The following is a 72,089-nucleotide window of genomic DNA, read 5'->3' on the forward strand; positions in this document are numbered from 1 at the left end:
CTGTGGCGGTAGTTGATCAAGGGTTGGACTCGATGATCTCTGAGGTCCCTTCCAACCCAGCCTATTCTATGATTCTATGATTCTATGATTCTATGATTCTATGATTCTATGATTCTATGATTCTATGATTCTATTCTCCACCTCTCCACCTCCAGTACAGATTTACCAAAATATTTTGCACTCCTTGTACTCTTTGAAAGTACAATTCTAACACAACAGTTTCTGAAGACATTGAGAGATGATGGGGCACTGGCCAAAGGCTAAACAGACACATATTTCTTCAAAGTCTGGCTGATTTGATCAAATTACAGCAGCATTTCTTCTTATTATTTCATGTTTCATCTAAATTTATCACAAAATTGTTTTGTCTCCTGCTTTTAAGTAGCTTCTGTTTTCTCCCTCTTTATTTTTTTTTTCCTACCTGTATAAGTTGTAGCTTTGCTTCGCTCTTTCTGATTTATCATGCTTGATTTTCCTTCTTCTTTGTCCCCTGTTTTTGATTAAGTCATTAGGATTTGTATTTCCACTCTTCAGTGTAGCAGTTCTTGTAGAATTACTCCTCTTGTGCAAATCTAAATACTGTTATCACAAATAACAATTCATATTGCTCTTCCTACTGTCACTGTGCTTACTGATAATAATAATAATTTTAAAAATCAGTTTAGTTCCCACTGATCATTTGCTAATGGGAACTCCTTAAACAGGAATTGGAAGATTTGTCAGTGTTGGAGTATAAAAGAAAAAATTTTCTTAAGAGGTTTTTTACTTACCCTAGAGATGGGTTTTCTTGTCAGATTTAGCTTTATAAGTATTGCTTCCGAAACTGAGGAAGTGTTCTTTAAAATTCTCTAAACTGAAAACATGTGTAGCTTTATCTGCTTAAACTTGAATTGATGTGAAAACCTAAAATTTATCCTAACTTTAACATCTGATTGTCAAGCAGTTTAGTTTCACTATCTGCAAATTCAGGTGCATAATGCAATATGACCTTATCCCGGTGGAAAATTTTGCAAATAAAAGCTAGATGAGGAAGACCCTTGAAAAGCAATTTAATTTTTATCATAGGGAACTGTTGGATTGATATGGATCTTTAGGTAGAGACCTGATTTCTGCAATAATTTTTGAAGATATCAGTTTTTTCCACCATATTTTCTTCCTTAGTTTAAATTTTTAAGCTCATATCAAGACATCTTGTGTTCACTCCGTGTTTTTGTCAGGGCAGCTGCTGCTTCTAAAGATGTGGGTTAGGGACCCAGAAGGGAACCAGAAGGGAAAAAACTTCTAAAAAGACAGAGCCCACAGCTTTCTCAAGAGCATCAATAAGGTCCTTGGCACTGCTGATTCCTGGGATAATGGATCAAGGCAGGAGAGTTGACGTAAGAAGTTTAGATGTTGACTGACCACGCAGACTTATTTTAGCTTCTGAAGCAGGAGCAGAAATGAAGAACCCACTACAGAACAACAAATGTATTACATTTTCATGTTCTGTTTCATGGCTATTTGGTGGCTTTAAGATTTGCACAGTTGTGCTCAAGCCTAGTGTGAAACTTGGTAGTGTCAAAAGCCAAGGTGCACACAAACTGCATGTACCTTTGGGGTCAAACAGGAACTGCAAGAACCATTTCTTTCACAGGTGAGATTTGCCTTGAATCATCATTAAGTATCATACCATAAGTTGCTAAGGAAGTAATTTGGCTGTGTCTGCAGGAATCAAGTTCTCTACCTACTTGTTCACTGAATAATGATCACCCCCTTTTCTTCACTAGGTTTTTCATTTGCAAGTTCTTCAGGTACATGGAGACTAATTTTAAAATTCAGTTTGAATCAAAGGCTAAAGCTTAAACTTGTCAAAACCTTCTTCTCTCTACTGGTTCAATCACTTCTAAATTTTCCAATTAATTTCATTTTTTTCTTGCTGCCTTGTTCTGACTCAATAGCAATCTTTTTATCAGGTTGTTTCCTCTGTTTAAATCCTAGTGTGCAAAACACTTTCTTTAGGAAATCTTCCAGTTAAGTTTTTGGGTTTTTTTCAAACTCCTACTGTTGGTTATACTGTAGTGGGAGGAGCCATTCTTGCTCCTGAAGCTCGACGAGCTGCTGGTCTCTTCCAGGACTCCAGCCACCACACAGCACTTCCAGGGTAGAAGTGTAGCAGGAAGAGCCTTTCTTTCTCCAGAGGCTCGACGAGCTGCTGGCCTCTCCACGCCTCGCACCAGAGTGAACTTCCTCTGTGGGTGTGTGTCCCACCTTTATTGGCCCCCTGGTAATAGGGGGCCTGTCCTAACCAGGCACAGGTGGACTCCCTCACTGGCAATTCGAGGCACCTGGTTGACAATGTCTCTCTACAGTTATACTGTGCTTTGATTCATGGTCAGCTCTCTAGCTTTGTCTATCTAAAATATTTCCTTACACATTCTGAGAGGCATGGTTAACATACTGGTGCCTTCTTCTCCTTCTCCACTCTCAGATTTCTCCAGTAATACATCTACAAATGATTTCTGACACACCCGACAACACTCTTCAACAACTTAGTATTCTCTCATTATACAAAACCTTCCAATCATGAAAATCATACTGGCTCTTCTGTTCATGGAAATACAATTACAGATTTTCTTTAGACAAAATGTTGGTAATTGATGTTCCCCAAAGTAATCAGAACACATGGCACATTGCAACATTCCCAGCTATTTGTTTTCATGCTGATCACAGCTTTAGCTTCATCATTGGCAATTAGTGAGTAATGTGAATTTTTATTTGCATAACTGTATGGGATATGGTAATCCTTCAACTGGATATCCTTGTCATTAGTAGATACATGTTTCTATGGATGAAGAAGAATTTTCTTTTTTTATATATTATGCACTGTTTAATATGTGCTGTGTTCTTGCCTAAAAATGTTATTTGTGTACCTGGCAGAAGAAACTATATTTTTTTCCTTAAGTAGACAATCAATAAATGAAAAGAATATATAATTAATAAAATAATAAAATTACAGTAAACTAGTCAAAATACACAATAGGTGAACAGCTGAGAGCTGAAATGTGTTAAAAAACTGTTGTCTGAACAATTATCTTTGAGAAATTCTTTATCAAAATAAAAAAATAATTCAACAGATAAGTCATAGAAAGAACTGACTTTACCAGATTATTTCTTCACAGAAAATAGTTCATCAATGAAATTTATTGTTGGCAAACGCTTGATAATGCACATTGAAATAATCTGAACATCTCACATGTTCTTGGATTTGAAATTAGCTCTAAGCATTATGGAAAAAAAAAGAAGAAACAACAACAAAAACAAAATAAGCAAAACTAAAACAAATGTAGTACTACTTCAGATGGCTTCATGAAACAGCTACTCAGAATACAGCATAAGTAGCAAGTACATAAATATTAGTATGTGAAAGAATTAATAGGAAATGAATAATGGGAAGATAACATTACTGTACAAATTTCTTGTAAGATATCACTTGACATTTTTCATTCAGCTTCATTGCCCTATCTCAGAAAAGATATTGCTTGAAGGTGAAGGGTAGAGAAAGGATTGACAAAATATTATGCATATCACAAAATGGAAACATGGTGATTTCCACAGAGAAAGAGGTTTAATAGACTGAATGTGTTCAGTTCAGTTAAGAGATGACTGAAAGTGGCCATTTCAGGAACCAAGAAAAGCTCCCCATGAACATATAGAACATGTAGGTAAGGAATCTGGCACCTACTGTTCTCATTTTTCAAGAAGGAGGAGTTCAATAAAGAAAGCTATAGGGTGAATTTGATCATTAGAAATACTTTTTACACAGCTTATGGCTGAGGTGAAGACCCCACTGACACAAAGTCAGAATAAACTTAGTGTTTATGAAAGGCAATTGACCTTTGTATTGACATGTGGGCTAAACAAACAGGAGAAATATAGCTCTCATCCTTTAGTCTATATGCAAATTCCAATTGAGAAGAAATAATAAGATATTTCTCCAATGGATAAGTGATTGAAGCTTTAGTGACTCCATTTCTTCTGTGCTCTCCTGAAGATTTCAACTACTACTCTTGCTCAGTCTATTTAGCTCTAGAAAAACATGGCAGAAATAAAATACATAAGTACCTCCAAGAAGGAAAGGATGGTCTCAGGAAGAGGTTGATTTCAGTGAACTTCCTTCAAACTAATAGCAAGCCATGGATTGCTATACAGGACCTGAGGAAACTACATTTCTTGTAGTAAAAAAAAATAAAAATATTATGTTCACAACAAAACCTTGTATTATACAATGTAAATCTAGAAAATGGGCTCAACCATTTTTAGTCATCTCTACTGTGCAAAAAAATGCAAGATAGGTCTAGTGTGTCTTTGGTGACACAGCCAAAATCCTGGTAACATTAAAAATACATAAACTTTTCAATCTCAAAAGTTAGCTTACCACCTAAAGGCAGTTAATTATTTCCCATTTAGCAAGGGAATTCCACATTCAGTATCTCATGGGGTATTTTTCAAATCTGGTCTGGTATATAGATTCCCATTACAGAGATAGCCGAAGTGTTAATTTTTCATACTGTTTAATGGAATGCACTTTTGAGAGCCATTGGACCTCAGGATCCTGCTCCAGTTTCTGGAAACTGTGTCTGGATGTATAAAGTATTTGATCTCTCAGAGACTGAGTTCAAATAGCATCCCAACTTGATGTGCAGTTTGCTAGCTCTATGCTAATAAGAAAGTACAATTTAGCACCAAGTCACAAAATTATTTGAGGGAGACAAATGTAACAAGAAAGAGCACATTTATTATATCTTTCCCAAAAAGTCCTGTTAATTACTGCCTTTAATAAGTAACCTCAGCCTTTACACATTCTCCTTGAAAAGGCCTGGATGAGATGTCTAACATTGGCAGTCATCTTTTCCAACTTCTTTCATTTGCATGTTTTTTTTTCAAATGAGCTGGGCCTTTTTATATTAGCACTATGACAACCTTTCCACTATATCCATTACTTTGACAGGAAGAAAATTTTGATTTGACTTTGAAAGGCAATAACTTTCTTTTTTTCATTTTTTTCCCTTTTTGTCTTCACTCCTGAATTTATTCTAACATGCAAATATCTATTGCCAATTGTAGGCTCTCCAGATGATGGTTTAGTTATAATTCATAGACACCTAAAAGACTATTAAATGTGACATGAAACTAATGTGCATATACTTTGCTTTCAGTTCACAGATACCTAATATCTAAAATAATTAAATTCTCTCAAGAAGGTGATAGGGAGACCACCTCTTAAAATTGCTAAGCCCCTGAATGGGGACTTTTTGTCTCTCAATTTACAGATCTCTGAGTATTCTTTGAGTAGATCCCCATAGTGCCCCTTTCCAAACTTAACCCAAGACCACTGATGTCTGCATGAGTATTTCCCTTTAATACAGCAAGCACCGACTGTGTCACAGTTCAGAGGAGCAATGCAAGAGGGGGAGCACAGCTTCAGTTTTAGCTCACTCTCTGACAAGGAAGTTATAGACCCTCTTCTAAACTCTGGGAGTTCTCCAAAGGGAACTGAGACCACTTTGTTCAGCTTTTCTTCATGAGGTAAAATTCTCATTTTAAAACAGCAGTGCTACTGACTGATAAAGCAGCTTTCCAAAATGCAGTCAGTATTTATGGTCATCCCAAAATACCAGGGAACTGTGGAGTTTAATGCTGCCTAGTTAAATGGTAGCCTTCATATATAAAAAGACTGTTAGATAGGTCCTTTTGTTTATTGCCTTGTTTAATCTTTTCAAATAAATTTAAAAATGGCAGAAATTATTCTCAGTTGTTTCCTCTGACTTACATCTGACATAATGGGGAAATGAAATACATATTCATTGACAAACAAAATGCACATTCAGGTGTTTATTTCTAAGTTTTTTTCCTAATACAAAAGATACCCAACACTAGCATTGAAACTCAAAAAGAACCCTCTAACTTCAGAATGATTTTAAGGCTTTTCCATTTATTTTTCTAACTGCAAAACCACCTTTTTCTTATTACCTTTTGCCTAAAGTCTCATTCTCTTCTGGAGGTACACAGCTTATTTTCTTCTCCATATTATTTAAGGAAAAAAGTGTTTGCTCTTTTACAGCATAAACAACAACTGTATTAAACAGTCTCGCTGCATTTACCTTGACCAGATTGTTAAACAGCTAAACAAGCATGGAAGTAGAAAACAAGTGAATCAAATTGATCAAAAATCTTGTGATTTCTTCTTTCTCATTTAAAATAATTTCCACAACACTTGATATAATTAGAAGTTCTGACTGTAGCAAAACCTCCAGATTTTGAAAATAGTAATTATTTCATACTTTGCAAAAATAACAAAAAATTTATTTGGCTATACCTTTCAACAGATCTAATTGCTTATATTTATTCTTTTTTGGAGTCTGGGAACAATTTTTTATATTCCAAATATTTTTCTGGTCATTGTTTTCCCACTACTAATGAGTGATTCTTAATAAATAAATTTTTGAAATAGATACCATTATCAGTATAAAATATTCCTGCATCAGAGACTAGAAATTCTATGCATTTTGCATAGACACTTTCTTCAAAATCCAGCTGAGGGGTGAAAGAAAAGGAAGTCTGGACTCTTTTAGGTGTTGTTTTCTTGATGCCCAAAACAGAAACACAAAATTACTACTCACAGTGAAATCACTGTTTAACAGTAAATCACAATATAATTTGCAGTAATTCCTTTTGTTAAAGACTCTCTGCTGCTGAAGTTTTCTCTAAAAACTGGAGATTTTCATGAGCATGTTCTCAGCATCACCTTTCCTGGGAAGTGTTCTGAGATTAGCCAGGGATGGAGACAGGTGGGAAGGAAGATGGAGAGAGAGCTGTAATCAAACTTATGTTCAGTCTTGTGCCTTTCCTCACCAGAATTCCTGTCTCTGCCCAGCAAAACTCCAAAAGTGCCCATATTCTACAAAGGGATTCCTTGAGAGGAGAACGTTAAGGAGACAACTACTTGGATATATTCAGTCCCTTCATTTTGGAGGATATTAAAGAAGAAAACTAAAATTCCCTAATGGCATCCATTGGGCCATGACACTAGGAGAGAAATAACTATCATAAAATCATTTCACTCATAATCATAAATTGAATTAATAAGATTCTACAGTACATTAATTTTACATTCACCCATGCACCATCATCCACTGCTTGCTTATTAGCATGGGGTAACAAACTGGTTTAATGGTACCTCATAAGCCAAAACTATTGTGGGAAGAAAACAAAGAGCTCCAGGACACTGGGAAGCATCTGATGCATTTGCACCAGCATAGAACTTGCCTAATTCTCCAACCCACTCAGAAAGTGGATCACACACCACATCTCAAAATGAAACATCCCTTTCTCTTCTCCCCTCCACTCCTTAAAGGTTTAGCTGTCAGTCTAATCTCTCCTGGCATCTCCTGGTGAAAAAAATCTCTCCTGGCATCAGGTTACCTGAGGAGTCTCAAAACAGGCATATTTCCATAGACATGGTTTAGTTTTGCATTATTGCAACTCTAACTGTGATTTGTTGCATATTCCCATACAACAGTACCAAAAAGTGGAAAGAAATGCAAGCAGATGTTAATTATGTCTCTGGAGTATCCACCACTGGAATCTATCATCCTTGTAATGCACCAAATACAGTTCAATTTAGGGATTAAAATCTTCAGGCTTTCTTCATTTGTGATGTCACATGGCTGCTCAATGACCTGTAAAAGCAGTGCCAAGGTTTAAAGCTGCTTCTTTGGGTAGGAATCTTTGTGTCTGAAGATTTTTGCTCTACAGATAATTCTAGAAAGATGTTAAAGAAAAAGCTTTTTTAGAGGGTAAATATCACAATGAAACCAAGTACCATGAGAAAAAGGGAAAACAATCCAGATGGGTGAACTAAGTCTGAAGAATTTTGCTTGATTAAAACAAACTCCTGACTACTTTTCTGGTTGTCTTATTTGATCATATCACGTGTCCAACACTGTCTTTCTTTCTCTTGTTATATTAGCCAGATCTTCCTTGTATCCTGTATATAACATATATATTCATTTATATAACATATATTTTTTTTTTAGACCTGTTAAGCTCACTCAATGGTTTTGCCAGACATGCTGTATGACTGCAGCCTAATTTCCCCATAGCACTAATATATCATTCATAAAATTACATTATTAAATAGATTGTGAAATGTCTTCCAGACAGCCTTCTGGTGTTTTGAACAAGGGCTGTGATCCTGTCTGGTCTCATAAGCTAGGTCAGGTGTGAGAAATACTCTAACAGGGCTTCCCGAAAGGACTTTGTCATCCATTCAGGTACCATGGGAAGTTTTATTGATCATAACCAGTGACAATCTTGTCCTTCTGAACCAAATGTCAAGAGGAGCCAGCACAACAGTCTCTCACAGGAGACAAAGGTGTGAATCAGGTCATAAAAGACCTGAAAAAAGTAACACTTTCATTGAAGAGTTGAAGGCAAGTTTCCATACATTGAGAAGCCATACAAAATATTTATGGCAGAAGTGACAGCTGTTAATGCTTACCCCTTTAACATTGAGATGTTCTGGATGCCTTGGTACTCCTCATGTCAAAATTCTTTTCATCAGAGAAAAACAGTGTAAAACTTGTGCACGATTTGCTGTTGCTCCAATTGATCATCATCAAAAAAGCTTTATGCATTACTGGGTTCAGTGCTCAGTTCACTGAGATTGCTCACATGGATGAAGGCACTTTCAATTGCTCTTCTTCCCTTGACTGGCTGAATGGTTTCCATATGCTGTGGGACACAGAGGAGGGAAAGGAAGACAGACAAGGATGGGCCAGAATAGCTTTTGAATTAACAAGCTTAGAACATGAATTTCCAGCTTTCCTTCTGATGCTGTGAAAAACTAAGATTCTTTTGCAAATAGTTTAAAATGTTTATTTACTTGCTTTATTCATCAATGACAAGTTTGTAAACTTATTCTCATGTATGTCATGTGGACCATATTATCCGTTTTGAGAGTGAAAAGCTATGTATCCTATTTACTGTTTTAATTTTTAGCTAGGGAGCCAATCACTTTTTTTCTATAGCAGAAAGGCAGAATTAATATTAATGTTTGCCTGGCAGACAAACTTTCTTTATCTTTGTAAGTGTTCTTACTTGCAGACCCAATTGAGGGGTATAAAATAAAATCATCTCATGTCACTGCCCAGGCATCTTGTGGGGGTTAAAAACAGAATAGTTGACGTTGTTGCATGGAAAATCACCTAATCTATTACATCTGCTGCACATGTATGATATGTACAGGTTAAAGTAAAGCTGCTTGATTCCACTTTCTCTGCTAATTTATGGTTCTTGCAGTTTATGCCACAGAGACCATTAGGGGACATGTTGGAAGGTATGGGATTAAAATGACCATCTCAGGCTTTTGTAAAGTCAGGGTACTATATTACTGCAAAATCCTACAGTTTTGCATAGATTTAGTCAGTTCCCATAAGGAGACTTTACAGAATAAGAATTGCACGTGGCATTCAGAGCACCATTGATCACAGCTCTTCCGCAACCTTCTGCCTAGGGGCATAAGTCACTTCAACAAAGCATCATTAAAAGCCTGTGGTTCCTACTGCACAGCAGTGCTGTACACTTCATGGTGACATCCTGGACTCAGTTAGTACAGATCATGACAGAACAGTAGCCAGTTACCCCTCATAATTGCTATCCCATTGAAATATTCTGCTCATAATCTCTTTTTTATTAACAAAGGATGTCAGGCTGGACATAGCCAGCCAATTATGGTCACCCTGAGAAAGTAACAGGACACAGGGCTGAAATCCAATTGCCTTTAAGCACTCAGAAATCACACGGATTCACTTCCTCGTACTCGAGGCTTACAGTTAGATTGGGATGGAGACTGTAGATAAAAATAAGGAAACCAATCAAATGTGAACACTTACTGTCCATTATAACGATGGATTCCATCTCACCTGTAGATAGTAACTCATCAGAAAGATGAGTTTGTGTCATTTCCCACAGAGCAGAAGCTAAAATGGCTGCAGGAGGTAAGAATCATTAAGATTGCAGCTCACCTTTTCTGAGGTATTTGTCTACTTCTTTCAAGGGTTACAGGATCCATGCTCACTTACAGCTGTTGCAAAAAAAAAATCCAGTCCTTCAACTACATCCTACCCCTGTCATGCTGAATCACCTCCTTAATAACCTGGCACTTGTGAGAAAGGAACAAGTGATTATATGCTTCACACAGGAAGGACAATGTTTTGGTAATGTTACTTGTATTTTCTTGGAAGACACTTTTGTACATCTTGTTTACTGAAAAGTAGCGATTTGGTAAATGCAAGATCTTGTTTGTAGAGAAGCTAAACTCTAAAAATTTGTGACCACTCAAAAGAATAGGTTTTTACCACAGGCGAGCTTTTCAGCAGCTGAAATTAAAAAAAAATAAAAAAAATAAAGCAAACAATAAGCCTAAAACAGGAGACACTGAGGAATATGGGAGTAATGTCTGTCAAGAGTGAAAAAACCATGTTCATTTTTACAGCAGATTGCACAACAAAATTATTATTAGGGAGAACACAGAGAGAATTCAGATATCATTTTAACTTTTATTGAAATATTTGTGCAGACCTATTTTTACACAAATAAATATTCAAAAGGGATGTTTCATTCATGGAGAGACAGCTCACAAACTCAGATTAATGCAGACTTGTGCAAAGAGGTGCCCACATATGAAGCAAAGCACATGACTGTCAAGAGTGCTTTCCTGAAAAGGTAAAGGGTGATTCTCAATGTTTATAATGAGGAACTTTAAAGGAGACTGGTTGCCAGACCTTTCTGAATTATTGCAAGCTATTTTGAAACTGAGTTCAGGCTACCTTCACTCTTGACTCATTCATCATTAAATTCCTGAATCTATCAAAAGCATATTTTTTAGGTAGTAACGTTGGTAGGGATTAAGAAACTTATTAAGAGGTTTGGGAAAAAACATTTTTTAATATGATAGCAAAAAACATTTACATGATCAGAAGAAAGAAGAGTAATAAATTGCTTTTATGATTCAGCAAGGCAGCACCTGGTATTTTGTATGATGACCAAGCAGCACTGTAAAATGTTCTCACTTCAGTTGAGCTTCTCAATTTGCATGGCTTAAGGCTTGAATGCCAACCAAAGTTAAAGTAGGTATATAATGTTTTTAGATGCCAAACATGGTGAAATTTTCATTAAATGAGAGGCTTCTCTTCACAATGCACCATGAGGAGCCCTGGCCCAGGTTTTTGCTGTGACATGGCCTGACCAAGAGCTCTCTGCTCATCACAGAGCACTCAGGAGGGAATAAATACCTCAGTCCTTGAACCCTCTAGAACTAATTGGTTGCTGCCTTTACCTTAAGATACTTAGACTAATTTCATGTCTTAAAGACTCTCTGAAGACCCACGGTTCAGGGATATTTGCCTTCCATGCTCCTGCAGGTGGGACACACCAGATTTGGCAGTCAGGAGCAGCATCTGAGTGAGGACTGAGTGAGTGCAGCATGAGGACTCTGAGCTGCAGTTTCAGCTGAAGTGCATGACTGCTCAGTGCGAACATTTTAGTAGAATTATGTGTTGTTTTTGTGGAGATTTTTTGAGAAATCTCTTTCTTAGACTCAGGTACATAGGATTAGTGTAAGTTCAGTTTCTTAGATGCAATCAGCAGCTGTTATTTCTAACTAGGTTTTCCTTGGAAATACACTCATGATGTATTTGGAGCTCGGAAGAGATGGTTTCCCCATCTTATCTATATCTTAGCCCAAGCTCATGCTAATAAAATTACTCAATAGAGCAAGCAGCTTCTGTAATCCTTTTTATCACTTTGCCATCCAGCCAGATGAGTCTTCCATCTCTTTTCCCTGGCCATGGAAGGGAAATGACATGAGGCCTGACAGCCTTTCTTCTCTCTAACCTAGGTACTCCCCATGGGTTCAGGTTTTGTATGGATCTCATGCACCCACTGCTTTTCAGTATGGTTCAGAGTCTGGTTGCATTCAGCTTGCTCTTATACAAAAGCAAACTTTTTGCAAGAGTGCTTCTATTAAGATATACAGCACTTAAATAAATTATCCTGTACCCTTAGTGCTGACCCTTTTGTGAATTTTCATTTAAAGCACAGCATAAAAACCAGTGCTAAAGCAAAACCCAGCAACGCAGTTAAAATGAAATTTGAAGATATATCTTGACATGTGTGCAGAGATCATCAGTTTCCCATAAATTAGACCATATTTCATCTTTTCACTGTCACCTGTAATGGTTTTGTGCAATTCGCAACAGAAGCATTTGAAAGTGAGGTGGATTTGCCTGTTTCAGAATAAATGCCTTGCTGCTCTTGCCTTAGTCTGCTTCTTCCCCACTTTATCACCTCTTTTTCAACAGCACTTGCATTTGAGAAGTAAAATGACTTGTCTGTTGAACCAGACAACATTTTTCAGGAAAATACATATTGTTTGCCAGAATGTTTAAATGCTCATGGGATTTTTTAACTGAAAAATGTAAAGTGAAGTAAGGCTTTACATGGACAAAGAACATCCTTATATGAGCACGCAACAAAGGAATAGAAATTATCAATCATGCCTAGGAAAACATTTTATTTCATGGGTTTGTACATAGAAAAAAATTCATAAAATTAAAAAATCAGTTTTAAGGATAAAGTTTGATGCTCGTAATCTTTTAAAGAAAAGCACAACATAACACCAGCAGAAATAGGCTCCAAGTATAGTTCAATTTTGTGAAGATTACAACAGAATTCAGTATTGTCCATGGAAAGTTCAAATATCCAAATTATAATGTTGTCCTGAATCTGGAATCAGTATTTTCCTTATTCTGGACATCTTTATATGCAGAAATTTTACAAAACAATTCTCTGTGGAAAGACATCATAAGTACACTGACAATAATTACTTTTTAAAGATTTACTAATTTCAGTAGAGGACAAATGGGAGAAACACTTTATTATGCTATAGGGACTCACTTTAGCTCTTCAGAAAAGCTCCATTTTAGTATTACAGCCTTTAAAGTGAACAGCACGTCATATACAGATGAATAACATCAGCATCCATCTACCTGGGGTAGCAACTGAAAACTAAATCAGTGTTGGGAGCAGAAGTAAAACAGAGCCCCATCCAGCAGCAGCCTGTACTTAACCCTGCTTTTGAAGCCACATTACCCAGCCTATACACACATTAATGGTTGCAGCCAGTCACCCAGCATCTGCACCATGCTCTTCTTTTCACCCACTGCTCATCCATTTTTACTTTGATGATCACAAGAATGCTTTCCCTACACCTCCCTTCCTGGTATGTCCCTGTTCCCATTGTGATGCTCCATAGGTCAGTGGTGGTCCAAAATGTTCCTTGTACAGGGGCCCTTTCTCCACTGTGATCTGACCACACACCTCCACACCTCACTGTCTTCTTTCTCTCTATGCATAATTGTAACTTGAGAGCCTATAGACTAAGAGCCTTTAAACAGAGCTTATAAATGGATAATTTTAAAAAAAAAAAATTAAAAAAGGAAAGAATCTGCTAGTTGAATTGTTGTGATTGTTTCTTGTCTTTTGTTTCCAGGCAAACTACCTTTGAAGGTAAGGATTATTGAAATCTTTGGATGCAGTGTTTGTTTTGCTTGTTCCATACAGTAAAGCAGACCATTAGTTTATTGAATTTCATCCATTCTGCTCAATAGTCCACAGGGTTTGTTTTTTATCTACATAATTCTCTTAACATCTCTGTGACAGTAACATAGAAGGAAACAGTGGTAATTCATCTGCAAGCTTATGATACAAAGTGAAAAGATTTCTATGATATGATTCTGAATCTGTTGGGAGCATTAAAATCTATCTTTCAGAAGTATTTCATTTGTTTCAATGGGGTTGACTGTTGCAAACTCCTCCATTCCAGAAAAAAGTTTTGTGTGTCATTTCAGATGACTGAAACAGAAAAGATGTTAATTCAGGTTTCTTATGTTTGTATATTTTTAGTTTAATACTCTCTTACATCCTTGATATAAAAGTAATTCAAGATTAAATTTTAAAAGATTTTAATTTTACATAATGAGGATGGTGATAATAATGATGATGATGATAGCAATAATAACTTCCTCTGTGAAGTCAGTAAGCAGCAAGTGACTTGGTTTTCAGCTGACTGTTAAATGAAATAATTTCTGTACATGTTGGAGGATCTGTAGTTCATTTCTTGATTTCTAAGTGCAATCCCAGGAGTGAGATTTACACCCAGTGCTTGAAATCCTGTTATCGGAAGCCTGGACCCAAATCTTTGGAAGGACTACCACTGTTTGGTTTCTCAGAGTGAAGGTTTGGCTGGGCAGGTAAAAAGCTGGAAAGCAAGGGCTGTGTCCCAGACTTTATTGCTCAGAGTTGTCCATGTCCATACTTTCAGAGATGGCTCTTTTTGGAGCTGACTGCATTTCTTCAGCATGGTACCTGGCCTTGGGCTTGACTGCATCTTATGCAGAATTCCTGAGATATCATAATGTTTTTTTGCTACTCTTGAAGATGAAAATACCCAAAGACACTTCAGGGTCATGCTGCAACTGCCAGAGTCGTGCTTCACTCTGCTTCACACCAAGGCTACAAATGTGAGTAAGATAGAGAGTATGTAAGGCTATTTAATAGTTGTGATAGTGTCAGTGACTAGGTAGGATAAACAGAGTTCTATTTTTTGTAGGTTTATCCCCACTGAGCTTTGGGAGCATGTCCCAGACATGGAGAAACAGTCCAAGAGAAGAAATCTCTTGGATTTCACCAGAGAGAGCATGGCTCTTTCCAGAAAAGGTTCTTGAAACAGATACAGGTAGAAGGCATGATTAATGAGGGAAGCAGAATGTGAAGTGATCTAAACTATCTACCACTGTAGACACAGAGCTCTGATAGAAATAAAGACCAGGCAGCAGATAAAAGAGAGGCAATTTTAAGGGATGACATGGATTACAGACCTGTGGTAGATCTATAATCTACATCTATTCCTGAATAGAATGGATTTGAAAGCTTGATGAAACAAAATCACATTCTTCAGATTCATAGACAGGGAAAATGGTGCTACGTAAAACATCCAGTTAGCATCAAGATAAATTTAAACAGGCTGATAAGACACTGCCTTACTTTGGTGAAAGTGCTCATCACAAAATTGTGATGACACTGCAGCACCTCTGTAATGCCAGACATTGCTCTTTTCCTCTTAACCACACAAAAATAAAGCAGTCCAGCAGAGCCTGCACCCATGTTAGGTTAGGAAGGAGAATCTTAACAAGCATTCTGCTCCCACAGTGTGCTGAAAATGATAAGGCTTGCTACTGAGCCTTTTAAAAATAGTTTGCAAAATAATGGTGTCACCCTGCCTGGAATTTGCTAATGATCCAATCTAAATTGCAATGTTATAAGTTAGAAATGGTAAGGCAATGGCACTTAGATTAATTTAAAAAGTAGAAAAGAAGAATCAGGAGGAATAACATGGTAATAAGTCTACAGCAATATAGTTGTGCTTGACAAGGAATATTGATTACTGGGGTGTTTCACATTTTTTATGCACTAATGCACTGAGCTCACATAGAAAAGTGACAGCCCTGAAGTAATTACATAGGAATTGTCAGTACATTCATTTGTGTTTGGGTTATTTTACTGCTCTGGCATTTCTATAAATTATAGCATGTCACCTTAGATGTACACAGAAGTTAAATCATTTATCCTCCACCTAATCATTAAAATAAAAGCAAAAGGGACCATTACAAGGATTTGGACAAAGGCCTCAGTAAAAATTTGCAATGTTATAAGTAGATTTGTTGCTGGTTTTTGTTTGGATTTTTTTTTTTTAAAGTGAATTAAAGATAGATTTAATTGTTCTCCTCTTGTCAAAGGTGAAGACAAAACAACTGCAGCTTTCTCCAGTGCCCATATTTCTGAGATCTAGGCACTCAAACCTAGACCATAATACGCTTAATTATTTTCCATAGGCCATTAGATATTCAGTTAATACTTGTAACTTGCATTCCTGTGTTGCAGTATGCTGTCTGACATGAAAACAGGTGATCTATGTCAGAAAGATTCATGAGATCCTGCAGTTCCTTGAGTTAGACCACTTGATTTGTCTAGTTGCCAGTCACATTTCAGAGCACACAAAGAGTACTATGAGCTTGTGCATGAGAGACTGAAACACTTTCCTGTTGGAAGAGTGCTCATACACTATTTGAATTTTATGAGTGTCCTTAGAACTAACTAAAAAAACAATTCAGATAATAATTAAGTAAAAGTCCAGTGTCTTTCTAGAGAATGAATCTTAGAATCATAGAATCATAGAATCATAGAATCCTAGGGGTTAGAAGGGACCTCGAAAGATCATCTAGTCCAACCCCCCCTGCCAGAGCAGGGCCACCTAGAGCACTTCGCATAGGAACGTGTCCAGGCGGGTTTTGAATGTCTCCAGTGAAGGAGACTCCACGACCCCCCTGGGCAGCCTGTTCCAGGGCTCTGTCACCCTTACAGTAAAAAAATTTTTTTGAATATTCAACTTGAACCTCCTATGCTCCAATTTACACCCATTACCCCTTGTCCTATCACTGGTCACTACTGAGAAAAGCCTAACTCCATCTCCCTGACACTCACCCCTTACATATTTGAAAACATTGATGAGGTCACCCCTCAGTCTCCTTTTCTCCAAACTAAAGAGACCCAGCTCCCTCAGCCTTTCCTCATAAGGGAGATGTTCCACTCCCTTAATCATCTTAGTAGCTCTGCGCTGGACTCTTTCAAGCACTTCCCTGTCCTTCTTGAACTGAGGGGCCCAGAACTGGACACAATACTCCAGGTGCGGCCTCACCAATGCAGAATAGAGGGGGAGGAGAACCTCTCTTGACCTACTAACCACACCCTTTCTAATGCACCCCAGGATGCCATTGGCCTTCTTGGCCACAAGGGCACATTGCTGGCTCATGGTCATCCTCTTGTCTACCAGGACCCCCAGGTCTCTTTCACCTACACTGCTCTCCAGCAGGTCAGCCCCCAACCTATACTGGGACATTGTGTTGTTCTTCCCCAAAATGCAAAACTCTACACTTCCCCTTGTTGAACTTCATCATGTTTCTCCCTGCCCAACTCTCCAGCCTGTCTAAGTCTCTCTGAATGGCAGCACGACCTTCCGGTGTGTCAGCTACTCCTCCCAGCTTAGTGTCATCAGCAAACTTGCTGAGGGTACACTCTATACCCTCATCCAAGTCGTTGATGAAGATATTGAACAACACCGGTCCCAGTACCGACCCCTGAGGGACTCCACTAGTCACACACCTCCAACCAGATTCAGCCCCATTGACTACAACTCTCTGACTCCTTCCTTTCAACCAGTTCCTGATCCACCTCACTACCTGATCACCAAACCCATACTTGGTCAACTTATCTACAAGGATGCTGTGAGAGACGGTGTCAAATGCTTTACTGAAATCAAGATAAACCACATCTACCGCTCTACCATCATCTATCCACCTAGTAATTTCCTCATAGAAGGCTATGAGGTTAGTCAAACATGATTTACCCTTGATAAAACCATGCTGACTGCTCTTGATGACTCCCATGTCCTTGATATGCCTGGAGATAGTGACAAGAACAAGTTGTTCCATCACCTTTCCAGGGATGGAGGTGAGGCTGACCGGTCTATAGTTACCCGGGTCTTCCTTCTTGCCCTTCTTGTAGACTGGGGTGACATTTGCTATTCTCCAGTCCTCAGGCACCTCTCCTGTTACCCATGACTTACTGAAGATGATGGAGAGTGGCCTAGCAATGACCTCCGCCAGCTCCCTCAGCACCCTTGGATGCATTCCATCTGGACCCATCGACTTATGGATGTCCAGATTACTCAGCTGATCCCTAACCCAATCCTCATCTACTACGTCAAATTCCTTATCTATCTTGACTACTTCTGGGGCTAAATGAATCTGGGGCTCATGTGGAAACCCTGCAGGAGTAAAGACAGAGGCAAAGAAGGCGTTCAGCACCTCTGCCTTCTTTATATCCTCTGTCACCAGGGCTCCCATCTCATCCCTTAGTGGGCCAATATTGCCTCTAGCGTTAGTTTTACTAGCTATGTATTTGAAAAAGCCCTTTCTATTATCCTTAACCTGACTTGCAAGGTTAAGTTCCAAGGAGGCCTTAGCTTTCCTAATTGCCTCCCTACATCCTCTGACGACAGTCCTGTATTCCTCCCAAGTGACCAGCCCCCCCTTCCATGATCTGTAGATTTTCCTTTTCCACTTAAGTTTTCCCAGCAGTTCCTTTTTTAACCATGCTGGTCTCCTAGCTCCCTTACTAGATTTCCTAACCATAGGGATGCTCTGATCCTGTGCTTGCAAATAGTGGTCCTTGAATATTGACCAGCTATCTTGAGCCCCTTTATTTTCTAACACCCTGTCCCATGGGATTTCTCTTAACAGTTGATTGAGGAGGCCAAAGTTTGCCCTGTGGAAGTCCAGGGTTTTGGTCCTACTGGGTATTCTGTTCCTTCCACACAGGATCCTGAACTCTACCATCTCATGATCACTGCAGCCAAGGCTGCCATTGACCACCACTTCTTCGACAAGGCCCTCCTTGTTGGTTAGTATAAGATCCAGCAGCGCTCCTCTTCTAGTCGGCTTGTCCACCATCTGCATTAAGAAGTTATCATCAATGCACTGGAGGAACCTCCTAGACTGTGAAAGGCTGGCTGTGTGAGTCAACCAGCAGATATCGGGGTAGTTAAAATCCCCCATGAGGACTAGGGACTGAAGTTGTGAGGCTGCTTTCAGCTGCCTGTAGAAGGCCTCATCAACCTCTTCGCCTTGATCAGGAGGTCTGTACTAGACCCCCACAACTGTGTCACCCACACCAGCCTGCCCCTTAATTCTTACCCACAGACTTTCAACTTGCCCCTCATCAGCCCCTGCACAAAACTCAACACATTCTAGTTGCTCTCTCACATAAAGAGCAACTCCACCACCTCGCTTCCCCGCCCTATCTTTCCGAAAAAGCACATAACCATCCATGGCCACATTCCAGTCATGTGACCTATCCCACCATGTCTCTGTTATCGCTACCAGATCATAACCCTTAGCCCGTACACTGACCTCTAACTCTTCTTGCTTATTCCCCATGCTGCGTGCATTAGCATACAGACATTTCAGGAAACAAACAGAGCACACTGGTGGGACTAAATCCTTCCTAGACCAACTGCCTTTGGGCCCTGGTTTGTTCTTCTTGTGTTTGTCCCTTACAGACCCAGTTTTCTCCCCTTCCCCCTTCACATCTAGTTTAAAGCTCTCTCAATGAGCCCTGCTAAGTCCTGCCCCAAAAACCTCTTCCCCCTCTGGGACAGGTGCATCCCACATGTCACCACCAGGCCAGGTGTCTCATATAGCATCCCATGATCAAAAAAACCAAAACCCTGTCTTTGGCACCAGTCTCTTAGCCACTCATTGACCTGTAGACTCTTCCTATGTACCTCCCCACCCATTCTTACAGGAGGGATGGAGGCAAACACTACTTGTGCTCCAGACCCCCTAACTAGCCGTCCCAGGGCCCTGAAGTCACTCTTCATTGCCCTTACATTTCTTGTGATAATTTCATCACTGCCAATCTGAAAAATCAGCAGTGGAAATCTGAAAGCTTGAAAGCAAACATGAAAGGGAAAAGGGATTAAGCAAGCATTTACATGAGCAAGGAACATGTCTTTGAAGAAAAGAAAGCTATTGGTATCCTACATAGCAATAGGAGTAATATTGCCAGTAGGCTGAGGGAGGTGATCCTCCCCCTATGCTCAGCACAGATGAGGCCACAGCTGGAGCATTATGTCCACTCCTGGGTTCCCCAGTAAGTTATATATGAACATACTGGTGGCAGTGCAGAAAAGGCCCACAAAGATCATTAAGCCCCTGAAGAATCTGTCCTGTGAGGAAAGACTGGGAGAGCTGGGTCTTCAGCCTAGAGAAGGTTCAGAAATATCAATGTATATCAACACCTGAAGGGAAGGGTGTAAGGAAAATGGGCCCAGGATCTTTTCAGTGACAGGACAAGAGGCAGTGAACATAAACTGAATCACTTTTAACATTAGCAAACCACTTTTCTACTGTGAGAGTGACTGATCACTGGCACAGGTTGCCCAGAGAGGCTGTGGGATGTCCATCCTTGAAGATACTCAAAAGCTGCCTGTACATGGTGTTGGACAACTGGCTCTAGATGCCCCCATCTAGGACCAGATGACCTCCAGATGGCCCTTCCAACCTCAGACCTCTCTGGTTCTGTATTTCTGTGAAGGGGGAAGGAGAAGACAAAGGGAAAAGGAAAGGGAAGGAAGGGAAAGGAAGGAAAAGGGAGAAAAGAAGGAATGGGTGAGAGAAAGGCTGAGAACAAGTTACCTGACTCCAGCAGTCTAAAACATAGATATTTCTTTCCCAGTAAAAAAAAAATAATTAAATCTATCAGGTTGAATTATGTAACTTTCTTTTTTGTTTGTTTGTTTTTCTGCTTTCCTTAACTCACAAGAGGTTTTTGTAATATTTTGAGATTCTACCAGAATTATACACTTCTTATTTTTAATCAATGACTTTTTTTTTTTTTCAAACAAAATTTATGGACTGCTTAGTTAATGCTCTTGTGGCTGCTCACGTTTCTGTGCTGTTCTTTGTAAACTGCTCCGTTGATAAAAGTCTAACTGTGCTGTCCATGTCATTGACCTGGGCTTGTAGAATACATCTTCGGTACTTAACCTTTTTTTGGCTAAACAACAGAAGAATCTAGAACTGAAGAGATATTAAGTTCATGATGTTTGTGATTTATCACTTTAAAAAGAAGGGGGGGTTTGTGTGATTTTATTTAGCTTACTTTTTAACTCATGTTAGAGAAGAGTTTCCCACCAAACTCTCCTCAAGAAGTTTATAATCAGGAGTTAAGATGCTTTTTCAAACACTGAAGGACACAAATATGTTAGATGTTTATATAATGAGGATCTTAAACTGTTATAAACCACATGTGTATGAAAGCTGAAGCAGTGCTGCAGAAAATTTATGTGTCACAGTTCACTCATAACTGACAAGTAAAAGGACAGATCTCTCTTCACAATCTGACCTTACTGTGAGTAGCTGAGAAGGGTATTTCAGAGTTAAGTTGTCACACATGCTAAAAAACAGTTGCTGCTAATAAAAATCCTGTGGTTATTTCTGAGTCTAATGTGGGATTTTAATTCAGCAATAGATAAATCTTCTAATGAGCTGGATTTTCAATTTGCCTCAAGGCTGAGAAGTTTACATGATTATATAAACTCTCCCTGGATCTCTGCCATTTGCAAAATGAGATTTAAATGGTACACAACACTATCAGTGCTCATCTTCCATTGCATGTATATTTTATTAGTTGAGCTGGACAAGTCCCTGGATTTCTTGATTACAGGGTATTTGAGGTGAGGTTTGTAGTGCTTTTATTTTCTGGAGAGGCCTAGCAGCACTGATTGAGCAGTGTTTCATCATGTTGTGGAGTCTCTGACAACCAGAGACAGGTAAACTTCTGGGTGTATTAGAGATCATCAGTTCCAGCTTTGGACCATGGTACAGACAAGTTTGTAATTCATTCATTTCCAGTTGATTCCATACCTGTTCCAGTTCACAGCTATTCAAGTGAAGAGATTTTGAGACACAAGTTACCTGATGCTTGTGTGTAATTTCATCTTTTCTCCCTGCCTTCCAAGAGCAGTGATTCCACCTGGAGCACCACAATAAATTATGGACAAAACTAAATACCAATAACACATCAGATAGCATGATACAGTGCAATTAATAACGATAGATATTTTTGAAAGGATGAGAAAAGGCTCTGAATTGGTCTCTGCTATTTATGAAACACTTTTAATAGGTTCATTCCCTGATGGACACCACACCTCATGTGTCATTCTCAGTAATCCCTGGTGTATATTTCTGTAGCAGTTGTTTCTCTCAAAAGGTTGTTTGTTTTTTTTCTACTGAGTGAACTTGATAGTCAATTTTGAGAATCATTTAACTCCCCATTAACTGTTTCTAATTTACAAGAGAACTCCTGTGGAAAACAAACAAACAAACAAGCACATAATTTGATGCAACATCAGTTTGGAATACCAAGCAAAGCCATCAGGAACAGCACAACTATTGGGACTAGCAAACACAGATGATTTGGGAGAAGAGGCAATCAAACAAAAACCAGAGAGATGTGTCATTTGCTGAGACAGCTTGCATTATATCCTTCATTTATTAATCTTCCTGTGGGGTTCAGAAATGCATTCTGAAAAAAAAAACCCTTACACAAAAAACCAAATTTAAAGACAAAGTTCATGTTTAAGAACTTTAATTTGATATAAATGAAAAGACGTAGTTCATTCTTTGCTCAGCTCATCCATAGGGACAGAATTTGAGAGTCTAATGCCTTTTGTGTAGAGCAATTAAACATAGTAAAGCTGGCTAAATTTCTAAATGTTCTTTTCCACACTTAAAAAATTAGTCCCACTCTGCACTGCATGCCAAATCTTTCTCCTGCAAGCACAGTCTATGAGGGTTAGTGCATAAGAGATTTTTATTAAATCCATATTCACTCCTGAATTCTATCTCTAATATCTAAACATCATTCTTGTGGTCAGCAGTGGCAATGTACATCTCATTAGTCATAAGAAGTCTTCGTTTCCCTTTTGTTTTTTGAAAGAAACAACAACAAAAAGCATGCAGAATTCTGAAAGCCTATTGTATGTGCATATGTTGTAATTAATGGTAATTTGTAATGGTAATAGAAATCTCTCTTCTCTGTCATCACACCTTTAAATATTGCATTTAATGTAAAGCCCAAATGACTGATTAACATTTCATAGAGTGGGGACTCATTGTGCAGACAAGGATGACTTTATTTCAATGAGCTTATACTCTAAAATTCTATGGTTGTAAAATTTGCATAACTATTTATAACCATATAATTTCTGGTGTCTTTGAAAAAAAAATGGTCAAGCTTTATAGCTAAGGCTGTACAAGAAACAAAAAGAACAACATTCTGCACACTGCTTAGGTAGACCAGGGTTATCTGGCAATTAATAAGGAACTTTTCAGGCTCTGGGGAGTCCTTGCTACCAAAAAAACAAGTAAATAAATGCAACAAGGGATAGCATATGGTACCTGAAAGTATGGGATATGATAGCTATGGAACTGAAAAGGCAGGTGTTACGGTTTAACACTGGCCCAGCAATTAAACCAAGTGACAGACGCTCTCTATTAATCTCTCTCTCCTCTCTGATAAAGAAAGGAGGGAGGATAAGGGAGAGAGACTTATGGGTTGGAAACTAAACTACACAACTTTAATGAAACAGTAATGATAAATAGGAAAAATTACTAAATATATACAAATATACAGGAAAATGGATACTACTTTCGTCCCCCCTTTTCCCCAATAACTCTCACGTCAGCACTGAGGCTGCAGGGCAGCCTTGGGAAAGTCCAGGCTGGACTCCTGGAGTTGGCAGAAGTCAGGAACTGGAGGCAGGAACACACAGATATGGGCTGGCATGGATCAGGACCACAGGCAGACGAATGGACAGAATCCTTCCAGGATGCCAAAGGAAACAGGGAATAGGTGAAGGAAGGGAAACAGGAAAGGCAGGAAGGGCAGGAAGCTGGAAGCTGGAAGCTGGAAGCTGGCTTGGCTCTCGTGATCCCTCAAATTTATACTGAGTATGACGTATATGGGATGGAATCCTCTGTTTGGTCAATTCTGGCATCTATCTCGTCTGTTCCTCCCCAGAGGAGTGTTGCAGGTGGGACCTCTTTATTCCTTCTGGAGGGTAAAAGTTTTCCTCAGAGCTGAGCAGTGTCCTTGGCTCTGCACACCAGTCTCTAGCAGTAACTATAAACATCAAGTGTTATCAGTCCTAGAAGCAGACACTGTCTGAGAAACTTGCTATTAATTTCAGCAAGTGCAGCTACTTACAAGAGACTTAGCTGAAAGCAAAAGTACAAGACAGAAAATCACCTTCATCCTGGCCCAAACCAGGACAACAGGCAAGGAGTTTCAAAGTCACATATGGACACAACACAAAGAATTACCTCCATCTTGGAGATTTTATCATCTAGCATAGCCAAAGATGTGTAAAAGATGTTACTGTGTCAACAAGAAACCTATTAAGGAGGAGAAAAACTAAAACTGTCAAATTACATTATTACGAGTAAACCTTACATGCATCTGTCAACCCCAAGCGAAATATTTATTGTACTTCTGGGGCTGGAGGGTGTGTGTGCATTTCTGGTTTTTTCTGTTTGAATGTCTCTTGTATAATTTTTACCTTCACTTTGAAAGAATCCTTAGTTTGGAATGAAAATTCAGTATATTTCGTTCTAGGTTTTTATCAAAAGGAATGGTCTTGTCTTCCTTCAGGTGTTATTTTTTCGTACCTAAAACAACCTGATAGTAATAACTTCTGTTGACCCATTTCTGCATGATGAGCAATTGTTATATCACAGCCTCACCAGGAGAGTACTGCTCAGCAGAACCAAACAGATTTTCATCTCTGAAAGACAAAAGCCAGTTCTTCCTGTGTTTACTTTGAACCACTCCTGAAGTAGGGCTAAACAAGTGAAGCTGACTTCTTGATCTGCCTTTCCATGCAATAAATCTCCCTGGGGAACAGGAAGTAATGCCAAAGCCTCTTCTGTTTTCTTTGTCAGAACAGCTCCCAAGGGTCATATGTTGACAGGAATAAGTGAGGACACTTTAAGCTATCCTAAGCAATACTTATCCACAGCACAGAAAAACAAACCCGAAGAAACATAGAAGTGGTAGAAATTCATCTTTGTTCTCAGTCTTTAGTGCTGTGTTCCACACAAATGGGCCAAACTACAGTCCAGGTGTCAGTCGTCTGCCAGACAAATCCCTCTTCCCAGCACGTTGCCTTTCTCAAGGGATCACATGTATTGAGTCTGTTGTATCTTGAATATGGTCCTTTGGTTTTGATGTGACTTTTGTTTCCACAGCAACCAACTGGGAAATAACTATAGGTAATATAAACTATGGAGACAGGATTGCTTCTAAATGAAATGCTTTTTAAAAGTTTCTCCTAGGCGGTCAGCAAACTCTAATAATTTTTAATGTTCTTGATTTCCTAGGTGGACAAGTGACAAACAATTCCAACTCCAAATAATAATACGAAAGAATGAAAAATAGACTGAATTTCATCTCTATGGACATGCAGAAAAATATCACATATAAGGCAGAATTCAAAGAACCCAATAATCTTCAGTTGCTTATGTTTCAGCTAATGTACTATTAATGGTTATCCTATCATCTGAGGAGGTACTTTCACATTGAAATTATAAATGTAAACACCCAAGGTTCATCCTAGGATGTGGAATTTAAAGAGCAAACAGACTGCTTGCAATAACAATAACCAGGATGGCCTTTATTCCAAGGTATAAAGTCTCATACTTCAGTCATGAGATTACTTCAAGAAAATACCTATTATTCATTACAGTAACGTTCAAAGTATTCCCAAAGTTTAGAATAATCAATTGATTGAGTTATTTAAGGCCAAATGTTACATGTTGAGAGCTTCTTATCTTCTGTCCACATTATACAATTAATATTACATCAGCCAATCCCTCATTTAAGTTAGACAGCTTGCAGTGTGTTCAGACACTGGGACACTCAGAGAGACTGAGGATGCCCCTTCCTTCCCTTGAGGTGTTCAAAACCAGGTAGGATGGGTCTCTAAGTAAACTGGTACAGTGGAAGGTGTCCCTGCCTACAGCAGGGAGATTGGAACTAGATGATCATTAAGGTCTCTTCCAACGCAAACCAGTCTGGGACTCATTCAATGATTTAGGTTTCACTGCTATTTGACAGTAATACACGGTCCCAAATACAGCTGGAGCCTGACACAGCCAGGAAGAACACCTCCCTCTGCTAATTATGACACCTGACACGAACAAGTCTGTGCACTCCTCAACTTCTGAATTTTTCTTTCTTGGAGAAGGTAAAAAGAAAAGTTCTAAAGAGCATCAGCCTCCCTTTGGGAAAATTCTCAAGTCTACATTTAAATTTAATATTTCTGGGGATAATAATCACTTAAATTAATTCTTAGAAGGGGATATTTTCTTCACTTGAAGCCTTAGGTATTTTAATATGGCAAAAAGTCTCAGAGTAAGACAAAGTAAGCTTTTTCAGAAGTTCACTGTTCATATTAAAAACTCAAGGTTTTGTTAGATACTGCAAAATGGGACAGTCCCTGCTCAGAAGAAAGAGTGCTTACACATAAAATAAATAATAGAAAAGGAAAGATGGAGAAAGGCCATTACAATAACATGTGTTTATTTATTTTGGCTATTTCAGTTAATCAATTTCATTGAGCTTCTTTAACACACTGAGAAAGGTAAAAAAAGAAAGACCTGGAATACCGTTTGTCATTCTAGCCATTAACACTGGTGATTTCTGAGATACAGCAGGTTTTTATGAGGGGTGTGGAAGCAGGGAAGATAATGGTGCATCATTGAGACATTTTATTGTACTATCCATTTCCCAGTTCAATAAACTTCACTAAAAAAAAAAAAAAAAAAAAAAAAAAAAAGCAAAAAAAAAAGCAGCTCTGTATCAAGATAAGTGACACAGTTATTCCAATTTTATGGTGGGAAAATGAGACATAGTGGGTTAAAGTAAGCAATACAGAGACTAAACAGTGTGATTCATCTTTAGAAGAAAGCCCTTTCTTTTAATAACATTATTATGCTTGCTTTCTAAAGATCAAAAAAATCTTAGAGAAATTGCCATTCTTTCTGTCACTGCATAGGTTGCCACAACATGCTGAATACAAATGGGGATGATTCCAGGGAACAGCCAAATCATTCAGAGCACAGGAATAGGAATGCTTGATGAATGGGATGCAAGGTGCTTCCCACAGGTGGTCTATGCATTTGACTCACAGCATGTAATTCCTTCAGAAAGATTAAATCTGAGAAAAAACAGGCGAGTGAGGCTTTTAAATTTTCTGCTCTTCACCAGCTGTTCTGCTGTTCACTGAGTTGTCACTCATCTCATTCCTAGATTGATCATGAAAATGTGGGAGTTGCTGAAAAACCCAAGACCACCTGAAAGCATGGAAGGATAATAAATAAAAAGAAGCATTGAAAGACTGGCAGAGCTCAAGAAGGCACTCTCTCTGCTTCACAAGTTTGATTTGAATTATTATCACCCCAGAACTCTCAGTCAATGCCAGAATACAAAATTAGGACTGGAGCTAATACAGAAAGCAACCAGAGGACAATGCTCCATATTTTTCTCAGGAATTTGTGCTCAGCAAGGTTACAAAGGGGGTAAAAGAAAAGAAAATGCTTTATCTTTATCTTTATCTTTGGATATCTTTTATCTTTTTCTTTATCTTTGGACTATTAAAAGGACAGGATCATTGTGATCATAATGAAAACTACACTTATGAGACTTTAGATGAAGCATTATATGTTGTAGAAACATGATGAACAGCTTTAAGACTGAAAATTTTAAGAGAAAAATAAATGTCAATTTGAGTAAAATGGGGTGAATTCAGTGGATACCCTGAAGTCACCCTCACTGGTCCTAAGACAGGAGAGAGCAAAAAACCTACAAACCAATTTTTTTTTTTTTTTTTTTTATTAAATAAAGAAGATTTTTTTGTCTTTTGGACAAAAATCTAAGGACTGGGTTTTTTTGTTTGTTTTGGATCATAAGGGCATTTCTTTCCTGTTTTTAAAAAGCAGAACAAAGAGAAACCAAGTAATCTGAGCATCATTTGCAGTGTGACTACGGGGAGCAAATCCTCAGTTCATCCACTTGTTTTGGAGACAGGCTAAAGAAAAGTTACTCTAAGGTGATCTTTCTCCAAGATGCTGACACAGAACAGGACTGGCTGTTTCTAGAGTTCAGATGACCAGCAACCAATTGGCCTTCCATACAGTTATCTGACATTACTTTCCTCCCTACCCTAAGTAGTTAGTTTGCTTGAATTTTCTCTCTGGCTCCAATTTTACTGAAAGGCTATTGTAAATTCTTGGTGTCTAGCACTTCACACGGTGTATAAGAGCCCTTGAAAATGGGAAATTTACTAGAAGTATTATTCCAGTGAAGTTGTTACAAGGCTATAGTTGTAATAGTGTGCAAATGCCTCCCTGTTGGAGGTCTTCTATATAAGCAAGCACTGGAACACAAAATCATTTTTGCTTACTCCCTGCTCCTAGGTCAGCAAATATTCCTGACTAAATAAGAATAAAAGTAGAAGAGAAAAGAAAAGCACAGAAGCAATGTCTTGAGACAACTTCAGTCCTGGCTGTAGCAGAACTGTAGTGTACGTTATGCCCAGTACATTAAGACATACTAAAATATAAAGTGGGTGAAATTAATTACATTTTGAGTCTGGAACTTCATGTAATCAAGATACATGCACCAACTGAAAATAGAGCCCTTTCTGGTATTCCCAAACAGCACACTGAGTGTGCATCATTCATTCACCCTTCAGCTTCAGCTCTGGTCAGTCTCAGGTTTGACTGTAAACCCCATCTATCATGTAACTCAAATGCAGACTGGATGTATACATGCAACCTGAAATACCTCACTTCCAATGTTTTCCAGATTCCAGGGACATGTGAGCTCATCCATTCTCTATTTAGAGAAAAACTGCTTGAAGCATTTACCACTCTAAATTATGTTTCTATTAAATTAAGAGAATTTTGTCAGGAAGGGGGAGCTGATATTACATAAGGTCTTTAAGTTGGTCAGCAAGGAATCTAACACATTCCTGAAACTTTAGATGCAGCAGAATCTGTGCACAGCCTAATATTGTATCCTATTGCTTTCATCCTTGGGGCAGTAAAGGACAAGAGAGGCCTTTTTCAGATGGAACTTTCACGACCACTTGCAGGTCTGTGTGTCTTCTGCGGTGCTGCAACATTATAGAACAGCTCTTTCCACAGCTACCTTAATTCTCAGCATTCAGCATAAACTGCTCGTAAGAAAGATTGCAAGGATCTAAATGATGAGATAGATTTTCAATACTACGTAAGTTATTTCCTAATTATAATTATGTATTTTTAAAGGAAGGGAGAAGGGTGAAAAAGGAATAGTTAGAATATGACAAATTATTCATCAGTAACTCCCCGCACTAATGAGACATTTCACCAGGCAGTTAATTATACCAGAAAGATCAGTGCATCCATACTTATGCTGATACGTCTGTAACATGAAAATCAGGTTGTTCAGAAAAACCTGATGCTGTTACTAGACTTCACCAAATTAACTTTGTGCCTCAAAAACATTTAAATGTCTCATATAAAGGATTTGCATAGCTTAAGTTAATTGGAGATAAGTTTATTCATCAAAACTTCTTAAATTTTCCACATCTAGCTTCCAAGGGATTTTTAAAATATTTTTCATAATGTTTGGTAGATGATGCAAAAAAGTAGTCACTTCCAACCCTTAATCAAAGCAGAAAGTAGGTTACTGCTCTGAATCCTACAAAACACAAGAATAAACTCCTTAAAGATCTGTTTTTTTGGCATAGTTCAGTGACAGTTTCGTACATCACCAGAGTTGGATTTCATATTAAATATTCCAAAGGATGTTGCAACATCTGAAGTAGGGATTAACAACCGAATGGCCTGGGTCAAGCTAATACTTCTGATCTCTTTTCATCATCATCCATCATGAATATTTGTCCCCCTGCTGATTCTCAGGTCCCTATAGAACTTCAAGGACCTTCAATGATCACTATATTTTGTTTTTCTCCATTGCAGTCTTCACTGAAGTAACACCAGTGGTGAAGGATGACTTAGGTAGCCTTACCCTCTGGAGGTCTAACATGAACAACATTTAATCTGTCAGTGCCTTCTTTCTCTGGTGACAGTCACTGCTGCTGCCTTGGTATAACTTTTACTTCCCTGTCTAAAAGTAGCAGAGATCAATAGCAATGTCTTTGGAGTGTGCCTGACATGAGAGCAACAACTCAGAATTATCCTAGGGCCCTTCCACAACTCCAAGCCCCTGCTAGCATCTAAAGCAATACTCCATGGACTGTCCTGAGTGGGAGATTTTTCTTTATAAGATCTTGTACTACTTTTATAAGTACTACTACTACTTATATATATATATATATATATATTACTACTCTTTTTAAGATCTTGTACTACTTACCATGTGGCACTGAGCTTAGACCCAGTCATTCTCTTCCCTTAGCCAAAACTTGTGTGTGGGTCAGCAACAACCACCACCACAACAAATGAGCCTCTTCCTTCCCATCCTATTATTCAGGATGGAAACTCCACAAAAACATGAAGGAGCACTGGTAATTGAAGTGAGTGGCTGCGGAGTAGCTGTGTGGAGTGAGTCAGGGGTGTCTAGGGGTGTCTGTACATCAACAGATGTTTTTAATAACCTCATTTGAAACATTGTTATAAATATCTTCAAAATGTTATAATTCACCCAGGTCCATAATTTGTGGATTGCAGGTGAAGTGAACAAAGCACTACCATTTCTTTAGCGGCATTTAATGACTGCAGTTAATAACTTGTGATATTATGTTGGCAGCAGAGACAGGAACTGCAATTAGTTTTACTAGAGGGAGAAAAGATTTGAGGTAACAGAAGTTGGGAGCACCAATGATAATTAATTCCGCAGAATTAAATGGTGGTTTCATTAAGGAACCTGTGGTTTGAAACACGATAGATGAGTAGATGAGGCTTTAGAGGGCATTAAGAGCTTTTTCTCCGTCATTTTGGTACCATTTTTCTCTGAGAGCAAGGTATCATGTAGAGAAGAAGAAAATGCCCATTTCATAGAGCACATCCGGCAGGTATTTTTGTATTGCATCTGTGCTATATTCCAGGAGACAAGAATGGAAAGAGGCCAAAGGCTTGTGTCATTTACAGCCTAAATTCTACATGCCTAAGCTCAAAGTTTCATACATGTGGTATCAAAAAACACATCTGAAACAGTGGGTGCTCCCAAGTCCCAGCTGTTTCTATGGTAGAGACACATCTGACAGGTAAGACAGATCTGAGATCTTTCCTAAAATCAAATGCCATCAGGGTTGGATGTTTCATGAGGCTGATTACAAGCTGCCCTGTACTGCAAGTAGGCATGTTTGTACCAATCCTGTGGGAAAACATGGAACCTTTCTTGAACTCATACACCTTGGCATGCCTGAAGCCTGCCTAAGATACTTTGTTAAGAATGGCCTTGCTCTCATTGTAAATGGACAGCTTGGATTTGAGCATAGGCTCAGGTCTATACAGAGTACAACTGCTGTTATTTCTCTCCAGGGCACGGCCAGCAAAGAAGAGGATGATACTTATACCCCTTTACAATCACAGAATCAAGGAATTATTGAGGTTGAAAAAGACCTCTGAGATCATCAATCCCAGCCTATGACCTAACACCACCACACTGCCTAGACCATGGTACCAAGTGCCACATTCAATCTCTCTTTAAACACCTCCAGGGACACTGACTCCACAGTGACTCCACCACTTCCCTGGCAGCCCATTCCAATGCCTGATCACCCTGTCCATGAGGAAATGCTTCCTGATATCCAACCTAAACCTCCCCTTGTGCAGCTTCAGCTCGTGCCCTCTCCTGCTGTCACCACTTGTCTGGGAGAAGAGCCCGACCCCCACCTGACTACAACCTCCCTTCATGTAGATGTAGGGAGTCATAAGGTCCTTCCTGAGACCCCTCTTCTCCAGACTATACACCCCCAGCTCCCTTACCTTCTTCTTATAAGACTTCCCCCCTAGTCCCTTCCCCAGCCTCTTTGGTCCCCTCTGGACCTGCTCCAGCACCTCAATGTCCTTCTTAAAGTGAAGTGCCCAGAACTGTACCCAATACTCGAGGCAAGGCCTCACCAGTGCTGAGTAAAAGGGGAGAATTCCATCCCTAGTTCTACTGGCCACAGTATTCCTTACACAAGCCAGGATGCTATTGGCCTTCTGGGTCACCTTGCCAAAATACTGGCTCATGTTCAGCCATCTGTCAACCTGTACTTCCAGTTCCCTCTCTGCCAGGTCACTCTCCAGACACCCTTCCCCAGTCTGTAGTGCTGCATGGGGTTATTGTGGCCAAAGTTTAGGACCCTGTACTTGGTCTTGTTTAACTTCATGCCAATCTTTTGAAGACACAAGTAGTGCCTGCACCCCAAAAATGAACAATGACTTTATCTACGGTTTCAAGCCCTGGCAAACAGAAAAAAAAACAGAAATGTTGAGTGCAGCAGACTCCTAAAAAGAATAGACCACATGCTTACTGTTTTTGTCAGGAGAAGCTCAGTGAACCCTTCTGGCTTGTGTGACCCTGCCACTAGAGATTTCAAAGAGACCTGTAAATAGTTGTCAGAATGTTAACGACCATTTATCTAAGACTGGTATATGGATTTTTGCTCTTCTCCACTATTTTCACAGTGTAGGCACCTCGGAGGCTTTGGTATATGATATTGTGTGTATAAAATGACTGAAGCAGGCCCTGGCAGTACAGTGGAGTGTACATATGTGAGGCTGTTAGAATGCTTTCAAGCAGCTATTTTGTCCTAGAAAATATTGCAGAGGGCTGTACACATACAGCTGAAGCCCCGTGACTTCACTGGTGTCATACAGAATAAAAGAGAAAATAATTTCATCATTTAAGTAAACAGCTGCTACCCAGAGCTAAGACTGGCAGAATTTGGCCCCCAATGTTAAAAAAAAAAAAATATATGTATATATTTCTCAGAAAGATCTTTCTATCCTTCTCTTGGTCAGTGGCAGAGCATCTGTGTGTTGGGTTGTTTAATGCAGGGCACAGTAACATACTGACCCTAAGAGAGAGCACTCACTTTTGGGGTGGGAGAAGGGTTTAGGACACTTAGGATAACCTCTTTCCAGGGCTTCAGAAAGCAGTCAGCTACATCTTGCATTTGACATTGCAGCACAGGAGAGAAGGCACTGCCTGCATCACCACTTGAGTGTGTGGGTTGTGAATGTCCCACCAGAGGGTGGGGATGAGGTAGGAAGAGCTGAAAGAATTCTCACAAGGGAGCTCAGGTGGCTTCACCAGTTGCTACAGGGCAACCGGAGCCCAGGACATGTGCACACATTGAGGCAATGTTTTTGTCAGTGGCAGAGCACCCAGTTTTCCCAGAGGGGTTAAAATTGCATTCTGAAGCTGTTTTCAAAATGAATTTTGGCTTAGCTGCCTTGGAGTTGATAGGATCAAAATAGCTGAGAAGCCAGGAGAGAGCTGGAGGGAGATAAGACCAGAAGGAGAAATATCTTTATTTTAAACCTTAGTAGCAGTTTTGCCTGCTTGATGTGAAAACATCAATCAGTCTAGGTAATAGAGCTAAGGAATAGAATCAAATAAATGAGCTTCAGTAATGTGATAGGGAAAACTTAATCCCCAAACTAACCTTACTTTTTCATAAGTGAGCTATATTGCATTTTGGATATACAATGATGAGGGATTATCCTCCAAAATAAATAATAATCTAGCAATCCATATATATGGCAAAGTTAGATTCTGAAGGTATAAACTGAAAACAATGGCCTTGAGTCTTTTGTCTCACAAGACAGGCCGGTTTTATTTTTTTATTTTTTAAGTTAAGTCAGTGAAATTACTTCTAGGAAAGTTAAAAGTACAATGAAAAGGAATTAGAGTTGAGATGCCTCCTATTTCTTTTTCAGCTATTACACTAGCTTTCCCTCTCTCCTTGTTCTGTATTTAGAATCCTTAATTTGCATGCAGAGCCAGGTCTATGATAAAATCCCTCCATCATATCCACAGAGTAAACTGCTAGCCAGGGAAATGGATTGAAGGATTCAGTAAAACCACAGTACATTTAAATTGCTGCACAAGAAGAGAAAGAAAAACTGATAAAACAAAATAGTGACCACATCTCTCCTGTTAGGTAATAACAGTTAGCTTAGGGCTGGAACACTTCTATCTCGACTATAAATGCCAGGAGAATTCTATCTTCAAGGATGTTCTTGTGATCATAATGAAAATTCTAAAGGCACATTTTCTCTCTTTTTGTTCCTACACAAACCTTTCCTCCATGTACAGGGAAAAATCAAATAACCCCTTTCTGCAACACATTCATACTCTGTAAGATTACTTCAAATCACGTCTCAGCTTTCAGTCAAGATGTAGCTCTGGCATCTGCAGGAAATATTAGTTTTTCCTCTCTGTCATTGTCTTCCAAATATTTATTTAATTAACTAAGTATCTTTTTTGTACAGGTATACTGCAAATTCCAACTCACACAGAGCAAAATCAACCATTTAAAACAATGTCAATGTTAACAATATGATCCATTTCACCCTCTTATAGAAACTAATGAACCATTGTGAATTTACTGTGATGGAAAGACAGTGTCTGCTTGCAATTAAACTGATGAGCAGAGTTATCCTCATGAGTAGGAACTTTAAAATAATTTAAAAAAAAAACCACACACCACACAACAAAAAACTATAAAAAAAAAAACAATTTAGCTTTGATTATCTAGCATCTGAAAACACATTCTCAAAAGAATGTTTCTAATTATTGTCCTCCAAGAAAGAAAGTAAGAATGGCTTGGAAGGCATTTGAGTTTACCTTTTGGAGCTTAAAATGGGAACCCAGTTTTATGGAATTGTGACTGTCTATATCATAGATGAGATCACATAAATTTATCCATTACTGTCAATACGCAACAACAGTCCTTTCCAATACCTGCAGCTCCAGGTGGATTTCCATTCAGGCAGTTTTCTCCCACTCATAGCCACTAATTTTGATTGGTTTTTTTATTCTTATTTGGCTTTTGTCATATCCAATGGAATCTTGGTAGTTTTCTAATGATGTTTTTTAAGGTGACAGCACCAAATATTGGTCACTATTATGAGATCTTTCAGCACCCCCTGACCTTCAGATACAGTTTTAATAAAGCTCTCTGCAACATCTTAATGGTCATCATCTTGTGGCCTTTAAAATAAGAGACTATCTAGAAGTACTTCGGTTATAAGGGTGAAGAATAGGTTGTGTCAGCCACCCAGTGCTATCTCCTAATTATTTTTTTAACAGGACTTATTTTGTATCTCTGGTGATAACAGCCAACACTTCAAGGGGACATGAGGTTTTTAAAGTCAAATACTTGTATACTTCTCTGTGTCCACTCTTCTCTTGGGTATACTTTTCCACACATGAAGTGCTATCTGTGAAGACTTCAGCATCCTTGTGTACCACCATAAAGATGTGTTGTTTTCCCATAATGAATTTGAAATTCTAAACAGTATTCCTAAGGCAAACCAAGGAAGGAGCCTTGCTAATATGACCTGCTTTATTATTTTCAATATGTCATGTACCTTCTGAGAATGAGTCTGCCTCACAGGAAATAGAAATTGATTTATAAAGATATTTCAACAGTTTGTTTCTTTACTAAGGCAAAGGGAAGCAATAATTTACTTGCTGTACTGGATCTTCTTTATCATGCCCAGAACAATTATTTTCTATATAGCTTTGTCTATTGTCTTAATTTTATGAGAACAGAAACTATCTTAAATCCTGAGCTGATGACAAGCTGGGATCTTTTGGTCCCCTATTTCCTGGAACAGATCCATTGTTTTACTGCCAAAAAATACTTTTTTGATTAAGCCATATTTTTAGCCCCCCAAAGTGGGGTTTTTATGTCTACTTCATTCTCTATTGTCCTAACCCAAATACTTTTGCCATTTATATGGTTTTGAATCAGTTAAGTTTCTACATGTTCTTTTTCAGTGGTTAAATATCTAGCATAGCCCAAATTTGGCATCTGTATCTCCATTGGGATACACAGTGAGGCATACAGAGCAGAATGCCCTGAAGTGTTTTCTCTGTCCACTTTCAATAACAATGTTTTTTTGTCTAAGGACTTCTTTTGGTAAAGCTGATTTCTTATGAAGAATCAACTAAAAGGTGAGAAATCTTCTGAGATATTTACTCCTTTCTCAAAATCCAGTTTCTTTGTAGAGTCTCAGTTTAAACTGTCAGATATGCAAATCTCGTGGATTATCTGCTGCTTTCAGACTTTTTTTATGCACTCATAATACACTCATATTTTATATCTACTAAAAGTATAGTATCCAAATGTCAATATTACAATGTCCCTGTGACAATCTCTGCCCAAATTAATAGAAAGCTGCTGAAGAAGATACAATGAAAAATAAAGCTGCCTTTTCTGCCTGCATTTTTTTTTCTTGACTTATTTCTTGCACTCTGAGTGTGAAACACTTTTTTAACCTTTCCTGTTTCTCTTCTGCATTGCAAGAGTTTTAGTTCAGGTGGGAGTTTTAGAAGCTTAATTCCATGTCTTGTTCCAGGTCACTCATACAGAGCCAAGTCATTCCACATCCATTATCTGAGGGCTAAGCCCTCAGCATCCCAAAACACAAGACTAATGATGTGACCCTGCTAGTTTGAAAAGTCTCACACCAGTTCCCCTGAACAATGTAATTCACTACACAAAGGACAAGTTAATATTTTACTACACATCTGAGTGCTTGTTTCAGAATCTCAGAGAAAGTGTACTTAGGAACTATACAGTGATTTTTTGTCTGAAAAATTATTCACAGAATGTAGGTGTACATCTTCTCTGAAAGGGATGTGTATATACAATCCCTACTGTAGTCAGGTAAATGAAGTAATGAGGTGAGATGTTCCCTGTCTGGGATCACCCTCAGCCTTGTACAAGCTGGTAAAAGATAAGGGAATCTGTGTGCATGAATGACATTGATATTAAAGCACGAACAGCTTTCAAATGCAGCACATTAATTTCACTTTGAGATGACACTGTGTAAACCTTCTGTATGAATTCTCTTGTTTTGTTTTTTTTTTTTTTAAATGAAGGGCTGCTCATTATCCCGGAGGACTACAGAGATGAGAGGCCTACTGAAAACAGAAACAGAACACGAGGGGAATTCTAGTAAGTATGACCTTGGAGGAGAAGGGCTGGTGTTTTAATGAGATCCTTTCTAGTTTAAAGAGCAAAAGAGTTTGCTTCTTTCATGTAACTAATAGTCAAGTGCCAGAAGTGTCAGAAGAGATGTTTTTACATCCATACCACATCTGTAAGGGGCAGAGTATGGCCCAGGCATGAATCAATCATGCAGAATCTTTCACACAGACAAGGACTGATCTATCACTTGCCCTGTTCTCCATGCAGTAAGTGAGAAAACAAGGCAAAAATATAATCAGCCACCAGGCAGTAGTTTGCCTCTCTATACTACACCATTGAGTTGATGTGAACTTTTCCACCAAAACTCACTGTATACATATATAGTCAAGCTCTCTCTCCCTTTTCTTGACCCAGAAAAACATCTTTAAATGTGTCTCTGCTGAAAGGTGGTCTTTGCTCACCTTAGACTGTGAAAGATAAGACTTCTCACAACAATGTCAAGGAATTTGCTTGCCCTTTTCATTAAGAAAACCAGAATGTCATTAGATGGCTTATGTCAATAAAAGCCAGTAGTTCTATCCTTGTCATTGGCTGTGAGCACACGATTTTCCAAATGGGTAAAATTAAGATGGAAAACTAAAAATAAACTCATTTTAAAATACTTTTCCTGTCTCCAGCACTGTGAAGAAAGGAAATCTTGTAGCACTTTGGCCACAACAACCCCATGGGGAGCTCTAGGCTGGGGACAGAGTGGCTGAGAGCAGCCAGGCAGAAAGGGACCTGGGAGTCTGGATTGACAGGAAGCTGAACATGAGCCAGCAGTGTGCCCAGGTGGCCAAGAAGGCCAATGGCATCCTGGCCTGTATCAGGAACAGCGTGGCCAGCAGGTCCAAGGAAGTGATTCTGCCCCTGTACTCAGCCCTGGTGAGGCCACACCTCGAGTACTGTGTCCAGTTCTGGGCCCCTCAGTTCAGGAAGGAGATTGAGGTCCTGGAGCGGGTCCAAAGGAGGGCAACCAGGCTGGTGAAGGGACTTGAGCATAGATCCTATGAGGAGAGGCTGAGGGAGCTGGGGCTGTTCAGCCTGGAGAAGAGGCAGCTCAGGAGAGACCTCATCACTGTCTACAACTCCCTGAAAGGAGGGTGTAGCCAGGGGTAGTTGGTCTCTTCTCCCAAGCAGCCACCAGTAAGACAAAAGGCATGAAATTACATTCTGCCAGGGGAGGTTTAGGATGGATATTAGGAAGAAATTCTTTACAGAGAGGGTGATCAGGCATTGTAATGGGCTACCCAGGGAGGTGGTGGATTATCCATCCCTGGAGGTTTTTAAGAAGAGACTGGATGTGGCACTCAGTGCCATGGGCTGGGAACTGCAGCGGTGGTTCAAGGGTTGGACTTGATGATCTCTGAGGTCCCTTCCAACCCAGATGATTCTGTGATTCCGTGAAATGATAGCAGTCAAAACTTTGCACTCAAATCTAAACAAGTAGAAATGAAAGGACACTTTCCCCTTATCATTTGTTCTGAATGAAGTTTGTATCCTTAGCAAGGATTTCCAAGAGGTAAAATCTCTCATTTTCATGCAGAGATGAACCTCAAGTATCATTGACTTTAGTGTGTTCTAGGGAGAAATCTTTGGGAATCTTCATGGGGAGTCACAGACCTTGTTCATACGCAGATTTTCTTCTCTCCATCAAGTCATAAGCTTCTGCTGCAGCTGCTCTTGTACATGAAATATGTGGGTCCCTCTCCTCTGCTCTGTCTCCTAAGTAATATGATGTTCTTAAGTGCTTAATGATCCATCCCCGAGGCCTGTACTTTTTAACAACAAATGTCAGCAAGTTGAAAATGGTGGTGGGGAGATGAGTGTGGCATCCAAAAGTGTGTGGTGACAGTTGCACAAAGGCTGCAATATTACACAGTCCTCAGCCTCCAGAGGAAAACAGGACAGAGACACAAGTGAGTTTTTTCTATATAACTGTTATCCTAAACCAACACATTCATTTTGGAATCCTGCCACACCTTATTTTTCAGCATGAAATACACAATAAGAAATGTGTAATTTTCAATTGTTTACTCTATTGTGGAAGTTCTATTATCTGCTTTCCAAACTCTATCTGTCACAATTTTAATCCACTTTGGATTAAATCCACTTTTCATTCCTGCAGAAGCAACAGTAGGAAAGTTACACATCTCATAATACACACACAATTCAGAAAGAAAATGGACACAACACTACAATGAGTAAAAGTGCTGTGTTGGTAAAAGACATTTTGAAAACCACAGCAGCAGGTGACAGTATGTTGCTGGGGAGATTAATTACTTCTCAGGCTTCCAGAAAGTCCATTAAGAAATCTAATCTACAAAATGGGCTCTCCTACACACATTACTTGTCCATTAACATTCTGAGAGCATTTAGCAATTAAGCAACATGGATGATAACATGTCCAACCCTTGTGAAGTTGTGGGAGTGGGATTTCAGTAATATTCTCACACTGAAGAAGAAACGGGATGGCAACAAGAGGTGCAGCAGCAAGCAGTACATTTGCACTGTCTGTCCAGGAAAGATACAAAGAAGCAGTCAAAAAAAAAAAAAAAAAAAAAAAAAAAAAAAAAAAAAAAAAAAGATAAACCTCTAAATGTAAATAAATTCTTGTTTTTCTTTGGTTAGATTTTCTCTCTGTCACTTTTCCTTTCCAGGAAACTACTGTGTATTTTATTATATCTATCCTGCCTTTTTCTGTATTTCTGCCACAATTTCTTCCATCTTTAACTTGATGTTCTTTTAATATTTTGTGTTTAATATCACTATGCTAATCAGCATTACTCAACATTGCTCCTGTCTATGGTACAATCATTTGTTACCATTTGAGAACTTTATTGCTTTCTCTTTCTGGGACTTTAATGTTGAATTTTTTTCTCTTTTGCCTACTCCAGCTTATCAGAATTGCATTCCATGGGTGGGTTTTTCATCTTGTGATATATCAAAGGAATACAATGGGACTTTTTATCAGCAGGAAAAGCTATAATAGAGTAGGAATATATTTCTGGTAAAGAATTTTCCTTCAAAGAACTCTCTCTCTTGCTCCATCCCCTGTATTTTTGTCTCTATCCCACCTTCTGTGCAGCATTTATATGGTCACCTGATCTGGCTCTTTTGTCCAGTCCTTTAGCTTCTGCTGGCATTTAATATGATATAAATGATAGCACTTCCCTCTCATGTCTCTAGCACAATTATACATGACAAAAGGCATGTAAGGATTTTCATTTTGGCCAGCTGAGTCTCCACAATTATTTGTGATTTGGCATCTCTTTGGAGATTGTCAACAAGGTTACCAATTATGATGATGGTGGGATTTGTGATGTGTACATAACATCTGTCCAGCAAAAACTGGAAAGTCACCAAGAAATTTCTTGTAGTCTAGATCAAATAAAATCTAAATGGGCTTTACTCATTACATCTTGGAATTGATTTAAAGATAACAACATGAAAGTTCTGTAGCTCACTGTTAATATCCAGGAATATATTCCCTTGTTATTGAGGCTTTTTAGCTTTTTTCAGCCTTATTTTCTCTCTCTTTCATTTCTAATTTCTGTTCACCTGCTTTGAACAATACTTTTATAATACCTTTAATCTCTGTCTTTTAGTCCATTTGCTTCCCTTTCTATCCTCTGGCACCCCTGTTTGCACACTGATGATTTAATTGAAAATGAGGCAAAAGGAATTAAGAGGCAGAACTCATGCAGACTAGAGATATTCAGTCTAGTCTTCACAATCCATTATTGCAGATGATTTAGAAATAATGTGGTTTATAGCCTTGCAGTGTTAATATGGATGAGGTGGCCATCGATTCTTAGATAATTGTATTACTGAAAGGGCAATAAGTACATGGAGCAGGTTACAGGAGAGAATACTAAAGCAAGGTGAGCTTAGTCATAGTATAATAGAATCATATATTTTAGAGATGGAAAACACCTTCAAGCCCTTCTACCTTGCCAAGCCTAGATTGCTTCCCACTAAAAGATAGTTTCAAATTCTTTGTTGAGCTAACTCTAGAGGCCCTGCTAGGAATTCACATCTTAATTTTCAGTGGTCAGTTTTTACTGTTAGGGACACTTCCTCTCCCTGCTGTCTTTAGTCAACTAAGTGTGGGGCCTGGCCAAACAGCTCCTCTTTCTTGAATAGGAAAGGTTACATTACATCCCATAGCTAAAACTGTGGGCTCCTGAAGCAGGAATGCTGAACGATGAGATCGTGAGAGGAAATCACATGTGATGGCATCACTGCAAATGCCCTGGTGAAGACTGGCAGTGACTCTCAAACCACTGCATTACAGCCTGTACAAAGCAGATTGTGGTATCAGCAGAGTCACTACAGATGTTGAGCGAGGTGCAGTATCCATTAATTGTGATGTGCCAGTGGAAGGAAATGTGGCTACATTTCTAGGAATCCAATTAGCCACAAGCATACTTAATAAGGTAGGATTGCTTTTAAGAATTTGAAAGATGCTGAAACATTAGAAGCTCAGGAAAGAATCTTAAAGTTTTGCCTCTGGGTAAACTGAAAAAACTAGCTGGAATTGGGGAGAGTCCAAAAATTATAATAAGCAGTATGGAAAACTGTAATATGGCTGCAGGAGAAAACTTAGAAAAGAAACTTGTTAGAATACTGTAAACCTTGTCCTCCATGTAGTGGAGAAGAAAAAGGGATAATAACTAATTTTTATGATAGCCTATAAAATGTTTTCCATTTCAAAGGGTCCAGCAAGGCTGGAAAATGAGGAAAAAATGTCATATGCTCTTTTAAAAACCAAAAAGGCATATGTAGGAATAATATCTAAAGACTAGTAGAAAGAAGAATGGGAGCTGGAAGAAGGCAGTGAATCTTCTGTATTCAACTGGGTTTTCAGTACTGAAAATGTTCTGTGTGAATTGCACATACCTTGACAATAAAAATACCTTCTTTCACTTAGCAGCTGAAAGACAGATGGACTATGTGTTACAGAAAATTAGTTTTGAGATTATAAAAATACTAAAGTGTTGATGGAAGTGTCTCACCTTGTGGATTAATTCTGCTACCTTGCTGTTTGAGTTTAGAAGGGTGCTTAGCCTTAATGTCCACACAAGATACAACTGTGGAATTACCACCAGTGATTTACTGGCTTGGGCATAGTGATCCATTTCTGTCATTAATCTATGATAAAGATTTAGTGGTGCTTTATTCCTCTTAAAAAAAAAGTGTATGAGGTAGTCTTCATCCCTTGATGCTATGTGCTGTGAAGACACATAAATAATTGGGCTTTAGAATGTTAGTGGACACTTGAGACTGAACAAGAATGCTTTGGTGAGAGACAATATTAGAGTTCATTTATGTCTATGAGATGGGGTAGTCTCTTGAAGAAGAATCAGGACCTCATACATTAAGCTGTTCTTGGTGTTTTGTCAGCCTCCAAGTTTGTTGCAGAAAAGCAGGGAGCTGGTCCTTAATGAACAATGTGATTTTGTTTCCTTCTGTATTGCTGAGACTTGTTGCTTAGGTTTTCTATCAAACTAGAATTCAGGTCAGCCCACATATTCTTGGATAGGCTATGTAGGAAATTCCCCATATTATGTTGAATTTTATAATGAGATTTCTGCAATGTCATACTGCTGTTCAACCTGAACAAATAACTGGGTTTCATTTAATTCACTTTCTCCTAGCTACTGTTCTATGCAGAGCACAGAACAAAATTTTTCCATGAAATATTTACACTCCAAAAAATATTTACCTTATGATATCTGTAAGTAAATGTTACTTTATAAATTGGAATATTTGTCACTCTATGGAGCTGTTTACCCTTCCCTAGAAATATTTATGCAGTACAAAGAGAGTATTTACCCTTTAATTTAACCAGCAAATATCTGTAGGCCATCTTTTATGCCCACCACCTGTTCTCAAGGCATCTCAATGCCAAAAAATTTTATTTCTCAGTTTCTTTTCATTCCTTATGATAAGTTGTGTGCATCAAGATTTTCCATGTCTTTCCTGAACTCTCTCCTTCACATTCATCACCACGTTTCTTGGAAGACAGCGCAAAGAAACGGGGCCAGGTTTCTATATGCCTGTGGCAAAAAAAAAAACCCAAACAGATGATAATTTACACTCTATCTTCTTTGAGCACTCATCTCTGTATTTGCAAAGCAAAAAGCCATTAGTCAGTGCTATTTTGCAGGAGCAACACATTACAGGCTCAGGTACTAGTCCTGTTATTCCCCAGGACTCTTTCTGCACTGTGAGTTTGTAGGTTTATTCCTGTAACTGAATAGAGATTGGAGGTTCTTTTCCTCTTCACAACATATATTTTTATATCTTATTTCCTATCTTTTCTCAGTTTTTAAGATCTCTTATTGTGTTATTAATTTAGAGTAGAATCTTACTGCATACTACGTTATTAAGGATACTTAATTTTTTTTTCAGTTTCACATAACTTTTAAAAATAAGATTCTCTTGGTTGTTTTCCAGTATTCTTAAGGTTCTTACACATTCCATCTACTTTCTTAAAAAAATGCATGTAATACAACAAAAATTATCTGTAAACATAAATCTCAGCAACTATACTTGTTTTCTTGTAAATCACATTAATTAAAAGCTTAACATGCTGCTAAGCTGGAGCTCCAAATCCTTTAGTAAGGTCCCTTATTCCCCTGAGAATGTTGTTCTAGACTATCAAAAAAGGAGGCAATTTATAAGCTGGAAAACTCCTTTTACTTTTCAGCAAAATAAATATCCCCATCCTATTTTTTTATTTCTTCTTCCATAGTAGAAGAAACTGTACTCTGTGTATTCTGCTCTGTACAATGTTAATCTGAGCCACATAAGGATCTTTAAATTGAATAGACAATGTTTCTAAGTCTAGATCAACTCTAATTTAAAGAGAAAAATCTTACATCAAGCTCCACACTTTCTATTGGTGTCTAACATTACATTTTTAGGCAATTGCTAGTTCAGTTCATGCCAGTGACCACAGAAACACCTGTGTGTGCAAGACAATGGCAGGACCTACCCCTTTTCATCATCAGAAATGCACTCACACTACAAACCATCCTAAGGTGCTGTATACCCCTTAGCACTGTAGTCTGAGCATCCTTGGGGATGATGGTGGATAAATCCTAATGGGGTCACTGCTCCCTTTTGGAGAGATGAAGCTCTCATGGGAGACTACAGGCCAGAGACAGAAGACAATTCAAGACTGACTCCTGGAGAGAAACTCACTGTGATGTCTAAGGTGCTGGCAGGGGAAAGGGGACATCCATGTGCCTGGCCATGGGCATCTTATGTTCCAGGTGCACGTGTGTGGACAGGGAAAGCAGTGAAGAGAAGAATTTCCTAATGCAGTCAAGAGGAGACATTGATAAGAAGTGATTGTGGTTACGTGTTTATGGCTCTGTATTGATCTGAAAGACCTTTCCTCTCAGTCACCTGTAGAAGCTGATTGTACAGACACTGACCTATGGATTTGAAATGGGATGTGAAACTAGAGAGGAGCTAGTCATTTCCTAGTCACTGTTCCAAAAGGAAGGATCACAGCCAAACTACTTATATGTTTAGCAGCTCTTATTCCCTTACACAGGAAAAGAGTTTACAGGAATTTAGGAAAAAATTCTTCACTGAAAGGGCTGTCAAGCACTGGAACAGGCTGCCTGGGAAAGTAGTGGAGCCACCATCCCTGGAGCTGTTTAAAAAATCTGTGGATATAGTTCTTAGCAATGCATTTTAATGGTGGACTTGGCAGTGCTAAGTTAATGATTGGACTTGATCTTGAAAGTCTTTTCCAGCCCAAAATATTCTATGATTCTATAAAATGCTGAACTTCTTTCACAGAATCATAGAATCATTGAGGTTGGAAAATATTTCTAAGATCATCAAGTCCAAGTGCCAACCCAACACCACCATGATGACTAAACCATGTCCTGAAGTGCCACATCTATATGTTTCTGGAATACATCCAGGCATGGTGAGTCCAGCAATTCCCCAGGCAGACAGTTCCAGTGCCTGATCTAATTTTCAGTTAAGATTATTTATTTAATATCCAATCTAAACCTCCCCTTCTGCATCATGGAGCCATTTCCTGACTGTTACTTGGGAGAAAAGGCTATCAACCACCTTGCTTTGACCTCCTTTCAGGTAGTTGTAGAGAATGATAAGGTCTCTCCTAGCTTCCTTTTCTTCAGACTAAACACTCCCAGTTCCCACAGCCACTCCTCATAAGACTTGTGCTTTAGACCCTTCACTAGCTCTGTTGCCCTTACCTGGACTTGCTCCAGCACCTCAATGTCTTTTTAGCAGCCAGAGGTCCAAAACTGAACACAGTATTCACCGTGCAGCCTCACCTGTGCTGAGTACAGGGCACAATCACTTCCATTCTCCTGCTGACTACACTATTCTTGGTATAAATCAGGATTCTGTTGGCTTTCTGGGCCACCTGCACACACTGCTGGTGCATATTCAGGTGGCTGCTGACCAACACCCCAAGGTCCTTTTCTGCTGGCAAGATATCCAGACACTGTTTCCTAAGGCTGTAATTGTTCATGGGTTTGTTGTGACTTAAGGGAAGGACCCAAAACTTGGTCTTCTTAAACCTCATACAATTGACCTTGGCTCATCCATCCAGCCTCTCCATGTCCCACTGTAAGGTCCTTCCTTCTGTTTGGTCTATTTTTTTTTTTTTTTTCCTTCACTAAAATTTACCCCAAATCCCACTGAATGTAGTATGTCTATATAAATGACAGTTTAAAGGGTATCTTTGAGCTCATGATGCATCATGCAGAGGTTTGTGCAGAAGCACCTTTCCTCACTGCAAAGCATCCAAGAGGAAACTCCTCCAAGGAGACACCATGGCTGCACTGTTTTGTCTGTCTTTGTAGGACCCTGCAATTTACAACCCTCGCTGAAAAAAACTCAGGCAATCACTAATGTTTCATTAGCTGAAAGACTCTTTCATGAGAGCAACAACAGAGATTTCTACAGAAGTACTGGAGCTGGCTAAAATGTGGCAACACCTTTAGGAGCAATTCAGCACACCATAACCATTCCTCCCTGTCTCATGCAAAGAATATGATTTTGACCAGTTCCAACCAGCAAAGATATCCTGAAAAAACCTAGGAATCCTCTTCCACCTTGTTTTCCCATTTTGGTTCTGATTAATGCTTCAGTAATACTGGACTGAACAAATACAAATATCCCCAAATGACTTCATTTAATTAAAATGTTCCTCTTTAAGAAAATCTCCAGATTTTTTTTTCCATTTTCTTCTAAGAATTCTTGACAAAAATTTTGAGTGGTTTGCACTGAAAATCTAAACATCTTTTCTAGTTGGAGATAAGTTTGTATTAAAAAAAGATAAAATATAAATAGTATACTCTAATCAGGCTGCCCAATTTTAGAAAAATACGTTTGCATAGATTTCTTCCCTGAGTTGAAATTCCCTTTTTTTCAATTGTGTGTAATTTATTACCATGCAGAAAATATGAGCCATGTTCTCCTCTCCTTGTTACAGCATAAGCTTCAGTGAAATCAAATTACAGTGATGTAAAACCATTGTAAATGAGATCAAAATCAGAATCTACCTCAGCTAAGACAAAACTGTTTTGTGGCTAAATAATTTTATTTATGATTAATTTAATATTAGTGATGGGGTACAAATGTGTTTTGCAAACTTTGTGAATAGAATTTCATTCTATTAGGTCAGTGAAACATAAACAAAACCCATTCTATTATCAGAGGTGGCACAGTATTTTCAGACATTATTTTAATGCAAACTTTCTATTCTTCCTGACCCCTAAACCTTGGCTTTTTGGGATGCTTTACTGACTGTATCAGGTTTGGTTTGTTTGAGGAGTTTTGGTTCTAGAAGCGCGGGGTGATTTTTTTTTAGTTGATTAAATATTGTAGAAAATATTCACTGTTCTTGCTGTCTCCTCTTAGCTAAGGTCAAGATTTGTTTCACCAGGAAACTAGTTCTTACGTGGAGTGTGATTTGTTACTTTTCAAATTAGTGATCTAAACAGTTTATAAAATTGCACTGGTACAAAGAAAGTCTGCTTGGGTTCAGAAGGACATGATGTGCCCTGTGTTTGCAGAATATTAATTGTGACTGCAATAAATACTGACTGTGCCGTTTGTAAAATTACCAGTAAACATTTCAGTATTCTTTAAACACAAGCTGTGCGGTTTTGATAGATTGATATACTTTCCCTGAGGAAAAGCAGGGCCAAAAATTTGAAAAACACTGCACTAGATGTGAGAAAAATCCTTGAGAAATGATCTTGTTAACATAAAATTGTACAACCCTTACATCTTTTTAATTAGAGTCTTAATTTTACTCTTTCCAAGTCTCCAAGTGTGGAAAAAAGAGACACACTAAAGGATTTTTCATAAAATCTAAGTTGAACATTTCTACATGGATATCCTACATGAATTACTGTAACACATAGATTAATATCATGTGCAGATCTGCTATTGAACTGAGAAAATTAGCATTAATAATGGAACCTTTGCTGCTGTAGATCATACTGATGACAGAAATAAGCAACATCTTGCCTTTTGTTCTATTCTATTGCAAATATAACTATAATGTCTTTAGAAACTCATTATGCTTACAAGTTTTTCCCCCTGAAAAGCACAAATTGCTGGACTTTTTATGCATACAGAGATCACATTCTTCCAATAGAATGAAAAATATCCTCTCTCTCTTCATGCTCTACTTTTAAAAATATTACTTTCTGCTGATACAGATTCTTATAACTGATTTATCCATATGGGTAATACTTTTCCCTTTAATCAATAGGCTGCAAGGCTCCTCAGATCACTGTCACCAAGGCTCAAACAACTCGCCTTTCCAGATCATCCTCTAGTACATTTCCTAAGGATTATAACAGAATGACAGACTAAAACACTTCTGTATCCTCAATTTCTTTTTTTGTCCATCTTATAACATCCTCTGATTTGTTCAGTTTTGAGATTACTTACCTTCTTTTCTGAGTTCCTTTAACTGATCGGCATTGTCCCTTTTAGGAAACCACATTCTACTTCATCACCCTTTCACACTCTTTTTTTTCAGTGAGACCATTTACTATTTCCAGCTCTTAACATCTAGATTATACTTCGTATGGACAAGTTCCCTGCCTGAGCACTCTTTGACCCAGCTTAATGTCCAACAGTCTCCTATATTGAAGAGCTATTCAGGTCCCTCCACTTGTTTACAGATGCCATCTCCAGAACTTATTTTTACTACAGTGTACCTTCACATAAAGTATTTATTTACTTATTTATTTTGCATCCTTACACTCTAAAGAATGACACCAAAAGGAAATCAGTATTTTCTTTAGTAGTGTTACTCCTGAATGGCATTTTGTTTTAATGAGGACATTAATGTTTTAATGAGAATATATGAGTGGGTCCCTCATATATTTATCCAAGGATTTCAGTGTGTGTTGCTTCTATTAAACTCACTTCAAAGGGAGAGTCCTCCCTGCAGTAACTTCTTCAGCTGAGTAACCTCTCATCACTGGACATGATTTCTTTGTTAGTTAGATGACCAAGCCAGAATTAGATTAGTTTCTGTGAGTAAAGATGTTTTCTTATTCTGTCATTCACAAACTAAGAGTCTGGGGAACAGATTTAGTGCACTTCAAATAATTAAAACAAGGTTAAGTTATTGCTTGGTCTTATTTTCACACTCCAGAACATATCCTGATCATTTTGCAGAGACCTCTTACTTAGAATTTACACACAAGTAGTAATCATGGGGAGTATAGTACTGTCCATTATGAGTAAGTGAGAAGAGACTCAGCAAGGCCTCCAATATATCTTCTGCATGAGAGAAAGCAAGCTCTATCTCAGTTTGCACCACAAGATCTTGTTCCCTAACCACGGACAAATGGTAGGCATGGTCCTCTCTAGTCACAGGCTATCAACAAATCTTCCAGTAAAACAGATCCAGTTCTGGGAAGGAAAACAGATTGTTTGCTGCCTCTTTTCGAAACAGCAGAATTAGGAAAACGAGAGGGCAACTGAGATGGATGAGACTGAATTGCCTTCCATGTCTTTCATGAAGGTCCTTGTGGAAATCAGTCTGTAGGAGAAAAGCTTGTTAAATAAAAAAACTTGTTATATATATTTTGCTTCAAGATTTGTCATGCCTGGCTTTGCAGCCATGCTGGGCAAAGATGGGTAGAAGTCATTTAGATGTCCAATTGGACAAAGTTTTCTCACAGTTGCAACTTAACATATTTCCTCTGAGTTCTCTTGTGACAAAAGCTTCAAGCTGACCTATGTGGACAGGTCTCTGTTATGGCTAAGCAGATGAAGTGCACCCTCTCTCACATTACCAAAAATATTAATCCAATAGGATGGCTGAACAAATGAAGCAGCAGTAAAAGAAAGGGATCATCTCTCAGAGGGGGACCGATAATTGGGACTCTGCTGCATACAGTAGTCAAAGCACAGTCTGAAACTAACGTTAAAAAAACAGCATTTTTACTGTCATTGACATTTAAATCAGAACATTCAAAATCTGTGTAGTGTGCAGTGAAACAGAAAGCTTAAAAATAGCTTTAACTGGCAGAATAGCCAATTAACCCTGAATAATGTGAACTGACCAAAGCAGAGGAAATCTATGTATTTCCTAAGTGGAGAGGGCCAGTGGCCACCCTGGCTAGTTGACTCTCTCCTGTGATACTTAATCACCAATTTTTCAAAGTAAGCTCAGATTATCAGGAAACTAATTACACTGTGATGAACTGATGACACAGGTGATGCAACTTCTCATAAGTTTATGTTTAGTCTGGAGGACCCCTGGATGTGTTTCCTGGCTAGTGAAATTATGTTTTCTATTAATGTTGGAATTTATTTTTTTTTAATTCCAATACTGACAGTTGTAGCTTATCCTCATCTCAAATTTGCCTGGAAAAATTTATGAGCCCCATTTTCCTTACAAAAAAACAACAGCAGTCTAATTCCCACCAGTACTGTAGAAAGTAGAAATTACAAGTAAAATATTCTTTTACAAATGCAGATTCACAGAATTGTTTTGTTGGGAAAAGATCTTTAAGACCATGGCGTCCAACCATTAATCTAATTCTACTGAGTCTGCTGCTAAACCATGTCCCTAAGCACCACATCTACATCTCTTTTAAATACCCCCAGGGATGGTGGCTCCAACACTTCCCCAGGCAGCCTGTTCCAGTGCCTGACAACCCTTCAAGTGAAGAAGTTTCTTCTAATATCAAATCTAAGCCTCCTTTTCCATGAATTAATGTTGCAAACCCTAACTGCACTGTGAACAACTGCCCAAAATATTAAACTTTCAGAAATAGTGGATATTCTCTGTTGTGGAGAAACAGCAAATAAGTGATAAATACCTGATTGTAGAAAACTTAGGATAGGAGAGGACAGTACTCAAAATCTTCTGCTCTGCATTGCTCTCTCAGGCACAGCTAGGTTAAAGTTGGCCCAGAAATTTTTCCTTTTCTGCTGTTGGCTCCAATGCATTCTAGGATGGATATTATAAAATAATACTATTCTCAATCAGTGTTAGCGACCTCATGCACTGAAAGATGACAAGAACTGAAAAAAATATTTTTATTGCTTCAGTTAATCTTTTCAGAGAAAAGTAAAAGACAATAGAATTTGAAAGCTAATTTGCTGCTGTCTTCAGCTTGCTATTTGCTTATTTTTTGGTTATCACATCTAAAACTTGGAAATCTAGGTTCTTTCATACAAATACTTTATCACAGCTTCCTTGTGGCACTGATGACTGTAGCCACCTGGCTTTCCCAATAAAAGTAGAGTGAAGGAGAGCTCTTCTGATCATGGGAACTGTTATTATGTTGTGCATTCATCCTTCAAGATACAGGATTCGAATGATATATTTGTTCTGCAAGACTGCTTTAGACAGAAGGGAGGAATTATCCCTTTGTCAGTTTTATCATATCCATATGCCACTTTTACATTAATATGTAACAATTGTTAAATGGGAATGACAGGAAAAAGGATAGCAAGTGATTCTTCTCTCCAATAACCAGGATAACAAATATTCAAGGTTATTGTATACGTGCTCAGCTGTGTTCTGGGGCTGACTGGGTGCCAGTGAGAATGTTAACATTCAGTATCACAACTCTGAAGTTTTATTCTATAGAACAGTTTTTGTGGGATAAGAAGGAGAGAGGAAAAGAAATGGGAAATAAAATATTAAAAATTTCTAGCAAAAACATCAAAGAGAAAGAAGAATTTGGCACAGAGATTCCTGTGATCATGGACCTAAATTATCTTGTGGAAGCAGTATGAAAGAGGCTTTAGGGTTTTTTTCTTTTACTTTAACTTTTCAGAGAAAAAAATGTTATTTTTTGAGTTTAGAATCTGTTGCCTCACAAAATATTTTTTAAACCTCAAAATAAACATCTTGTAATTCTTCTATTGGCAAAATAAAAATACACCAATTTAAGTAAACAAGAAGAGTTTATAATGTCCTCAAAAGAGTTTATCCTCTTAGGGACATAAAATATATATGAAAGGACAATTTTTTTTTATTTCTTTATATTTTTTTCTGCTGACTGACAAGTATAAATTATCCTATTCAAAATTTCTGAAGTATAAAATGCTTTCTCATATCAGAATAATAATGGAATTTCTCACCTCAAAATCTGTCATAGGAAAAAGATGGGACAGGTATAATAAGATGGCTGGAATGCAGTCTTTGGAGAGGTCAGTGGGTATGTGCATGAGAAATCACGTAGAATACATAAAGAAGAAAAATGAGTAGAATATTCCATCTATTCTTGATCTTTTAAACTAAATGTACATTTTATGATATGGCAATATTAATTTGTTCATATTGTATTTTTTGTTTTCAAATATAATTTTCAGTCAGGTAAAACCACTGCAAAACTCACCACATATAACAGAAGTTTAAAAATCTCACTTGAAAAAAAAAGTGGAGTTACCAAATCAAGTCTATTTTGAAATATCTCAGAACTTCATGTAGCATTCAGCTATCAGCTGTCAGCCAGCTAGTAAACTTTTTTTTGTATCCTTCCTTCTTAAAAAGTTTTGACAAATCTCAGTATTTTCCAAATGGGCCAGCAACCTAAAAGGGAATACAACAGTAGAGATAAACCAAGGTGGAGACAAGAGACCTGTGGATGTAAAAAGCAACGTGTTTCACTGGAGTCTGTTACTGGAGAGGCATGTATCTATAATTACTAAATTCTATTTGAAATTATAAATCAAAGGTAGCTTAGGGAGGATCTACAGAATCTTCAAACATCTTATAGTGTTTTTTGAAAGAGTTACTGGTAAAAAACCAAACATTTCTCCTATCATTGGAGCCTCAAGGAAGAGGAGAAGGCCAGTAATACCCTTATACTGATGTAACAATGGTGGAAATTTATGCAAGTTTTTGTATAAATATGCATATGAATAATACAAAGAAGGCTTTCGTTTAATGACAATTAGAATAAAAATCTGAGATGTCTGTTACAGTTCTGTATGGATTCAGCCCGGCTGCATTCATCAGCAAACACAAATCAGTCACTGCTATAATAAAGTTCAGTGAAAGGAAAGACAATTGTGAAAGATGTAGAAGGCTTTCAAATGGTGAGAAAAGCCTCCAGAAAAGAGAGGGAAGAAATACTAAAATTACTGGATAGTGCAAGATACGGGTACACAAGAATACTAGAAAAAGGGCATTCAAGCTGTGCAGAAGCAATTCTACAAAAAAAAAAAAAACCAAAACAAAAATACACAGGAAGGGCATGGTTTCTGCAACTGGCCATAATAAAATAACTGACCTAATATGTTAAAGGCAGGAAGAGCCTTCAAAATACACGTGTTCCATTGGTGGACAGGAAATGCCCATACTCAGGCCAAGTGTTTCTTTCAACAACTGTGTCATGGAAATCAAAGAATATGTGCATTTTTCCCTTCAAGACAATCAAGCAATTATATGAAATGTGGAAGTATGAGATTATTTTCTTATTTTCTTGGTTCTCTGTCAACATCTAATGTGTCATGGACTACAGCACATGTTGGGTTTGTACTTTGTTAAATCAAGAGGACTACTGATGCAGTTGAGTTACCTGGTATTTGAGTGAGAATAACAGATTGGGGTACAGCTGCTAGGAAATGTTGGCTTCAATCCATTTGCAGAGAGGAAGAATCAAAAGGCAATGCCTCAAACCCAAAGTCCCCTTGTCTAAGAGAGTTTCTTACTGCTCCAGATGCAAGATTTTTGTGGAGCAGAACATGACATCCATGGCATCCCATTCCCTCTCCCACATTTAGATCAGGTGTTAGGAAAAATTTCTTTCCTGACAGAGTGGTGAAGCATTGGAACAGGTTGCCTAGGGAGGTGATGGAGTTGCCATCCCTGGGGGTATTAAAAAACAGGTAGGTGTGGCACTTCAGGAGATGATTTTGTGGCTACAGTGGTGTAGGACGGAGAGTTGGACTTGATGATCTCAAAGGTCCTTTACAACTACAATGATTCTATTATTCTATTTACAGCACCTGTCAGTACTGCTACTGGTCACCCTTAGTTTCTATTTTACTTTTTCACTTTTTGACTGAAGGTATTAAGTATCTTGGAAAGTGAAAACAGCAGACAGAACATAAATATTTAGGAACTAAGTCTCCTACAGTTTTCCCTCCCTGTCTCCGGCACTCCCACTGTACTCCAGCAGCTGCCTTTGAGATGCTAGTGCATCATGCTTCCAGCTGAGATCTGTTAATTAATGCTGGTTTAATAACTAACAGAGATTTGAGAATTCCCAAGTAAAAAAATATGCATTATCATCAGTATTACTGAAAATTTAGCTTGCTTTATTTATATAAATGAGTGATTTTCTTTCCAAAACACACATTATAATTTATGATGAAGCTAATCTTAAATTAAGATTTAAATTATTTACACAATTGTTAAAGAAAGGCAATAAAAGCATCCTTTATATAGTATTAATATAAATTTTTGAACCTTTCATGAGGCTCAAGGAACAGAATGAACTACCAGACTTTTACACATTAGCAGAAGTTAGAGAACTCATTTCCACCATGCTTCCATTCCCCTATATCCATCCCCCCAAAAAAGAACCATTTTGGCAACCATTGCCAAAAAAACCAATCAAACAACAATTAAAAACACAGATCAGAGAAGGCATGAATGTTGGGTTTAATAGTTTAATAGAGTTTCTCTTGACCCCTAAGATTATTCAACCTGAGAGAGAGATCAGGTTCAGAAATATGTTCCCCGGGTTGTATCTGATATGAGAATTCTGTTTTATATGAAATAGATTACATGTAGATTTTAATCTCCTCATCAGAATGTGCAGCATGTAGGAATAAAGTAAGAAAATGCTAAGCATCTTTGCAATTAACTCAAGCTGGAATTGTTTTGTTACTATAGCCACATGTATAAGTATTTATATTATGTTTATATCAGAGACGATGAAGCAGACAGAGTAGGAATGAAAGACAAGAAGCTAATTTCTTTCACAGCACATTGTCTTTAAATCTGAAATTATTCTGTGTATTCAAGGCAAGGACCTGGTGGAAACCAACAGAAAACTTGTATTTTAACTGTACTGAGGCAAGCCTACATTTTCCAATAAACAGTTTTAGAGCTTTATGAGTTCTGCTGAGACAGATTAATAACATATCCTATCTATCTCTTTTACAAATACTAAAGATTTCTATATAGCTCTATATCTGTATCCCATCTCTTTTAGATTCAATTTCAGGGTGATTTTAATTCAGAAACATCAACTCTAACATAAGTATCTTAGGTAAACTTTTATTTCATAATCACAGCAGAATCTGGTCTTACTTCCAAGGGTCACACTGATTCAGTCAGGACACAAAACCAAACACTAAATTACCATATTCTTAGTGGACTGGCACAAGTATGTCCCAAATCTCTGTTCATCAGGTATTAGGTGGGGACAACCTCTCACCATTTTTGGGACTGAGACATATCAGAACATAAGTTTGGACTTCTCATAAAAGACATTTATACAAGATTTTTAGCTTTTCAAGGGTGATGGCTTTTATTAACCTGGCCCTAAGAAACTTTGTTTTTAATATCATGACAAAAACAATGTCGAAGGAGGAGAAGTGGAAATTTCATGAGGAGTATGGTAGGAAGATAGAGAACCCACCAGCAGCTTTGGCTTAGTATGGGGGAACTGTGCTGGATAAAGTTCATCATGACCCCAAATGTGGCTTTGTTTGGAATGGTCTTGTTGAGATTTTGTTTGTCTCTTCCCATTGTAGATTTAGCAGTAAAAAACTGGTTCCCCACTTCAAACTCTTGCTTATACCAGAATGAGCTTCCAAAATAGAGCATGTTGGTGCTGACTGGATAGTGCCTGATCCGTGTAGACACCAACGTAGGGTAGGTTATTTGGATATGGCCCTGGGGGGCCATATGTTCAATACCTCCTCTAGGTCCTCAGATTCAGAATTTGCACTAGATGGAAAGGGTGCTTGGTCAGGAAGAGGATGTTGTAATTATTCTGATAGAAGCTGATAGCATCACGAGACAGACACTATGATCTCAGGGTGAGCACATCACAATCTTCTAGGATAGGCAAGGTGACCAGGCAGTGCATTGGACATGACTGAAAAATGAACAGTTTGAACTGCTTGCAGCACATTCAAATCTGTCCTTTGGTCTGTGTTAATATCCACAGGCTGTTTGGAGAAAGAGAGGGAGACTTAAGATTCTGGAGTGTAGAAAAGTATTCACTGAAAGTATGTATGTATATGTCTTCACATGCTGTACTGTATGCCAGGGCTCTAATTTAACTCCAAAATATTTATATGAGCTGGATTGAGCTGGATTAGACTATATGTCTAAGATGGACTGTCAGGATTTGCATATGCTACTACATATGTTTTCCCTGCATATGTGCTTTTAAACAAATTCTGGGAATTGTAGAAATAATATTAATAATAATAATATTCCTTGTTATGGTGGAAGTACAGGTGTATGTTTATGTAGATCACACCACACTAGAGCCTGGGTCCCATTTTTGGCTTTTCTAGAGTGTTGTGGTGTTAGTATTGAATAATAAATAGGCAGCATACTATTGCCAAAATAGGAAATGAAAAACTCAGTTTGCCTCAAGGGTGTGTGTTTGAAGGTGTCAGAGACATTAACAACAAAGAAAATAGAAGAAGTGAGATGCCAGATGCACCCATCTGCATCAGTTCAAGCCCAGTCCCCAACCCTCCAAGCTGTCAAACATAACCTGCAGGAGGAAAGAGACATTATTTATTTATTTAACCATCTCTCTGTGTACAGAAAGCAAGAGTGGAAAGTGCTCCAGGGGAAACTTCTCATGGTTTAAGTATGTTCTACTTTTTCTTACTCCACCTGATTCTTTCCCTCATGTTTTCTGTGAGTCTTTTTCTAGGTGGTTGTGACAAACCACAAATTCTTGAGTTCATCTGTTTTCCAGACATCTGTTTTCCCTCTGCAGGGGATGCAGAGTGAGACCACAATCTGCATGGGGATTTAATTCTACTTTTATTCAAGACACACACAAGTGATTCAGGATCCTATAGAAAATACTTCCCCAGAGGGCACAGTCTGGGAATGAACTGATCCCTGGGTGTGCACCAAGGCAAAGAGTATGCATCTGGTCCCATCCTGTGTGGCAGAACCACTCTTTTGGGCAGACCCTAGCTCCCAGCTGGACCAAGGGATGACTCTTTGCAAGGAGGTGCAGAGACTGGTTGCCTTCCCCACCTCAGTCTGTGGCAGTGGTGTGCATGCAAAGACAAGAGTTGAGCCATGTTCCCTACCTTTACAGAGCCATACCCACTTCCCAGGATGGGGGCAGTAGATATGGAGCTTCTATTGCCAAGGTTCCTATTGCTTTACTACCCTTTTCTTGAGGTATCAAAGCTTCTGGCTCACCTGCAGAGTTTGTTACCATTTGAGCATTGTGCTGATGTTGCATAATGTCTGTGTCAACACAGAATCCATCAAGGGCACCCCTGTGGTACAGCTGAATGTCCTAATGGCTTTTTTGTACTACAGCATAGAATAGAACTGTTTTCTCTTCCTGCAGTGACAGATGCAGTCCAGACATTGTAGTCAGAACAACTGGCACTTGGTCCATCATTCTATGTGACATCTGCAGTACATACATAGCCAAAAGCTGAACAAGGGATCTATATGCAAGTGAAAAGGCCATTCTGGGAAATCATGCTGCAGGACTGCTGGAAAATGCCCTAAGTTACTATTACATAGCCTGATTTATCTATATGGCTATATTTCATTATAGCCTTCCTTTACAAGATTTATTTCATTAATGGTAAAAATGTCAAATTATTACCCTTCTACCTTTTCTACATGGCAATAAGCAATTCTGGGTGGGTAGGGAAAAAATAGATTTTTTTTTTCTAATTAACCAGTTTCTGTGCCTTATTTACCACCTATTTCCACTTCGCATTGGATTCTACAGTAATTCATGCATGATCTTCTTACAAGACAGAACATTTATATTCCCCTCCCTCCTTCATTCTATACATTTTGACACTGGAGATGTAGTGAAAAGATTGCAGTTGCTTAGACAGGGACACCAGCTGTTTTCCTGTGATACTCTATGAGGCCAGCTACTGGAAGAAGGCTTGAATTTTTAATGTCCAATTCCTTACTCAAATAATAAAACCCAATTATCTTGACTATGTGTGCTTAATAAATTTTATAATTTAATCAATATTAATTTTTGTTAAGTGCTGAAAATCACTAAATAAACACTGTCAGGAGACTTACATATTTTTATTACTGATGCTTTTGCCTGCTTGCTCCCTCCCAACTTCAATAAATTATTGAATGTTTTTCTAAACTTGCTTTTTATTTTTTTCCTACAAAGTGTTTTTGTAAAGCAGCTCTGTTTGCTTGCCTGCAGGACAAAGGGCACACATAAGCTAAGACTGTCCCTTTAGCATCACTCTATAGATATTCCCACTAAACTGACAAGGGACAGCAACTTTCCCAGTCGTTAGAAGAAGTTATTCATGATTATATGGGTTTTTTATACTCCTCAGTCCCTCTCAGTCTCAAATGAAGCTCATTTCTGGTCTGGGAATCCAGATGAATCCTTGTCAAAGGTAGCATAGAGGGCTTCTTCCATATACTAAGCCTTCCATCCTTTTCCACAGTCATGGGGTTTCTGGAAAGCAGCTACACAAGTGGTCCAAACCCCAGTCTACCCCTGCCTCCTCTTTACCAATTAACTATTCTTTCCAATTAGGAATTGTTCTGTGCAAGGTAAGTTCAGTTGTGAAGATGAGAGAATATTTTTCAATAATTTGCTGTTGTCTTGCAGAAAGCTTTGATGAGCATTTAATCTGGAAACAATTCCAGGTGGAATTGTCTGTTTTCTGTTACTCACAGTGCAAAAAGGAAAATCTACATAGAAGATGCTTTTAAAGAGTTCACCTATCCCTGCTACTTATTTCCTTGACACCTGGACTGGAATCAATGCAAACTGAGCTGGTATGACATAGCAAAAGAGAAGGAAGATATTAGGTTTTGGTTTAGGTTTTCAAAGTTTGCATCATGCCCCCCTCAACTACTTTTCATTTTAAATTTACTACTTGCATTATCCCTACAGCTAAATCCTCCAAGGCAGGGTCTGTGAGATAGGATATTTATGCAGAGCATAGTTTAATGAGCTTGAATGAGCCCCTCAGAGCATGGCTACTGTGAAAGTAACTTCTAAGAAGAGTTTTGTAGGACCTCCTTGGTCATGGTGCTTGCCCTGTGACATCTGTATAGAGCTAAGTTTGGAGAGAGGAGAGATTTCAATCAAAAATCACAACTCATGATTAAAAAAAATGACTGTTGAGTTCCCATGTTCTCTTGCCCATGCAGTTTGACTTCCATTTTGTCTCAAATTTTGCTGAGCAATCCACAACACAAAAACCCCTTCCTTCTCCTCCCTGATTCCCTGGCCAGTGCATTCTCTTGCTATAGCCCATTTCCTCCAAATGCAGTGACTTGACTTTCCTTGATGCTTCCCTACCCCATGTATCTTTGACTGAAGGTAACTGGAACAAGAATCTGAGGAAAAGCACCCAGGGGAAACTAAGAGGCTACAGAAAATATAAAGGCAGATATCAGAGAAAAATGGCCATTCCCTGTATAATCCTCAAACCTCTTCTGAGGGAGGTGGAAAATGTTTAGTTCAGATTGAGTCCATTATAACTGAAAGGGTTTGTATACCTATAGCAGCAGATTCCATTTTTAAATGAAAACTTAGTTCAGTGTGGAGATAAGTCCCTATTCTTGCAGGAAATCCCATGAAGAAATCCACAAGGTTGTTCTCTCCTAGCACAGGGAGAGCTCTCTGGCTGAGTCCTCAGCTGCTTGTGCAGACCTCTTGAGCAGAGAGTTCATTATTTCACCCACTGGCATCTCTAAAATCTTAAAGATGTGCTTTAAAAATTCAGCTATGAGGTTCAAGCCAAACATCTTGACTGTCTCTTTGTGCTGTAATATTAACTAGAAAGAGCAAGTGATAGGAGGGAAAATACAGGCAGTTTATGCCAGCTGCTCACGGTGCTGGGTCACAGCCTGAACATTGCTTGAACCATTAGGGAATTGAAACATTTTCTCAGGAGCACATAAAGGAAATTTACACCATCTTCTAAGCAAGCTGCTGACTTCCTGATAATTTTTAAGCCACCCATATTAGAAATACAAAGATTTCAGAATTATATGGAAAACAGAGATATTCTAAGTTTCGGTAGTGAAAAATCCTCAGAAGTTAAACTGGAATGCTAGCTCTGAACTCCATCTGGGCCAGAACTAGAATATTCCAATAATAAGGGAATTAGGAAAGAGGATTTTTTTCCCTCTGTATGTTATGGAAAAGTGGACTAGAGACACTGGTTCAGTTCTATTGCAAAAGTGAAAGATGGTTTGATGAGATCCCAGGGCAGAAGCAGTATGCAGAAATACTTCAAAAACATCTGTACAGTGTTTTGAGAATGTGCCACATCTGGTATTTGAGAAGGCATGGGGACGCTGTAGTTGGGAGCTGAAGCAAGAAAGGAGGAGAACTAAAAAGCAAAGATAGTCGTTGTTAGCAGGAGAGAAATATGCTAGAGAGACTGGACTCAAGTCCATGGGTTTTTTCCTCAAAGACATTCTGAAGATGGTATTCTGTAAATGTGGTTTACTTGATCCCTTTCCCATATTCAGTCCAAACTCTATTCATGGTTTAGAATTTCCAAGGAATTTTCACTACTAGGACCTGATGGGAGTCAGCAAGGGCAGACAGGCTCTAACCTCCTGCAACTTTTGTAGCCCTTCATTGAGCAAAATATGGAGATCAGTGCAGAAATCGGGTTAATACAGTGACACATGCAGTGGAAGGAAATAGAGATATAGATCAACAAATGAGTTCTATGAACTGCATCATTTAATAAATAAATAGTTAAAAAATATATCCTGTCGAGTGACTGTTCCTCTCAGATACTTCTGGGGCAAATCAGTTTAAAATTTGCACTGCTCAGACTGTAGCTAAAGAATTAATGCCCTGTAAAGCAGCCAATCTACTTTTCTTTTTTAGTAATGTAATGTGAAAACCTATTATCCTATCTATAATTCTTACTGGCCTGCTTCTATTTATTGCTGTGATGTTTGTGTCAGCAAGCAAGTGTTGCCTTACATTTAGCAGCAGGGGAATATTTGCACCCATTTCAGTAGTTTTAACTTCTCATATGGGCCTTGATACTTGAGTTTTTTCATGGATGATCAGCAAAACAAAATGCTACAGTTAAGAGACAGATGGAGGAAAAACTCAGTCAATCACTTCAGCAAGCTCTGAAATGATGGACACTGTTGGGGGTGCAAAATAATGTACCTCATCACTCTTTCTGCTTAATATGCTCTTGCATTTCATTCTTGCTTTGCTAATATCCTTTATGTTTCTTTAACTGCTGGTGGCACAACCTCGACTTTTTAATGCATTCCATTTTAATCCATTCCATTTTTAATGCATATGTAACAAAACTTGACAGGAGGAGCAAAACCAGTGGACAGAGCCATGGCAGGAGTATCATTGGCATCAAGGACCATTTTTGGAAGCAGCTGGGGGGGCTGCCTGCCCCATACTTGGGGCAGATTGATCTATGCCTTGTGCTAGCAGGCATGTCACACAAGGGTACAAAGACTAGTTAGATGGTGCTGAGGATCCTTCTGAAAGTCTAGGAGGCTGAGTATCCAGCATGCTCAGAGTTCACATCATCTGAGAGCTGGGGAGGATTTCCTGGGATGGATGCTGTAAGAACCAGGGATGTGGCTTCTTAAAACCTTCTGGTGTGAAAGTGTGGCTTTTCCAAAGAAATTCCTGTGAGTTTTAGTGGGCTTATGAGAACATTATTAATACCTCAGAGGTGAGCTTCCTAGGCTGAGGATTATTTGCTTTTTCAGGTTGATCCAGAGCTATGTTCCTATTAGATCAGCTACGTGCAATTTAATGGAAAGAGCAACTGCAGCTGCAGCCGCATTTGTGAAATCTCTAAGGATAGCCTGAAAATGTGATGCTTTGTCTCTGCCACTTTCTTTTTTCCCTTGGTAAGGTATTTCAAGCAAATAAATGAGGAGGGTTCATTAGTATACACTGGCTAAACAATTGTTAAGAAATACTCTAGGGCCATAAGTTTACAACAACTTTCATTGCAACAACCTAGAGAACATCACATATAAATCTTTCAAGTCTGTATAGATCACTTTTTTAAGCAGATGAAAAGGTAATAGCACTAATACCAAAACAAATGAATGTCTTAGTTGTTTGGTTTTGGATTTTTTTTGCTGGGATGTTGTTGCTTGAACTGAAAAGCTAAGGAGGGCTAGGTTTATGCAACTGCTTCACAAAAGAGAAGGAAGAAAAAACACAGGTTTTTTTCACTAAAAATACAGCCATTCTCAGTGAATGCTTATTCAGGATATTTTGCAATATGCCACGCAGTTTGGAAAAGAAAAGGCCTTGGGGACTGTGGAAGGTTTGCAGATTACAGATGTACTCAAGAGGGGATCACAATCACAGAGATAGATCCTTCCCTAAATAGACACAGATTATTCATAGAAATATAAAGAAGAATATGCTCAGGTAAGCTTTCCTGAAAGCTTGTCTCATCCAGTTCAAAGACAGATAACATTCAAGAGTAACTCTTCCATTCTCAGCTATTGAGAGATATTTCCTTATGCATGTACATTGGCAAGAACAAATGTTCTACTTCCTTCTATCAAGAGTGCTCAGTCTGATAAACTTCATAAGCCCTTTCCTTATACACCCCCCCTTCCTTTTACAGCATCTGCAAGATGTTAGCCAAATAATAATACTCAGTTATTAAAGATGGGAACATTTTTAAAATGTAACAGAATGTTGAAATATAATCAATTTTATTTACTGAAAAAATACAATACATTACAATACAATACAATAAAATACTTACATTAGGGTAATATTATTAAATTACCAGCAAGTACAGGAAAGAACATGTGGCACAGAAAACAAAGCTAAGGCCCTCAGGTCTTTCATATGTCTTTTCTACTGAACCTGATTTCCCTTTTTCTACCTTGAACAGAGGGAACCTTCTTAATTCTTGTCTTGAAAAGAATCGACCATCCATTCATACCTCACTTTACTGTCTAATGCCCATAGACAACACTATGAGTTTCCCCACAGCACCAGACAGCCCTTGCAGGTTGCAACTTGAGCTCACTTTCAAATGGAAGAGCTGATAAAAATCTAACATGCATTTTTCTGACATATTTACACATTCTATGTACCTCCATACTGATTCTAGAGATCAGATGGCCTTTTCCTCTGGTGGTCTCCACTACAGAAATTCATTTCTGCTTTAAAGCACAGACACAGGTACATTGGAATGATCTTATATCCCAGTTTTCAACCCCCAAGCAAAAACATATGAAAGGGATCAAAAGCCTCTGTATCTTCTTTCATCTACATATTTCATTTACTCAATCAAACACACCAAGCTGTTTGAATCTTCTCTGTGAGCTTGCTTGCCTAAAATATAACTCAGTAGGGTTGAGGTTTTTTTCTGGTTTCTTTTTGTTTTTATATTAGTATGCCTTCAAAAGGAAAAGATCTGGGAGACTGTAAATTCAACAGCTGTCAGACACAACCCATTCACCATTAATCTCCTATATCAAAAATAATTGGACACTAAAGTTTTAAGATTTTGAAACTTAGGAACATCCTCCATCTGAATAAAAAAATAATTCAGGATCATTATGTGGCTGAAGATACACAATGTCACTTGAAGCCTAGTCCATTTAAAATCCTTTAAGACAAACCCAAACAGAAAAGACCATTAATTTGTTTATTCCTTTCTCAGTTTGTGCTCAAGGGCCACTTTATGCATGTTGCAGCATGTCCTGGAGATGGGATAAGCTCTCTCTGAGGCATGCTTCAGTCTATCTGTTGATGCCATGTCCTGGAAACAGTCAGTGAAAAGCAGGTGGCAGGGAATTCATGGAAAATTGTCCCTGCCTGGCCATGCTCAATGGGCATTTTATGCCTGCATATCAGATTTTTGTTACTTCAGGGAAGGAGTAATGACTTCAGATCTATTATTTGCCACCCACTATAACAATGGGGACGTATTGAAACTAACATGAAGTTTGTTTAACCAGATTTAAAAATAAGCACTTCTTTACAGACAGTGTAGTGCATTTGCTGCCAGTACAGGTTGTGAAGGCTGATATCAACACTTGGTCTAAAAATGGAGTAGAAAAATTCATGGACCAGTCTGTACACACAGAGAAGCAAAGTGAATAGAAAACCAAGTAGCTCTAACATCCTCAGCACAACAGCTCAGTTCAGGTTGCTGAAATGTGAGGGGAAAGGAAAGGAGCAGGCTCATATGCTCTCCCAAAATTGTACCCTCACTTGCTCCAGTCCATGGCAGCATAGAGGTCTACCTGGACCATTGCCCTGGCCATTCAGGGGATTACTTGTGATCTCACTATGGAAGATACCTTCATAGAATCATAGAATCATAGAATTGGCTGGGTTGGAAGGGACCTCAGAGATCATCAAGTCCAACCCTTGATCCACTACCGCTGCAGTTACCAGACCATGGCACTGAGTGCCACATCCAGTCTCTTTTTAAATATTTCCAGAGACAGAGAATCCACTACTTCCCTGGGCAGCCCATTCCAATGCCTGATCACCCTCTCCATAAAGAAATTCTTTCTAATATGTAACCTAAACCTCCCCTGGCACAACTTAAGACCATGCCCTCTTGTCTTGTTGAAAGTCATCTGGGAAAAGAGACCAACCCCCCCCCTGGCTACACCCTCCTTTCAGGGAGTTGTAGAGAGTGATGAGGTCTCCCCGTCTCCCCTGAGCCTCCTCTTCTCCAGGCTGAACAGCCCCAGCTCGCTCAGCCTCTCCTCTTTGACGTAACCATGTCCCTAACTAAAAGCAGCTGCCGATGCAGAGAACAAAACTGCAGTGCAGATATCTGGTAATGGAAGGAGAACTGCTTCTAGTCTGAGATGCCCAGGCTGTGGCTTTTGCACAAATGGTGCATGTATGCAGCAGAGTTGCCATCTTCTGAAGTGAAGGGACCCAAATATAAATGCTGATGAGGTATGGGAACTGTCTGCTTTGGATGTGGGGAGACAGTCCTGAGGCCAACCATACCCATTCACAAGGATATCTAAAATACCTTCCTTTCAGATAGAAAAATCATATGCTTTAGACATAGGCTTATATTCTACACATCTGCTGAAGGTGTTGTGCTGCTCAAAAGAGTCTCCTCTCTCATTTATCTTCTGTGGTTTTCAGCTGGGACTCCTGTGTGTTTTCTGAGGTACAGCAGGATGTTTAGTACAGAACAAAGCATAAAGCCAAAGAGTTACCCTCATTTCTAAATTTGTTGCATGCAGCATTCTGGCTCCTCAATCTGTTAATTATTATGTCTGGAAAGCCTTGGCATACATATTCATCACCTGCAATTGTCATGCTGCCAGCTCTTGCAATTTTAATCACCAGCTTCATGATATTTGGCATTTTTCTTGAAGTCAAATCCCTCAGAGCTGTTTGGTTTTCTGACAGTCTCAGTTTTGCTTCTTTTTTAAAAAAGGAAGTCTGAATGTTAGGGATAATTTCAAAGAGAAATTAAAATACATTCTTTAATAGGAAAAAAAAGGAAATTTCAATAAGTGGGGAATAAAATGAAGATTTTGAGAATAGTTGTAAGAATAAAGAATCTCTAAAATATAAGTTCAAGGAAAGTTAATCTCAGTTCAGAGAAAAAAAATGGAGGAATTAATTTATGTAGGAAAAAGAAGGTGAGGTGTTGGAGTCAATATGGAAATTAATTATGTAAGTTTTTACCATAAATAGTGATCAAAGAAGCCAACATGGCTCCTGGAAGATAAACTCAGAAAAAGAACTTATTCTCAGCTGGAACAGAATGGACATTATTAAGAGCATTCTGACTGCTAAGGCATTTTGCTGACTGCAAAACTGTGAAAATCTCTTTTGTCAGGGGTCTTGAAATCATTAGATAAGACAAACAGGTGTGAAAGAGTTACACAATATACTTAATTTTGCCTTAGACCATCCATGAAGCCTCTTCCACAGATTTGTTTCTGTAATGCAAGATGCCTTCTTGTAGCAGCAGCGTGCTGATGATACATGGCAACTTCTGTCAGTAAGCAAGTGGAGGTGAGATCTGTTCAGACACGGAGAGACCCAAGTTAAATGTTCATTCCCTAGTGAATACTACTTCATATTCTCTTAGGAAGAGTGATTCCCCCCTCTGCAGGTGCCCACCCTCTGACACAGCACCCCCAGCCCCTCCACACCCCCTCCACGCCTCCCCAGCACAAGCTACACAGCTGGAGCCTTCTTTGGGGCAACTTGTTGGCTTACACTTGGCTGGGTGTCAACCAGGACCCACAGATCCTTTCCTGCAAAACTGCTTTCTAATTGGTCAGATCTCAGCATTTCCCTGATACAAGACTTTGCCATTCCCTTTGTTCCCTTCTTGAGTTTCTGGCTGGTCCATTTCTCCATCCTACTTGAGGGTGGAAACACAACTCTCAGCCACCCCTCCTAGGCTTTTGTCATGGGCAAATTTGTTGAAAGCACACTCTTCCCCATCACTCAGATCATTAATGAGGGTGTTAAACAGGATCAAATCCAGAAATGCCCCCTGGGTACACTGATAGCTACAGGTATCCAACTAGCCTTCATGCTGCTGATCCCAATGTTCAAGTCAGTTTTCAAATCACCTCACTGTTTCCTTATTCTGCCCATTGTTCATCAGCTTCTCCATAAGGAGCTCAGCAGACAGAGTGTTGAAAGTCTAACTGAACTCAGGGTAGACAATACCCACTGCTTTTCCTTCATCTACCAAGGCAATCTTTCCAATCATAAAAAGCTGATCAGGTTGGTCAAACATGACATCCCCTTGGTGAATTCATGCTGACTACTTCTCATTATTTTCTTGTCCTTCAAGTACTTGGAAGTGATTTCCAGAATTAGCTGCTCCATCACCCTTCAGGAGATCAAGGTGAAGCTGGCCGACCTGTAGTTCCCTGATTCTTCAAATATAATTCAATTTGTTTCACAACAAAATGGGAGAAGTTCATTAAATGTTAGGCATCACTACTGACACTTTTAAAATGGTGATGATACTCAATTCTTCATCTGAATATCATAAAAATTCAATTAACCCAGACTAAAACATACAGGCATTATTTTTCTTGAGGTGTTAGGTATCTCCTTGAAGAGCCCTGTTTATTTCATGTCATCTTTGCAGGAGAAGAAGATGAAAAAACTCAGGTAAAACATTATAGGAAAGTAAGGGGTATTTTTTTCTGCAAAATTACTTCTCTGTGTTGAAGAGAAGGAGCTGTAGAACAAGACAAATGTGTGTCTCATTACATCATTGACTTTGCAGGCAACTTCATGACATCCCCATAAGCACCCTTACAGCAAAGCTATGTCAAAGTGAGCTACAAATCGACTGCATGAGGTTATTCCTTCTTCCTCTTCTCTGTTCCTCTGCTTGCTTTAGGGAAAACTGTCCAAAAAATGACATCTTGGCTCTGTATTACACACTCCTGCTGCTCTTGTACCAGAGAATATGGATTTGAAAGCAATTCTGATCATCAAAGCAACAGGGATATATTTCCTACTTTGGTCCTTACACCTTAGCAATTAATTAAGAAAAATTCTCAGCTTTACAGTTAGAGACAATTTATAAAAAATAAGTTTTCATCCACCCATCAAAACTTTACGTCTGTGATTCTCTGATTTCAAAATCTTAAACTATTTCAATAGAAAGTTATGCAACTCATAAGCACATGGGTTTTTTTCTGCTTGGTGATGTTTGTTTTGAAGAGATTAAAAATAAATCTGAAATAACCATTCAAGAGACACAGAGGAATGTTTAGGGCATTTCACTGATTGAAATCTAATTCAAGTCAACATTTGCCAGAAGTTAGAAGCGTTTGATTTTCCTTTGGCAATTAGGACAAGTTACTTACTGGTTTATCTTTATACTCAACAAAAATATGGACACATCACATAATATTTTAGCTTTTTGACATCCTTAGGAAAGAGGATAGGAACTCAATAGTCTCAAGGCACTTACCCACACATTACTCAGATCATCCCTTTTGACAAAAAGAACAATACATATCAAAGCATGGGTGTATTAAAAAATATTTCTGGGCACCATTCTTCAGAAGTGTAAGACTATCTGTGAAAGTATGTGCTTTAGATGCAGAGAAAACTTGTTACAGAGAGGTGGATCAAGGTCTTATTTTTTTTGGAGTTTGCATTGCTTCTAGTTGTGTTGTACCTGCCCAGCAGGAGGAGGTCTTCAGTTCTCAGGTAATCAATGCAGCCCTACTTATGAAACACTTCAATTTAAATTGCAGTTTCCTATGTCCATAATTTCTAATTAACAATCAAGAGATACTCCTGCCACTTGAAATGTCCCCCAGAAGTGTAGGAATCACTAGTCAGTTTGATTCTTTTTCATTTAGGTTAATCTGAGGTCTATTGCTGAACTTTGTGAGTTTAGTACTACATCTAACACTACTCAATACTAGTGATAATAACTACAGGTCCCTCAATTGCCTAATTTCAGTAGTTTCTGTCAGCCTAAATTTTCCTGCCTCTCACTCAAACTAGGAACTTATTTTAAGTGAGCCCTGAAAGCCTTGACTTTCTCCTAGCTCTTAGTCATTTAATCATGTGAATTGAATAAAAAATGATTTTAAAAGGAGATCTGTATCTACATAGATTTTTCTCTTATCAAAATATCACAGTGACACTCACAAAGTCATAAAGGAACTACACTGACAAGTAGAATGATAACTCATATCTCATGGAGGATGGTTGCAATGGTTGTCCTCAGTCCATAACAAACAAACCACAAAAGCTTCCATGGGGAGGGAAACATGGAAATAATATGGTACTTCCCTACATGTTCTGCACATTCAGTCACCTTCTGCTCCCACGTGTTTCATGCCTTTTGCTACAGCATCTCTTAAAATGGTCCACTAACAATTCATCTTTCAGATTTCACTCCATTTCTCACATGGAAAGCAGTAGGTCTGTCTCAGATGGAGTCTCCCACAGTCCCTTTCCCATTGTCCTACTCAGATCTCAGCATCTCAGATCTCTGTAGAGAGAAGAAAAAACAATTTTGAAGTTAGAATATTCATCATAGCTTCAAAAGCAATGGCATTGTCAGCCCCAGTTTCTGAATAATTTTGCACTGCTTCACTGATTGGCTCAAAAAAGTGGTTTATCTCAATATTTAAGAAAAAGAAAATTACTCCTTCACCATTTTTTCCCCTCCCTATCAGATGATTACTCATTCCCTAAGAAATGTTTAAGACTTTGCTACTTCATAAAGACTGCTAAGTCACATAAAACCCATCTCTGAGAGTTTGGGAAGATTATATCTACAGGCTGATACTAAATGTTTCTTCATCACTAATCCAGAGACACAATAACTGCAGTATTTAATAGTTTTAACTGACAAGTAATTCTAGCAGTGCATGAAGTGTGAATATAATTACAGTGTCAGAATATTACGATTTCTATTGTACTGGCATTCTGTTCCACACACCCTTCCTTCAGACAAGGTAATAGTGTTTGATGTGAAGTAACTTCATTTAACATTTCTGGCAGATAATGGAAGGCATTGATTGGAAAATCCTTATCAGGGTAAAAGTGCTTGAGAACTTCAGGAACAACGTGCCTGTCAGATCTCACTATACTTTGAGCATTGTTCATAATTGAAACAGGACATCATATAGGTCCAGGTGACTGTACCAGTTCTTCATCTGTACAGATATATATTCACAATATATATATGAAAATAAATAAATAAGTGTACAATAGATAGTTAAATAGAAAAGTAAATAAATAAATAAATAAATAAATGTAGTCTTTAGTCTTTTTTTTTTTTTTTTTTTTTACATCCCCTAAAATTTTGCATCCCATGGGAATGGGAATAACTGTGGTGATTTAATAAATTATTAAAGTTGCAATAAATAACCTATTTGTACATTTTTAATCTCCTTGATGCAAAGGCTATCTTCTGCATCTAGGCAACCTCCAATCTGTGTCAGATATGACCCTATTAAAAAAATATTGGACTTTTGTTTCCTGGTAACTGAAGTTTTCTGGTACTGAGAAGAAACTATGGATATTACATGTTGCATTTGCATGAATTCTTGATAGGGCTAACACAAGTCTAGTAAGGACATTTGCTTCTGACCATGAACAATGTATAAAATGTTGCATCAAACAAATTACAATGAAAGCTGAACTGTTTCATTCTTCTGGAAAACACTGAGGCTGACTGCTACGTACAAATTTCAGTAGCCATATCTGACCTGTGCTGACCTCAGAAGTCTTTAAAAAATATGTATGTGTGCATATAGTTATAGCAGATGTTAAGTTACAGACTGAGAGACTTTTTGTAACCAATTCAATTTTCTGGGATGAGAAGCAGAAAGCAGAGAATGCAAATATATTTCCCATTGAATCTGGTGTGAAATTAACTTAAAAGAAAATACAAGTAGGTCCCTTGTGAATTTAATGTAAGTCAAACAAACTTCCATTATCTAAATGTCTTCAACAGATTTGTGCTCAGAACAGCCACTAGGTGAAACACTACAACCAGATATCTAAACAGACAACTACAGACCAACTCAAGTTCCATAATGCAAAATCAAATAAAATCATTCCCTTCTCCTTCTCCCCTTGCACTCTATGATCCTGGGTTACAGCCTCAAGGCAAAATATTTTGAGTTCCTCTAACAACACTGGGAAATTTTTTTGATCTCTTTGCTTTTGTGAGTTGCACTCTGAAAATGTACTTTTGGTCTTTACTGAAAAAAGAGAGTTCATCTCCTTGACTGGGTGTGGGAACTTACATGCCATTACAATAGTCTATCCAGTGCCTGTAGTAGACATTGTATTTGAGGAGTTAGTGACTTTAAACCCTGCCTGCTCTAGTGGGTCTACACTTAGGGTCTGAGCACCCTTTTTGCTAATGTAAGTATCCAGTGCCAGAAAATCTGCTCAAGTGCCCCTTGCTGGAGTCTGCTGGGCACTGCTGGATTTCATAACATCATAACATTATGCTATTTGTGACATGAACTAACAGGCATCATGGCATGGGAGGGGGAGGAACCTCTCCAAGACCAAGGTCTATGGAGTATGTTCTGGGAAAATCCTTCCTGGCTGTATCCAATGCTGAATGAAATCAGGGCTCCCAGAATCTTAGAAGACTTAAATTTGTTCACTATCTATATTTTTCTTTTCACATTATCTTCTTTAAACAACTGTTTTATTAGGGACTTATTGTTGGGCCTTTTTTATTTTTATCCAAGAACACTTCACCATTTTTCTCTCACTCCCCCCGCCCAGTATGGAACAAAATGATAAGAGGGAAAGTGTATTTGTAGAATTACCTGTAGGCCTGTTGGTTATATAAATGATCTTGAATATGGACTGTCATAGAATCAGTTCATTTACAAATCTTCAAACTCTATGATGTGCTCTGCCTGCATTTTAGAACAGACTTAATTGGTTTTTTGGGTTCTAAAATCTAGAGCAGCTTTCTGATCACAAAAAGACTCCTCTATGCAGTCTTGCATTAAAAGGCCTTTAGTTAAAAAAGAAAAAACATGCAACAAACCCACCACATATATGTAAAGATATGAAGCAAGTGGTAAACGCTGTGTTCATCACTCACATAGCTCTAAGCACTGAGATTGAAACTTCATGTGTTATCAGTTTAGGGCATCAAAAGGGAAACTCCAGCTTCTGCTTCCCCATCCTCACAGCTCACAGCTTTCTGTGGATCTGTTCTGCAAGCTGGATCTGTGATCTGACTTCAAAGCAAAATAAAATATTTCTTTTTGCAGAAGAGGCTCCATGGAAGCAGCAGGAGAGGGATCCTGCAGTCACATGGCTACTGGCTCCATGAAAATCAGAGGTACTTGGGCAGAAGGTAAAGCCTGTTTCCAGCAAGCTGCACTTGCATTTCCACGTGGTACTCACACTCTAAAAATTTCAGTTATTTAATTAAAAATCAAGTTCTGCATCATGTCCCCCTGATCATTCTTATCAGTCTGGACATGGACACAAATCGCAAGCAAGTCTGAGGGTCCCCGGGTGCTACAAAGCTCTTTGTTGAAGTCATCTCCAGCCCATCATGATGTTCCTTTTACTGCAGGTAAATACTGCATCACTACTGAAGTCAGGAGCAAACCTATCATACCCACTAAGGAGTGTCTACAGAAGTCAGAAAGATAGCCATATCAGCTCTTGCTGGATTATTGGACAGGCAACACATACATGTTAGCTACAATTAGCTTTACAGGATTCAGAACTACAATAGACCAAACTTCAGGGCAACACTGATACATGGTTTTTTTGTTGTTGTTGTTGTTTTGGTTTTGTTTTCTCAAGTGCAGGCTTTGCAGATGTTTAGTTCACAGAAAATGCTCAAGATCCCCAGCTTCATATAAGAAGATAACAAGAGATGATTTTCAGTTCACTTACAACAC

This window comes from Calypte anna, chromosome 1 (genome assembly GCF_003957555.1).
Source record: "Calypte anna isolate BGI_N300 chromosome 1, bCalAnn1_v1.p, whole genome shotgun sequence".
In the NCBI taxonomy this organism is placed as follows: Eukaryota; Metazoa; Chordata; class Aves; order Apodiformes; family Trochilidae; genus Calypte; species Calypte anna.